At 33.1% G+C, this 72,089-nt stretch overlaps 4 protein-coding genes across 6 annotated transcripts; 2 read left to right on the forward strand and 2 right to left on the reverse strand.

Moving 5' to 3' along the window:
• Window positions 1-22,655: 22,655 nt before the first annotated feature.
• LOC108909565 (pickpocket protein 28-like) lies at window positions 22,656-45,532 on the reverse strand. 2 transcript variants are annotated; one of them, XM_018713944.1, is made up of 9 exons: window positions 45,294-45,532; window positions 33,135-33,377; window positions 30,958-31,060; window positions 30,624-30,766; window positions 26,099-26,297; window positions 25,499-25,769; window positions 23,843-23,902; window positions 22,992-23,163; window positions 22,656-22,890 (listed from the first exon to the last, which is right to left on the reverse strand). In XM_018713944.1, the coding sequence occupies exons 1-9, from the start codon at window positions 45,431-45,433 to the stop codon at window positions 22,665-22,667; spliced, it is 1,557 nt and encodes a 518-aa protein (XP_018569460.1). In that variant the 5' UTR covers window positions 45,434-45,532; the 3' UTR covers window positions 22,656-22,664. The 2 variants fall into 2 exon arrangements, with proteins under 2 accessions (XP_018569460.1, XP_018569461.1); XM_018713945.1 differs by lacking the exon at window positions 23,843-23,902.
• A 13,987-nt stretch (window positions 45,533-59,519) lies between these two features.
• Window positions 59,520-61,409, forward strand: LOC108909560 (PEST proteolytic signal-containing nuclear protein). 2 transcript variants are annotated; one of them, XM_018713938.1, is made up of 3 exons: window positions 59,520-59,680; window positions 59,773-60,104; window positions 61,106-61,409. In XM_018713938.1, exons 1-3 carry the CDS (start codon window positions 59,678-59,680, stop codon window positions 61,227-61,229), a joined length of 459 nt encoding a protein of 152 aa, XP_018569454.1. In that variant the 5' UTR covers window positions 59,520-59,677; the 3' UTR covers window positions 61,230-61,409. The 2 variants fall into 2 exon arrangements, with proteins under 2 accessions (XP_018569454.1, XP_018569453.1); XM_018713937.1 differs by having other exon boundaries at window positions 59,783-60,104.
• Window positions 61,410-61,958: 549 nt separating this feature from the next.
• On the reverse strand, window positions 61,959-62,522 carry LOC108909561. Its single transcript, XM_018713939.1, has 2 exons — window positions 62,419-62,522; window positions 61,959-62,356 (listed from the first exon to the last, which is right to left on the reverse strand). The coding sequence occupies exons 1-2, from the start codon at window positions 62,425-62,427 to the stop codon at window positions 62,153-62,155; spliced, it is 213 nt and encodes a 70-aa protein (XP_018569455.1). The 5' UTR covers window positions 62,428-62,522; the 3' UTR covers window positions 61,959-62,152.
• Window positions 62,523-62,849: 327 nt separating this feature from the next.
• Window positions 62,850-64,774, forward strand: LOC108909564 (40S ribosomal protein S26). Its single transcript, XM_018713943.1, has 3 exons — window positions 62,850-62,922; window positions 63,103-63,280; window positions 64,537-64,774. Exons 1-3 carry the CDS (start codon window positions 62,920-62,922, stop codon window positions 64,704-64,706), a joined length of 351 nt encoding a protein of 116 aa, XP_018569459.1. The 5' UTR covers window positions 62,850-62,919; the 3' UTR covers window positions 64,707-64,774.
• Window positions 64,775-72,089: the final 7,315 nt, after the last annotated feature.

Below are 72,089 nucleotides of genomic sequence, written 5' to 3' on the forward strand. Positions count from 1 at the left end.
TTTTAGTCTTTAGTACAGCACAATGACAATGACATTAATTTGTTGTCGCGGATGTCTCTAAACCGATAATTAGTGCAGATTTTTAATCTTTTTATGGACTACTATTGGACGTGCGCAACAAAAGACTGCTTGACGAAACAACGCAAATTACGTCGCCAGGCCAACACGCGCATTCTGCGACACACTCAGTCAGAACGATTTCCGGGGAATCCGTGTTTCAGCGCCTACTTTCAGTATTCGGACATTACGCGTCCTGCAGCTCCTTCTGCGGCTGTAGAACACCAAACCAGACACTACATCGAAACAACACCTGGTCCCCCCGTCGCGTCGCTGAGAAGCCGCGTAGATTAACGCCAGACAAATTGTGGGCAGCGAAATAGGAATTCGACGATATGCTGAAATTAGGTATCGCCCGTCCTTCGAGTAGTGCGTGGGCGTCACCCTTACACGTCGTGCCAAAAAAGCGTGAAGAATGGCGACCATGTGGCGATTATCGTAGGCTTAACGCACGAACGCATCCAGACCTATATCCTGTGCGTCATATTCAGGACTTTGCAGGATCACTTCGAGGTAGGAAATTATTTTCGACCATCGACCTGATTCGCGCATTTCACCAAATCCCCGTCGCGAAAGAAGACATTCCCAAGACGGCTATCACGACAACTTTCGGGTTATTTGAGTTCACGCACATGACCTTTGGGTTACGCAATGCAGCTCAAACCTTTCAATGCTTCATCAACGAGGTTTTACGTGACTTGGATTTCTGTTACGCGTACATCGACATCCTTGTAGCTTCATCGTCTGAAAAGGAACACCTGCGTCACCTGGAAACACTGTTCCAACGGCTGCGGAAGTACGGCGTCGTAATTAACTCCGCAAAGTGTGTGTTCGGACAAACCGAAGTGTAATTCCTCGGTTATCTGATGTCAAGAGAGGGCACGCGACAGCTGCTCGAAAAGGTTGAGGCATTAAAAGACTACCCGCTGCCTACGACAATAAGAGACCGAACACACGGGCTACTCTGTGGCGACACAGCGTGGCGCCACAGGATAGTCATCCAGTGGACTTCGTTTAAAAACCCTATGTTTACAAGAATTCGTTCAGACGGACGCGTTTGCAGTGCCACAGTGGCAGGCAGTAGCTCATCCCCGCTACTTGTCGTCGCCACACGTGACTCTAGCCTGTTCAGACGAGCCACTTTTTGAAATACAATAGACAGTTTGGTTTCAGTAGTTGAGAAACACGAGTGTCCGAAAAATATCAATTTTGACGCAGACGGATTTATAATTGAAAGACAAAACCGTGTGACTATTTGGGATTCCAGGTCCTCAGCTTATAGTAATAAAGTGATGAAAGGGAAAACATGGGAGGAAATATGTGACATATTTATCCCTAATTTTAGGGATATGAACTCCGCAGAAAAAAATAAAGCAGGTAAGCAAAGTACGAATTTAATTTAAATTTTCTGCATACAACTGAAATACATAAAACAACTATATATATAAAATGATTGTGACATTCTTACACACTTCAAAACTAAAATAAACAAAAAATTATTTCTTTTTAAATAAAAATTTAAAATGTCTAAATTAATTAAATTAGATTTTCTTGCCACGGCACAGACCCCACTTCACTACAAAAGTACTCTGCAAGTTTTTCTCTAATTGTTAGAGCACATCTCTCGCACCTTCTTGCCATAACAGACTCATCTTCGGTCAGACCTATTATTTGTAAAGTATTGTCAAAGTCTACACCATCTCTTTCTCTTAGTACAACAAGCCTTTATTATCATTTCGGCTTTTTCGACTTTTACATTAAGTGGTCTATGAAAAATACGCCATTTATTTGTTAGTATGCCAAAACAGCATTCAATATAACGTCGGGCTCGCGATAAACGATAATTAAAAATTTTCTTCTGGCGCGTTAGATTTTTGCCGCCATATGGTCTCATCATATGGGTAGATAGTCCAAAAGCCTCATCCCCAACAAAGTTAAATAGAAAAGGGTCTCCATCTGGTAACAGCGATTTGCCTTTTGGGATATTCAAGTTATTTTCCGTGATATTTTTGTAAAGATCGCTATTTTTAAAAATTGCTGAATCCGAAGCCTTACCATACGAGCCGGTATCAATATATGTAAATTTGTAGTTTGAATCACAAACTGCCAGTAATACCATTGAAAAATATTTCTTGTAATTGAAATACGTTGATCCACTGCCAGCTAGTTGTATAAGTTTGACATGCTTACCATCTATGGCACCTAAACAGTTTGGAAAATTAGCTCGAAATTCAAATCCTTCAGCAATTTTAAGCCATTCATTTTCTGTTAACTGAGGAAAACATATGTCATGTAAATGATTTCAAATGTTTGTACATACGTCATATACAACTTCCTGTGCAGTGGATGCTCCACATCGAAAGTTATAGTGCAGTTCCCTAAATGAGCAGCCAGTGGCAAGATATCTGTAACAAAAAGTTCCTATACTAATTTGTATTTTTTATCTATTTATCATCTATATTAGCTAATATATTTGAGTGAAACATGTGACGCACTTTTCCTCGGTTCTCTCTTTCCGGATGGTTCGGTGTAAATTTTTATTACTTTTAACTATTGTGTGTACACCCCCTGTAATTTAATTTTTCGGAACGGTTTTATATTCCTCGGACTGGACTCTAAACGATGACGTTAGTTAATAATTTAAATATTCGGTTTTATCCTCGGGCGCCAGTTTCCCAAAATATGACGTGGGGGAAACTCCACGTATCCCTTACCCTCGGTTTAGAGTAAAGTGCACAGGTAGCTACAGTGAAGAAAATTAATTCCAGGGGTCAATGAATTTCTTTTAGGAGAAAACGGCAGAGAGTTCGGCAGAGAGTAGTTTTCTCAGTGTAGTTTTATTTTAACTATGAAATTTAACGGGAGCTCTACAAAACGATATCAGCGTTTTTGCTGGTTCGGAATGTTATCGTTTTACCTCGACGGTGAAAGAAATAAACCTATTAAGTTTTACTAGATTTATTCACACAAGGAAAATATTAATACTTATTTACAAAATACAAATTACAAATAGTGTCAATTTTTATCCCTACCCACTACTAAACGGCTGAAATTATTTACAAGTTTCTTAACAATAATTATATACAAATTCGGACTGAAAGAGACAAAATTAAAAAGTTATGACCCCGGGTTTTTTACCATTTTGCTTATCACCTTAGAAAAGAAATAAATATTTACGAACGGGATCGAAATCAAATATTTATTGCTCTACAATCGTAGACGGTTTTTATGTACAACGGAAAAGGTGATTTTGGACGGTCTGATTAAAATATTGATAGACGTTTTTACTGGTCCCCGCTGATTCTGAAAATAAACCAAAATTTATTCGGAGTTATTTCGGACTTATTTTAAACAGGCGGGCGGTCAAATATCGGTATGATGGCCTAGCAAGTAATGCAAAATTAGTAAACGGAATGCGGTAAGCGGTAGCAATAGTAATAACCAGCGAAGAAAGCCCAAGCGGTGCAAGGCGGAAAGAAAGGATGGTGAAACGGGATTCGGAGTATCTCGCCTTACAATTCGTACTAGCCTTTAAGCGGTATACGTCCTGGTGGCCGATGGTGTCGGACTCTCTGTATACAACGCTTCTCGGTCTGATGGGTATACACGCCGACCAGGGAGAAGCGTACGGATACTATATGGAACGACCCGGAGATTGGGTTGGGCACGCCGAACCTCTAGGTCTTGGTTCACATATCCCCTATTACCCAGCGTACATCAAGGTGCGGGACACCAAGCAACGCTGTAGTAAACACGACGGCTTCGTCAGGATTGGGTTTAACACGCCGAATCCAACGATTGCACTGTCGTGCGGGTTGAGACGGACGGTGGAATTTGTGTGTGGGTTACCAAGAATATTCTTCTCGGGCCCACAGTAATTCCACACTTAAAGTGTACAAATCTTTTCGGACTTGTACCCGGTTGGAACGGATAATAATAAGGAAAATAATTCTTACTAGGTTCACTGGTTATTCTGGGCTGGCTTCGGTGGAGAGTTCTTGCTGGCGGTGGACGTCTGTTCGGTGTTGAGTTCTGGATACGAACTGTCGGTTTCGGGGAATGTCGAGGACTTTTGTTGCCCAAATCCCCACCGGATTGACACCAGTCGTGGTGGGACCTCCACGTGACCAACGGCTTGTCAGAGTGGGGTATCGGCCGGTCGGACCCGCGAGTGGATATTTGATATATATGTAGAAAAATCAATAATTCTCGCCGCTGGGGTAAAATAATCCGAAATAAAATAAATACTTTTAAATTCAGAACTAATAAAAATCAAAATTAAAACAGGTTCATTACAAACATATATATTTCTTTTAGCAATAGAAATGCAGAGAATATGGAAGAGCTATAGAGATAGTTTTAGGAGAGAATTGGCAATTAAAAAAATACAAATTCAGGGGCGCAAACAGGAAGAAAAGAGTATATTTACTTTCAGCAATTACTATTTCTTCTACCGGTTTGTGAGACAAAACCTCAATAAAAGGAAATACTTGAAGACCACTTACAGGAAACCCCCGACGACGAATCGACTACTACTGCGTCTACTCCAGGCACTCGCTTAGTTACACCTAAAAGAAAAAGAAATACGCCTTCCTCAGAGGAACAGCGTCTTTTTCAAACGCTTGCACGAAATATAGAAAAGAAATCATCTGAAAAACAAACTGATGACGACTCGGACCGCCATTTCTTCTTAAGCCTCCTGCCACATTTTAAAACTTTTTCAGAAGATATGAAACTGGATGTCCAAATGGAATTTATGAAAATTATTAAACAATATAAGGCAATAGCAGCAACAACATACAGTAATACACCTGTTATTTCTAATTATTTTTCTCCGAACAACCAAGCAGTTAGGACAGTCAATCAGTACTCACACACTCAATCATCAGTGCCGATAAGTAGTCGATATATGTATGATCCACAGTACAGTAGACAACAATTTGTAAATAACAATCCAACAATATATACAGAATCTCAACCTCTTGTACTACAATCTGCACCAGATCCAGATGAGCCACCAACTTCATTATCTAGTAGATCAAGTGTTTGTGATGACTATTTTTAAAATTAAGTATTAATTAGGTATGTTCATGTATTATTTTCTGTGTTTCTATATTGCTGAATTAGGTCTAACAAAAATTAAAAATAAAAATAAATTATCATGATAAATATTTTAATAATAAAACAAGCCTTTACCTTAATGCAATAGCAAGTCTTTCCTCAGAAGTAATGCTTTTCTTCATATTAGTGTCCTGTTTTTCAATGTGTGGTTTAATTAAAGTAAGAAGTTCTTCAAAGGTTATCTGTGACATTCTGAAATAATCAAAAACTTCACGGAATCTGCCCTCAATCTATCCATTAACGTATAATATTGTCCCATTGTTAATCTTTCTGCTGTTATTGGATGCATCCATTGTGAACGATGTCTACGACCTCTACGCCGACGACGTAAAAGAAGAGCCAAAAGTAAATTTGCTTCATCGGAGTCCATGACAAATGTTTTAGTTCACTTTGTACCGAAACCGAAATAACTCACACTGTCGCTTAATTTGTTCAGACGAGCGTTTTTGTAGCGCTACTATGTGGCGCTTCGAAGTGGCCAGTACGAGCCACTTTGTGGCGCTACGCTGTGTCGCCACAGAGTAACCCGTGTGTTCGGTCTCTAAAGCAATTATGACAATTCCTTGGCGCCCTGAACTATTACCGACAGTTTGTAACCAACGCAGCAGGTACCCAGTCGCCAATGAATGACCTACTTAAATGGGATGTTAAAGGGAAAGCACCCATAAATTGGACACAAAACGCGAAAAGTGCTTTCGAAGCGGCTAAAGAGAGCTTAGCACAGGCAGCTCTACTCGTGCACCCCGGTGAAAATACGCAACTTGCTCTAGTGTGTGACGCTTCTGACTTTGCAGTTGGTGCCGTACTTCCGGCATATGGTCGAGGAAAGAACATTTGCGACTTACACCGACCATAAGCCTCTTACGTTTGCCTTCGCGAAAAAGTCAGTGTACACCGCGACAATTCCGCTATCTAGACTTTATTGGCCAGTTTACGACAGACATTCGTCACATGGCTGGTCGCGAGAACGTTGTAGCGGATGCCTTGTCCAGGGTGAACGAGATATGCGCGACTTTAGACTATGAGGCACTCGCAGCATCGCAACAAAGTGACGACGAAATTAAGGAGAACGTCGACGAACAACACGGCCTCACACTAAAGCGTATCAAAATACCCGACACGAACGCGACTGTATTTTGTAACGTATCTACGGACGTGACCCGGCCGTTTATCACCAAGCCATTTCGTAGAGTAGTGTTCGACTCAATGTATCGTCTTTCGCATCCCGGTATTAACGCCACGGTCAATCTCCTTACGCAACGAATGAAAATGAATGAAGGCAATTACCACTAGGTCCGAATGGTCCGTTTCCCTAACCGGCTGCAGGTTCCATGATGGCATCCATACTGGCAGAAGGTGTGTGGGTACATATGCCGCAAGTGACCCATTTTAAGTACAACATTAATAGCGCCATTCTGACGCCATCCCGGACGCACCAGGGTTCCCGGAAGACGACCCCGGTAGATTGGCGCCAAGAACCAAGTACTTCTGCGATCGACTCCACACCAAGAGGGGCTCTCCATCAAACACTCGAACCGACAACACGTCTATTTTCGCAAGTTTTGTTTTCAAATAAAATACTTTATTTGTACCGTTGAGAAAGCGTTTTATTTTTGCTGTACAGCGAAAGCAACCCTCACGTGGAAGATATTTTTTTTTTTAATTTTTGGAGGGGCGTAACTTTTTAGGGGAGAGAAATTTTATACCACAGATCCCTATTAAATACGTAGAATCGCCCCTTACATTTTTTTCGGTGTTATTTAGATACACCCTGTATAAGGTACCATCTAATTTATTCAAAAATTAATTTTTTATCTACCAGGGACTATTAATGATATTTTCCTAAAAAGCGACTGTAACAACTTTCTCTTGGAACTGTATAAAAAATATCCAAGTAGTGAAATATCTACACTATATGAGTGAATAATTAAACAGTTTTGAAATTAAAAGAATTTTTATAATTAATAATAATTATCATAATAATTAATGAATATTGATTAATAATAATCAATGTTACAGCAATAAACTCCGAATATCACAGTAGTCATATTTACATAACATAGCATCGACTTGTTTGATATTACTCAATAGTAGTTACAATATAATAATAATACATTTATTGCAAAAAAGAAGTATAAACAACATTTTTACAAAAGGAAAGTCTATTAACAAAGTTGATTTACAACACCTCATGTGGCAAAGAGAACAGATTAAAAACAAACAAATACAATAAATGAGCAATAAAAAAGGACAAGAATGAATACAAAACATAATTAAATATAATTAAAACCTACATACATCAAAAAGTACCAAGTCAGGAAAAAGTATACTATTTTTTAACATATATGTTTAACGGTTGTCACTGACAAATTGTGATACTGGAGGGGTAAATTATTAATAACATAAGAAGCTAAATACGAAAATGAATTTTTAAATTTTTCAGTTTTATGGGAAGGAATACATGCTTTGCTACTCAGTGATCTCAAATTTTTAGTATGTGTTTCAGATCTCCATTTTATTTTATCACATAAATATGTAGGTTTGTTATTTTTTAAAATATTGAGTATAAAACTGGCAAAATGAATAAGTCTCCTCTCAGACATGCTCAACAAATTGAAGGAACGTAAATATGGAGTTATGTGACTAAACTGGGGGATATTCGCAATGAAACGGACGCAACAATTCTGTATTTTTTGCAAAAGGTGTTTATTTTCTTGAGAAAGGCAGGGGCCATATATAATATCAGCATAATTCAAATGAGATAAGACTAAAGATTCAGTAAGTAAAATTTTGGTCTGAGGATTTAGATACTTTTTAAAGTATTGTAACTGTTTTAACGATATAAAAGCTTTCTTACAGATAACGGTTACATGATTCGAAAAAGTCAACGATGAATCAAAAGTCAGGCCAAGATTTTTAACAACATTGACTGCAGGAATATTTTCATTGTTAATTAAAACGGGTTATCCAGTTATCCAGGCCTCGCAATTGAGTTGATCTTCCAAATAGAATGTTTTGACTTTTATTAGGATTAATTAATAAAGTATTTTTTATAGTCCAGTCATGAATTAATTGTAAGTCATTATTAATAACTGCTGTGGCAATATTTAAATTAGAAGGCTTAAAACTATAAAAGTGTTGTAGATCGTCAGCGTACATATTTAGTTTACAATTCAAAGGAATTCTCGACAAATCTGCTGTAAACATGTTAAATAAAAGTGGTCCTAATATCGATCCCTGAGGAACACCAGAATCAACTGATCTATACCGTGTAAGTAATTACAAAACCAGCACAATATATTGCTAGAAATACCATAATAATGAAGTTTAACAATAAGGCAATTGATGTCAATTGAGTCAAATGTCTTAGTCATATCAAGTAAAGTTAGAGACGAAATCAGAGAATTGTCGATAGCTGTAAAAAACTCATCAGTTACATTAGCCAATAAAGTTGAAGACCTTTCTGATTCCCCTTCTTGATTTCCCTTCTGAAAACCTGATTGATTTATAGGAATTATTGAATTTTCAAAACAATATTTAAACAAATGATCAAAAATAGCATATTCAGCAATCTTAAGAGGAACAGAGAGCATACTAATCGGACGCAGATCTTTCAACTGTTTTGGATTTTTCTTTTTTGGTAATGGTCTAATACAAGCAACTTTCCATTGTTCCGGTAACTGACCAATCTCTAATGAAAAGTTTATTATGTGTGTAAGTGGGGCCGATACCATTTAACCGACAACTGAAGCATTTTGCCAGAAATACCATCTGAACCCATTGTATGAGATTTTTGTTTCATAATAAGATCTTGAATTTTATTAATATCTGATGGTGTGTATGTAAAATGTAAATTGTTCTTATATTTAGAATTATGAAGGTAAGAGGGAGGAGAATCTTGGTTAACATTTAAATTAGGTGTAGAGTCAATGAAATAATTATTAAAGAGAGTAGCATTGCAGATCTCGTCAGGAAGATTTTCATTTAGTCTATCACTTACAGCGCCCATATACCTCTGCATTATTTTGTAATTAAAAATTATATACAATAGCTATTACTATTCCTACATAGTAATATTAAATAAATTTATTCAGGCAGCACTATAAAAATACGACATGAATGGGAACATATGTCCAAGTGTATAAATAATAATTACAATACATAATGTGCATTAATATTGAACTGTTAAACTAAGAGGAAAAACTACATCAAGAGGTGAATAACCTCATTTACCCAAACGTCAAGTTAACTGCATAAGAATAGTTAAATCTTGGGATTTTCTCGATTTGTATCTTTGTTATAGAGACAGTTGATAATTTTACTATGAATGATACTGGGTATTACTATTTTTTATAAATCAATCACAGTTAATGATGAAAATGGCCACTGTCGTCAAATTGATTCAAATGACGAAGTTATTGGAAAAAACTGAAAAACAGAAAATTATTTAACACCCTGTTTCTCAAAAACTAAAGTAAAAAAGTAGAACTTTCTGTCTTATTCTTGGATAAATAAATTTCTTTTGAATGATGGCATATAATTTTTTAAATAGCGTTAAACATAATTATTAATTAAAATTTATCGCATTTACTTAAAAAGTAGGTCCTACAAAAGTTTCCAAATTGATAGGCAGTGCATAATTTTTATTTTGTTTTTTTTTTTGTCTTGTTAAGTTAAAATATGGTATCAACAATTTTATTTCAAAACAAAAGTTAAATATTTTTCAGGCTCAAAAGTCGTCTGCTTCATGAAATAAAAGATATGTTTTACTCTTTGCTTGGTTATAGTACAGTCCGAAATAGAATAAAGTAACTATGTTATTGTTTACCTCTCACATAATGTCCTGTCCTCGGCAATATATCTAAACCCATGTATCCCAGTGTAATCGCAATATTCCTTAAAATATAACGCTGCCTTCTTGCGGATACTATTAGGATATCTTGGCGTTTTATCTGATTTCAGCTCCATTTTGTATAATAATACAGTTCGTGTACAAATAAATCAACCGCACTTTTCGGTTGCAAATGTGTTTCTGTTTTACACAAAATAAAATGATGTTCGAACGAGTTACACTCACCAAAATAAATTCTTACTATTTTAATTTGTTGCGCAATACGCAATAAACATAGATTTTAAAATTACATATACCGCGTGTCAGAATGATGGAACAAAATTCATATTTTTTCCAGTTTAGATTTTTAAAAATCGCTGGAACGGGTCAATTAGTAAATAGAAATTATCACTTTTCTGCAGTATTTTCCAATTTGTTGAGCCATACCTATAACTACTGATGTATTTTTTTAATAGGACGCTCTATATTTTATAGTATAAATATATAGCCCTTCTAAACACGAATTCAGCGATATAAGGTTATACCAACTTTTTTGTCATAGTTCTCAAAAAAATTTAAAAAAAATTTCTTTATGTCGTACTGACGACTATTTCAAACAATCATAGACTCTTCTGTACTTTAAAAAACGTATCTACTCTTTATTAATCTTTTTCTACTTACCTACTTTAAAGCTTTTTTTCTCAAAAAAAAACACATCAATAAACACATGAAATTCACTAGAGTACCTTAAGTGTAACGTGAATCATTTTAGTTCCAATTCATTCGTTGTTATATTATTTTGAAAAATGGGTGCCCATTTAAGCGAAAAACAGAGAATTGAAATTTTAATTATGATTGGATGCGGATATAAAATCCGTAGTCAACAGGAGGTATCTATGTGACTTATTTCACCATAAGTATCCAGACTAGAGAATTAGTCGAGCTACGATAAGTAAAGTATCCGAAAGGTTTGAAGAAACCGGATATATAAAAGATTTACCTGGATCAGGAAGGCGAAGAACGGTAACCGAAAAGTGACCGTAAAATTGTGATACTTGCCATTACTGAAAATCCTCACTCATCCATTAGATCTATCTCAGCCAACTTCAACTTGTCGAAGTCTTCAGTTCACAAAACTCTGAAGTCTCAAAATCCTTACTAAATTAACGTCTTACAAGAACTATGGGCAGATGACACAGATTATTTTGCGAGGAAATTAGAAATTTATTTGAAAGACAACCCAACTTAAAAAATAACATAATTTTCACTTTTTGTTTAAACGGAACCGTGAACAGGCAAAATACTAGGTTTTGCAGCCTAGAAAATCCGCATTGGATTCAAGAAAAAAATATACACAACGGCCGGAAAATGTGAATGTTTGGGCTGGAATAGTAGGAAATCGCATACTGGGACCTTATTTTTTGAGGGCAATTTGACAGGCGACATTTATTTGGATTTTTTGAGTTTTCACCTGATTGCAGCCCTGGAATTGATTTTTTCTACCCCTAATGAGCACTATATGCCTGCTGGTGATGTCCGGTTCCAACAAGATGGTGCCCCTCCACATTTTCGCCTCGATGTAAGAAATTACCTTAATAAAGTTATCCCAAATCGATGGATAGGCAGAAGAGGGCCGCTTGAATGGACACCACGCTCCCCTTATTTAATCCCACTATCCCACACAAAAGTGAATTTCTATTTACAAAATGACCTGTTGCAGTCATTTTTTAAAATTTGAACTGGAAAAAAAATATGAATTTTGTTTCATCATTTTGGTACACGGTGTATAGTCTATTCAGAGGAACCTGTTCTATAATCGATAGTCCACAATTCACTTAACCTTTATTATAAATTTGTATATCGTCATAGTTTGAATATTTTAAAAGAATTTTAATATTCAAAATTTATTATTTAAATAAATAATATTATCAAGGTATCATTCATATAAAGGTAGAAATGGGTTACATTCATTTTAATTAAGGATAATATTTATTGTAAATAAATTTGAATAAGAAAGACATTCTAAGAAATTCGTAGAGACCAAATGGAGTTGTTATCGCCGTTTTGTAAATATCTTCTTCCGCGACCGGTATCTGGTGATAAGCTCTAACAAGATTAATTTTTGAAAATATTTTACAACCATAACAAACTATGTAGATTAAAATCATGAATATGTGGCAATGGATATTAGTCCAGACGGTATCTGTTTCAGAGTCCATATTTGGGTGAATCGTATATCCACGGAGATTTTTGGTTTTTTGGCTTTCAAATGTCACTATAAATGAAAATTTTTCTATGCGCATAAGAAAAAACGTAGGCTTAACTTTTGGCGTCACAATATGTTAAAAAAATTCGGAAAATGTCATATTTTTCTTCTTATTTAATTATGTATCTTTTGAAGAGTTGATTTTAGGCGAAAATGGAAGAGGAAAAAATGTTTGTAATTAAATTTTACAAAATATGACTCGTTACAAATCGAATGAATCATGATTATTATTGTAAAAATCGAAAAAATCGCCAAAATTGGGGTTAAAAAACATTATTTTTTACGGAATTTTTTGAAGTCTTTAAGTTGGATACAGGACCTTCATACTTGGCTCAAGAAAACTTCATCTTATGTAGAATCATCACAGCAAATTTCATCAAAATCGGTTCGATAGATTTTGCATAATAATTTTGCAATCCAGATTTTGAAAAAAAATGTGTAAATTTTCAAAATTTTGCACAGCAAAAATCAGGGCCCTTAGATACTTGAAAATTTAATCACATAGAAGGGCTCTCAAGCTTTCAAACGCTTGAAAAATTCGAATCCGTCAATTAGTAGAGCTCTGGCGCTTGTTTAAACATTGGTCGAATTTTTGAATTATAATTTTGTATTTTTGTAATACAATAGTTAATTTCTCATTTGCTTATATTTTAAACAGTAAATAATATTTGAATTATACTTTAATCACAAAAGGAATGATGATTAAATAAATAATTAATTAATTAATAAATTAATTACTTATTTTCGACATATGTTGAAAATAATTGATGTTTAAACAATTTTAGAATATTTAAATAAATTTATTTTTAATCCTTGATAAACAGTATATAAGTTTATGCACTTACCTTTGATACAATAAAAAAATAAAGTTGGTAATTAAAGGAAGTTTAAAGATAAATAATTATGGAACTGTTGAAAAACCAATAATTATTAATGATAGGCATTTGAAAATACGCTAATTGTTTTTTTTTAAATCGCAAGACATCCATTTAAAGAAATCATCAAAATCGGACCTCTAGAAGTTGAGATATTAATTTCTAATAGCTGTTTTACATTGACAATTTATTCATCAATAAATTGACGAAGTTCTTCATCAATTAATTCACGAATTTATTGGTAAACAGTGTGGTTTTACACTGATATAGACTTTGTCAAGTTTTTAAAACATGCTTCGTCAAGAACTTGATGAATAAATTCATGAAGTTATTTGACAGCTGATTTGGTGCATTACACTTGTCCAATTTCTTGATGAAGCGACTTCATCAATTACTTGATCAATAAATTGTCAATGTAAAACAGCTTTAAGCGCTTCGCGGTTTTGAACTCATCCATTGAATTTCCAGCAAGCCGAAACTGCCGCGCTCTCTGCTTCCCCCACCACCACCACCACCCGAACGAATTTCGTGAATTTCTCGCTTACATAAATAACTTTAAATGGGTGTTAAAGTAGATTGCCAATGAAGAAAAGTATTGCAAACTTAGCCCTGGTAAGAAATCGGAATAGCGAAGGTATTTTTCGAAAAATTAGCCCGGATGTCCAAGTACATTTAGTGTAAATGACGGTTATACTTTAATCGGCTATAACTACGTAACTAATTGACCAACCGATCTGTTTTTTTTTAGAGAAGCATCTTTCCAATAGCTTTTAAAACTAGCTTTAAAAAAATTGATTTGATTGAATATTCACAAAGTTATTTTAATTGTTTATAAGTACAAAAATTCGACCAATGTTTAAACAAGCGCCAGAGCTTTCCTAATTGAAGGATTCGAATTTTTCAAAAAGCGTTTGAAAGCTTGAGAAACCCTTCTATATATGATTAAATTCAAGTATCTGAGGGCCTTTGTTTTTGCTGTGCAAAATTTTGAAAATTTACATTCTTTTTTTTAATCTGGATTGCAAAATTATTATGCAAAATCTATCGAATCGATTTTGATGAAATTTGGTGCGATGATTCTACATAACAGCAACTTTTTTTGAGCCAAGTATAAAGGCCCCAAAAAAATTCCCTAAAAAATAATGTTTTTTAACCCAATTTTTGGCGATTTTTTTCGATTTTTACAATAATAATTATGATTCATTCGAATTGTAACTAGTCATATTTTTTAAAAAATTTAATTACAAACATTTTTTCCTCTTCCATTTTCGCGTAAAATCAACTCTTGAAAAGATACATAATTAAATAGGGACAAAAATATGACATTTTCAAATCAATCAAACATAATATTAAATATTTTGTGAAGAAGGCAGCTGATTTAGTAAAATGATACATGATAGGTTTCTATAGGTACTTTTATATTACAGGAATAGATAGATGTATTCATTGATTTAATCACTATGTTAAGAAATGCCATTACATGATTTCTTATCTAATTTTCTTCATCAGAGTGTTTTGAAGGAAGTATATTTCGCACCTTACAGTTTATATTATCGATGGTTTGGTTCACCTCGTCTTTCTGATTTGCAACGTCATCCTTAAGTTTCTTTTCAAAATGTAATAAATTTTCCATTAAAGACTTCTCACGTTCAGTTTCCCCTTGTGTTTTGTTTAGAAGATTTATTAAGAGACTGCTCACACTTTGTTTTATATTATTTTTCGTTTGGGCTATCAATTTTTTTGTATTTACGTCGGTCTTCTCGAAATCAACACCAAATTTAACACCTCCACTTGCGCCTGAGTTTGGATCGACTAAATAATCGTGTACTGCTGACTTAACGGCTGAAGTTAAAGTTTCCGTGTGGTCATTTATCTTTTGTAATTCTTCCTTCGTTTTATCTTTGAAAATGGTGAGATTTTCATCTATCACCTTCCTGTTGATTTTATGTTTCGCTTCTTCAGCCACCGCTCTGTCATACAGGCGAATGACGTTAGTATCCAGTTTAACCTTCTCATATAAACCACTCACACTTTTTCTCATGTCGCGCATAGTTTTCTCACGCATTTCCTCAATTTCTGTATCGTTGATAGTTAGACACTCCTCATCTACCGTTCCCCTTCTATAGTGACTGAGAATCTGTACGATGCGGGCTTTGAGGTAATTCACTTTTTGGCATGTGTCAAAATTGACAGTGTTAAGATCATTTAAAATTTTCTCTGCTATCTCTTCGACCTGGATATTATTCAAAACAATATTTACACCATTTCTCTCATTATTATTATTATTTCTTGACATCATTAGTTCATTGTTCTATTTTGCTTGGGGTTATTTATACTTTGAAATTTTGTATATAAAATGTGAAACGTCAAAATATTTGAATTTGAAGTTTCATACGTTCATGGTTGCAACATTAGTAAAACCAATTCAGTACCTACTGCAAAAAGCACCTACCAACCTTAAAATAAATAGTGAGTTCAGTATTAAAACTAATGGTATCTATTTACAATTATGGCATTATGTTGCAAAATAACTAAAATTATCTGTGTGAGTATTAATATAAAAAAATGTTATATCTATTATAGTTTATGCTTTGTGACTGGTGGTTTGGGTCCCAGGTCATATGGGTATCCCTGATAACGAGAGGGCTGATCAATTAGCTCGTCTCGGATCTAGGGGACCTGGCCAGGGACCTGAACCTATCTTAGGTATTACACGAGGCAGCATCAATGGGGCCCTCAATAAATGGGCCTATCAAACTTTAGGTCAGAATTGGAGGAGAAATAGGGGCTGCTGAGCCTTAGTCGAACAGCCCTAAACCAAATGGTGGGGGTTCTGACAGGTCACTGCAGACTTAGGAGGTATTTAGGTTTAATAGGAATTAAGGAGGACCCTCTATGCCCAACATGTGGCGAAGGGGAGGACACCCCTGTCCACCTTCTGGGACATTGTGCAACTTTTGGGAGAATAAGACATAAAATCTTTGGTGCTGGAGAGCTGCAAGGGGTTGAGGCGAGAGACCTTCCATGGACCAAAATCCTGGCGTTCATTAGGGCGTCGGGTAGGCTACTTTTAATTAGATAAATAAATCAATAAATAATGAAAATATGTAGGTGCACAAAGAACACTAGCGATAAGCTGTAAAAACTATAAGTAATTTCTACTATTACATTGACAAAATTTGTCAATGTTCCTGTGCTCCAATGTTCGTGCTTATTGCCTAGTTACCCTACTTTTTGATATAACGTATATTTTAACATTAACGTTAAAGATGGTGAAGGACCTCTCTTGTAGCTAAGGCAACAGGAAGTGGTTCTGTCTTACTTTGATTTCAGCATAAGTGCTACCAATTAGAAAACAGTAAAGGGGTATAAACAAAATTTCTTGGTGATTGCCCGCCAATAAAATAAATTAGAAATATAAGTTCATGTATAAAAAATTTAAAAAAAAACAAAGTTTTAGTGACGTCATTTTATTTTCGTATTCTTCTCAGCAAACCCTCTCATTTGATACCCATATCATGGGGGTGCATAAAAAAATAACTGGTCCTCCATCTTTGGGAGTCCACCATATTGGATTTAGAATGACGTCACTTAACAAACCATGCATTGTCATCCATACTACATTTTTTCGTTGATAGGTTTTTCTGTAACATCAACGTCATTATCTTTGGATTGGGGTAGACTTGTATTTAAATAATTCCGGATTGATGATTTAGTAGACTCGGCTAAAACTTTTGTGTTGTCTTTTATCTTCGGTAATTCTGTTTCAACTTTGTCTATCAGACGAGAAAAACTAGGATCTTTTCTAAGGATACTATATTCTTCTTTCTCAACAAGTGATTCGTCACCTGCGGTGTCACTTTTTTCATTTTTACTTGACAATTCCCGCTGAATTCACTTTGTCCAAAGATTTATTTTTATAAAATTTAAGAGTTGCAGCTATAAGATCTTTGGCATAATCCACCTTTTTACTTATGTCATCCTTGGCATCGTCCAAATCCTTTATAATTATGTCTGTTATGTCACTAAAACTAGCACCTCTATTATTATCGTTAATATTTTCTCCAATAACGTGTTATAATTCTTTTGGCATTACTTATTTTTCTACCGATATAGATAAATTAGTTTTTAAACCCTTAATTTTGAATGAAAAATGGGATCTGTCAAGGTATATGACAGTACAGATGACAGATGATGAACTTGAAAACGTTAAAAAGTGAAAAACATCTAGATACCTACGCGATTGCGACTAATTTGCCAAGTTACTGCCAGACATGTGCTCTATAAATAATGATGTTGCCAAGATAGAGGATGTCAAAATGTTAAACACATATTATACAGGGTGTTTCGCATAAGAACCGACACAGGGAAGTAGGGGAGCCCAAAATATGGTGATTTAATGCACCCCTGAGAAGTTATAGGCCTTGAAAGTGAGGTTTCAAATTTCGAAAAAATCAATATCTGTTATGCTTAAACTTAGAAAAAACTAATTTGGTACACGGTGTGAGTATACCAAGAGCATAAATCGACAGTAAGTAGAGTTCAACTGAGGCATTTTAAAGGGTTGATAATGGAAGTTGCACCATTAAAATGTGACAGAATTTTTTAACCCGGACTTAAAAATTATTGCTTTATTTTATGGGAAATTTAATTCTAAAACTTTTCTTACTCTTGTTAGTTTTCAAAAATCTTTACCGTTTTCAACAAAAACACGAATAACTAATAATACGTATTGTAGCTGTGCTATTTAAAATCATCGAAAATTCAAAAGTTGGTTATGAATTTAAACGTCAAACTTGACGTCTACTACATGCTCCTGCTTTGTGTCGGTTCTTATGCGAAACACCCTGTATTTACTTTATTAACTATTACCATATTATAATGGCGGTTATTTTGACGCCGCATTTTTATCATCACGTATTATTATGGATATTAAGAGTTATTCACAACCCTCAGTACCTACCTATTATGTCCATAAAGTAAACTGTCGAATAATTTTGTCAAGTCGCCGAAATAAGCTATTAAAAAGTTCCTGGAAAAACAATTTTGCGTTTGTATACATATACTTTCACTCCAAAAAAACATTGGAACACCTATCTATTGGAACATTTTTTTTTATATTTCCGGTATTAAATTAAATGTTTGCTGCTTTGGCATCTGAGAGTGTCAATTCTAAATCCATATTAATTATTATCAGATTTATTGGAAAAAGCAACCAAATTATCTATAATGTTGTGTTATGTAATGTTGACAGAAGCAAACTGATGGAATTTTATTCTGTCGTTAAACGTCTAACGACAGATGTTTCCTGAAATTCATCATGAACTTTAATCCTAAAACTAGAAAGTATATATATTATATTATATTATAATATGTTTCCTATTTAGAATGAAGACTACTGTTGTGATATTTTAAGTAATACGTATTACTTTCCTAAGTAGGTAATTATTATTAATATATTAATTCATTTTTTCTCACCCTGTACGAGATAAACTATTAGGATTAAAGTTAATTAATCTAATAAAAAACATTGCATGCGACAAACGTGAATCCATATTTTCGCTCGGCAAGTAGCCTAACCCACTTTTACACTACAAAATTTTTACACAAAATTTCTGTACATATTTGTTGCAAAGAATATTTTATCTCAACATTTATTTACACTTTAAAATCTTGCACATAAAATGTCTAAATCTGTCAATTTGAAGTTGAGAATATTGCAAGTGCTACTATTAAATCTAAGTACGAAATAACATTACTTAGAACAACACAAAATGTCCAAATATTCAACTTCTATAAGTAGGTACTTGAGTAAAGATAAACCATGTAAATTAAGTTGTACAATTTTGCTATTAAAAAGTTTCGAATTTCAAAGTTTTTTTATTCAATTTTTTACCACTTATTCTTTACTTTTGAAGATATTTCAGATAAAGTCTTATAAACAAATTTTTGAGATATCTAGCCGAATATGAAAACATTTTTATTTTTTATCCGAAACGTTAACACCTTAAACAGTTCTTTTTTTTTGGCAGACTTTTTGGGATAATATGAGCGTGTAAGTAAACTTCAGTGTATCGCCAAATGTAATTTGGAGAGAAAATTAGAAATCTTATTAAAATAAAATATATCCAAATAAGCGGCTGTCCATAAACTTTTCAGTACACTTTCGAAAACGATTGGATTTTTTTTAAATTGAGAATTAAAAAATTTCAATCATTTTTTATTATTTACAAATAATTGATAAACGAAGAAGAGAAAAGTTCAGGTCATATCTAATCCATGAATAAGTTATCAATATTGCCCTCTACTAATTGAGCACAAGATAAATACTAAGTATTTTTTAATGTCTCATCCCTTAAAACACGAAATTTTCAACTTTATCACATCGTCGGGTGAGTTCCGCAAAATTCCAAGCCTATTTATTCAAATTTTACAGAAAAGCAATTTCTTAGTTCAATTTATTATACAGGGTGTTTCATAATTGGATGTCAATATTGAAGGGTGTTAATCTGTGCGTGATTTTAAGACAAAAAGTTCATATAAACATAGGTCCGTTTTCGCTTTATTTTTGATATACAGGGTGATGAATATCTGTTTGTAAAATTGTTTTTTTTTAATAACTCCGAAACTAAATTAGATAGTTTTATAAAACTTAGTATGTGTAAACTAGGTGCAGAGACACGTCTTTTGCATAATAAACGAATTTTCATTTTTAACCAGTGGCGTCCCAATTAACTTCAACCTCATTATTTTGAATGAAAAAAATTATACGCCACTGCATTTTTGAAAAACAAAAATTATTGTATAAATGGTGCTTTATTTTGTAATAAAAAAGATCCCGTGAGTTTTTTTCTTATCTTGCACTGTTTTTTAGTAAAAAAATAAAGAACAATATACTAACCCACATTGAGTCAAACAGAAAGCATGATATAAAGATTACCTAGTAGGCTGTGGTTGTTGATTACTGTTGTGATTGATTAATTTTGACAGTTCAGTTAATTCAACTCAATTTTGATACTTAAAATACCTGTACAGTGTTATTTGATAATGGTTGAGTTTACTAATCAAGAGTTGGCAGATATTCATTACATGTATGGCTTGGCTGATGGCAGTGCGCCAGAGGCTAAACGATTATATCAAGAGCGTTTCCCGAACAGAGTCATACCAGATAGACGAACATTCTCAAACATACATAGAACGTTGGCTGAAACAGGTACTTTTAAGCCAAATAATCAATTAAAAGTTGCCCATCGGACTACTAGAGCTCCAGAAGTTGAAGAAGCAGTTTTAAATTCAATTGATGAAAATCCTAATATTAGCACTAGACAAATTGGAAATAACTTGAATATCTCGCACATTCTAGTTTGGTGTGGTTAATAACTTACCTCCAATATAGAAAAATGTATGTTAAATTAAATAATAATATGTCAACTATTCAAAACATTGACCTAGGAGTAACATAAGGCTCGATACTTGGTCCTCTCGTTTTTCTATTTTTTATGAATGATCTGCCCTCAAACCTTAATACTGAATGTACAATATTATATGCAGATGATATCACTCTTGCAGCCTATGAAAATAGTCCTGAGCAGGTGCAACATTCTCTAAATACCTTAGCTGGCCAATTTACGGAATGGTGTAATAGAAACATGCTAATCGTAAATGCAGAAAAAACTATATGCATGCAATTTTGCGCTCGTCGAAAAATTTATGTACCTCTTCGAGTTGCGGTGAATAATAAAATAATAGAGTTATCAGAACAAAGCAAGTTTCTGGGAACATTTATCAACTGTGATATGAGCTGGAAAAGTCAGATTAATAATATATGTTAAATAATAAATTACGGTTACTATACACTCTTGCAACTTAGAACAATGTTTGATACTCCACAGCTTCTTAACATATATTATTCAACAATTTATTGTCATTATAGTTATAGTCTGGGGTAATGTTAATATTCATAGTGTCAAGAGAATTTTAATCTCCCAAAAAAGAATAATTCGTTTAATTGTTGGTATTTCCCAAGGTGAATCCTGTAGGCCATATTTTATTGCTAATAATATTTTAACTTTTCCTAGTATTTATATACAGGGTGTTTATTAATTGAATGCCGATACTTAAGGGTGTGAATCCTTGGGTCATTTTAAAAGAAAACTTAATATCAACATATGTCCTAAACCTCTTAATTTTTGAACTACAGGGTGTTACAGTTTTAAGAAAAAATTTACTTTTTTATTATAATTATCTTATCACTCCAGATATTTGTATGAAATTTTGTACACACCTATTAATCATTAAGGAGCATTGTTTGATGTAAAAAATGTTTTAAAATCTTTGCCAATACGCCGCTTTGCCGTACGAGGTTTGAACTAAACATTTTTGAAGAAAAAAATGGTACGCCACTGCTTTTTCTAAAAACTAAAATTATTTTTAAAGTCTCCATTTATTTTGCAGCAAATTCGGTCCCTAACCTTACTCTCGTACGACGCACCATTTGCACGTAAAAAAATTAAAACCAAAAAAAGTTTTTTCCCCAAGTTCATTGAGACTGCTTTTGATATTTTGTTGCCATTTTGTAGACATCCACCATGCGCGGAAACACTTTTTGTGGGGCAAAAATTAATTTTCTACTTTCACAAATGACGTTCACGTAGGCATAATATTAAATGTTTGGATAGAAAAAACGGTAGGAACTCGCGCTACTGATTTAATTTTGAGCAGCAGTTGATTAAAGCCTTTCTTGCTTAATCGTCCTATTTTACCCATAACAATCTTCCTTATTCTGAGGCAATAATAAATTAACAAAACGCCCTATCTGTGGTATTACTGTGTTTGATATTTATAATAATTATTAAAAAACTCTTTTCCCACAAAAACTATTACACAAATAAATGTTGAATAATGGCAGTAATTCTATGTTGCATGTTAGCATTCGTGTCACTGATATGAAAAGTCAAGCAACGCTGATTAGTACTTGGACAGGTGATCATCCGGGGAATGCTCGCGCTGCTCGTCCACCTTCTAGTGGCCTGTATGTCGGTGTATTCACAGAAACTATAATACAAAACGCGAAGTTTCTATAGGAAAACATACCGTACCTCGGAAGGGTTGGTCTCTTGCCTAAACAATATTAGGCAAGTAGAACATCACTAACCCTCAACTCCTGGCGTCGCCGTCGTGTCGGTGTTTAGCCATAGTAGCAGAAATAGGCCGACGTAAAATAATCAAAAAGTAAAAATCTACATTGTGTAAAAATACAATATTAATATTTTCCAAATAAAATTTTATGTGGCCTCCTTATTTCAAAATATTCGTATATTCAGGTTCGGACACAATCACTTAGAACATCACTGATGCTGGTCTACAGCATTTTATAGATAAATATATTAGGTAAATTATAAGCAATATTTTGGATAACCTTTATTACTTTAGAATTAATATAAACAATAGTTAATACGTAGTTTAGTTTTAATAGAATAATACCTAAACTTTCTACTAGTAAGTAATAATAATATTATTTATTTTTGCCGCTCCAGTTCTTGTACATTTTAATATTACCCCATATTCTCAAGGATAAGAAATATATGATTTCTATAAAAGAAAGCATAGAGAATCCAGTGAATAAACCCAGGAGTCCACCAAAATTAGAAATAAAATCTGAAAATCCATAAAGTTCATTCCTTTCTTTCGTCTCTATGTGATTCCTCTTAAAGTACAAATTCAGAATAGAATACTCGTAACTAAAAAAAAATATTAGCTGAACATTTAAAAATCTCAAATGTTCCCGATGAGGAATTAGGCAGTAGATGGTAAATGATAGTTTGTGAAAAATATAGCTTACTCTTCATCCAACTGAAAAGCTGTGTCATGAGGTCTATACACAAAATTACTTTGGGAAATCTCCAAACTGTAAGTTAAGTCGGTACAACTAGGTAAACAGTCGCAATTTACTACTGGCTCTTTTCCTTTATAAGCGAACAGCTGCAAGTTCATAGTAAGCATAGTAAAATTTGCTGAAAACAGATATATGTATATAAGTACCTTATAACTAGTATCGAACTACGAGAAATAAATTTTTTAACTTTAATTCGCAGAGTAGTTGTTTCCCACAATATCCTTAGTTAAAAAATTTAGTTCGCCCAGTGCGACATTAGTTTTACTTTCATGGTACCTACGGATTAAATATGTCTCTGCCAGTAAATGTAAAACAACTCATTGAGTAGCACTAACAATTAAGATATAACCACTATAGGTTATGGGTATATCAACTACATTCAAAATTAACAATTTTAAGCCGGTCTACGTCTGGTAATTCTACTAACAAATAATATTTGCTTTGCTTACTAGCTATAGCGGGTGTAATATATACTGAACAGGACTTTAATCCGCAGGGTAGTTATTTGAATTTGTTTTACAATACATTTTGATGAAAGTTAATCTTACGAATACATTCAATGTTTCCATAATTATGTACCTGTAATTGTTAAGAAATTAAGAGGATAATAATTGACTTTGAGTTGAATTAAGGTATTGCTAAGAATTACATTAAAGAAACTAAAAAAAAGAAAAAAACATTTAAATCCAATTTCAATTTTCAACGATACCTTCTACAAGTTTAATCTATACAATATGCATGCATCTAATTACTAATAAAGATTAAGAGATGTTAAATAAGAAATTAGAATTTTATACCTTCAATATTCTCCATACAATCAACACGTTCCAAAATGCACACTGGCGTATCGTTATATCCTACAATAAAAATATTTATTATTTTATTTTATAACTATGAAAAAATTCAAAAATTGGAGAGATGTTCTGTAGAGCAAAATCTAAAACAACAAAATTAAATGAACATTCCTGTGAATCACTTCAAAAACCATGAAATCTGGCATCTGTAACAGTTATTGAGAGTCATGAAACTCATCCTATTGGCATATTACTGGATATCCAAACTATGTGGATTTAAACAACAAATATTTAAAAATTTCTCCCAAAAATCTCTAATGATTTCCATTTTAACTACTACTAAGTAATTCCTATTGATTGATGATGGAAATGCTGCAGCACTTGATTCACTCGATATTTTCAATGCTTTCTGCTAGACCACACCTTGCTGAAAACTAAAATTTATGGTTTTGACGAATCGTAAGAGTTTTTCAAATCATACTTCTGCCGACAGATGGTCATCATTGAAAATTAAACTTCCGTGTTATATCCGATAAGTTTTGGATTACTTCAAGGATCGATTTTAGACCTATTCCTTTGCTGATGGTCTAAATCGTAAGAAAATATTTAATTTAGTTACAAATTTAGCAAAAAAAAATTAGTTAGACAAGAATACTCACAAATAGAGAATTAAAATCCATTTTTCTGAAAACCTATGTATTTTAGAAATATACAAGCATGGGCGTAGCTAGGTTTATTTTTTTAGTGGCCTGCATAGAGCTTGCAGCAGCCCTGGGCTCACCCCAAGCAAAAATCCTAGCCACGCCCATGTATACAAGTATAACTTTTTCCACAAATATCTGACGTATATTCGATTAAGTGCCTTGTTTTGCCCCCAGAAAGCTTTAGTTACATTTTTCACACCTGGAGGATATATTATTAAATATGTTGCCCCAGATCAAAAACTTGGGCCTTCTGTTGGACATAGATTTGTGCTGATTCGGAAATATTATGCAGCGTTAAAATTGTTCTAGATGAATAGATATTTACTTAATTTTTAACTTCATAATGCCTAATTATAGTCTAATAGTCGATTTCTCCTGTCTAATTAAGATTGGTAATTTATATAAATATTGTATGGCAATTTTCATTAAAAAGTTACTCAACGCCAATTTATCGTCATATTTACCGAATAAACTTTATTGGAGTGGTCACAGACATAACTTTGATATAAGACATTTTTATTTGCTTAAATTACCAAGATTTCATACCACTTTGTTTCAGAAATTCACTCAATTTTACTCAACAATGTATCAATTTGTGTTCACCCTCGATTTAGTGAAATTTTCACTCTTTTAGTATGCGTAAAACTAAAATTTTATGAGTGAAACTATTGCAACAAAAGTAAGTGAATTTTACTCAAATCCGAGTTTCTGCTATCAAGTGAGTGACTTTTAACTATTCTATAAAAAAGTCTGTGTAAGTGAAGACAATAAAAAAGGATTGATGAGTGTGTAATATTAGGTTATAGATATGTGGTTATGAATTATGGACTTTAGTTATTACCAAATGTCATCTATTCAACATTTCATTCTTTAAACACAAAAAATTTTCGCTAGTTTTCTTAATTTTGATGAACGTAATAATCTTAAGAACTCAACTCAAGGCATACAAACTTACGCGGCATATAGAATCCTACACAGCCACACTCATTTAACATAAATTCTGTTTTGCATTCGATCAGGCAGTTCTCTTGGCTATAGATTTTAAAAAACTTAAGTAACCTTTCGGACTGAAAGTAGCAGTCTCTTTGAATTGGATCGAACATTTTAACATCTGATGATGTCCTGATTAAATGTGGAACTATCTGTCCACTGACTCTCTGATTGAACGGAACAGTGATGTAAGAGTCTGAAATATCTGGAATCTTAGACGGCAAATGAACAGCCACCTGAAATTTTGAAACATATATATTTTGTAACCATACACAAAAAAAAAATTCTTTAAAAATAGTTTCTAGAAAAATTGCTCTTTCAAAAAATCATAATTGGTCATGAAACAATCGTATGATACAATTAAAAATGGTCATGTGTGTTTCTGGGTTTCTGAGGTGTTAGTGACACACTCTATATTTAAAAAGAAAGATAAATGTTATCTTTAATATTAACATACAACAATAAACTCCTAATAAGATCTTTTGAAAAAGTCTGACATCAACAAAAAAATAATATCGTCAAAAATAAAAACCTAATCTATAAGCTAATTGAAATAAGCTATTACCCTATAACCGTTTTCATCGCTGGAACAGTCATATTCGATATCCTCACGTTTAGTTTTCAAAACAACGAATAATCCATTTTTGGCCCCTGATCGAAACGCCCTGAGTGGATACGCATCAACATTTTTTGGATTGATATAGCCCTCCTCAATGTTCCAGTCTGCTCTACTGGGTGCTTCATTGTAATATGTGGAATTATATCTAGAAGAGAAAGAAGCGAAAAAGTTGACATATTGGCGTTGCAGTACCACATTTTTTCGAATATCGGTGTTGCCCAAATCAAACATTCCTATGCGAACTATGTAAATTTCTTGAAATAATTCGAAGAAAATTAAAAAAAAGCAACTGTAACATTAGAAATAATATATTTTATTTTCGTATTTTTAAGAACTGCAACATGCAAAGATGAATCAAATATACTCGTAAATCGGATATTTTTCTTATATTTAAGGCAAATTATTAAAAATAATAGTAATTTATTGTATAAACTATTGTGGCGAAATTCGGCCTATTGAGCTTTGCTTGTATATTTTATCTTTCGAGAATATGTTGTTTCTTTCTATCATGCTCTTAAAGATTGTTCTATACTGTTCTTATAAATCCATGGAAATTTCGTGAAACAAAGAAAAATATATAAACGGCCGCGAGGGAGTTTTTGAAAGGTTAGGTTACGATTTGTTATTGAGAAGTGTCAAAGTTTGTAAACTGTATACAGGGTGTCCCTGAAGGATGGACAACGCTTGACCACAGGTTCCTTGGATGAAAATAAGACTATTTAGCCTAACTTACCTATAAACAAAAGTGCACGCCTGAGATATAGCCTTCTAAATAGATAATCTATTTTTTTCAAATAATTTGGAAACTATTTTTCTTAGAAACTTCAAATTTAGTACACTTATTTTTTATATAAGGGCAAGGTAAATATAGAATTTGGAGAAAATATATACAGGATGTTCTATTTCTAGTGCCTGTGCGCCACTGGCTATACCGTAAGTTTTTTGTGTGTATGCCAATGACGACAGAATTTATATAAATAAGCACTATTTTACAAGATTTTTTTGCTCTTACAAAATTTCGATATCCTTTACGGATTTCGAGTAAAATTCGCATTTTTTATACATTAAATATAGGCAAATATTCCGATTTATAAAAAGTAATTTATAACTGCAGCCTCAAAGCAGGGAATAATAATGAAAAAACGTCACATTAAAAAAAATAACTACACATTTTTGGTATTAGTATTATCAATCAATAAAATAAAAATCAACACTAATATTTTAAATAAACAATCTCAACTAATAATGTAAGAAAGGCAACGTTAACATTTTAAATAAACTGATATTTGTAATCACATTAAAATAATATTACAGTAAATGCTCAAAGTTACTTTCTTGTTCTTAAACGCAAAGATTAGTTCTTCGAAAATTAGAAATTATCCAATAATTGTGCATTACCTCTCATAACATTAATTTCATGTTGTATTCTTTCCCACATTCGTTTTCTGTATTTACTGAAAAGTTATTTTAAACTGTGGTCCTCAACGCTTCCCAAATGAAATAATTACATGGGTTTAGGTCCGGGAATCGAGGTGGTCATTTTAAAGGGGCATTATTTCCTCTAAAACGCCTTTTATTTACTTGAGGAATTTTTTCGACCCTTTTCTGTTCCTCCAGCTGAATAATTCCGGCCGTACATTATCCACGATTTAATGTTACAGGTAAAAAACGTCCTGTTTCCCGAAGGCGTCTCTCCGCATTAGCAAATTGTTTTGTGATTTGGAGTTCTTCGATTAGGAAATCTTTCGGCACATGTTCGAACAGTAGTACAACAATTTCCTTCACAATAACCCAAAACTACTAACATATCAGTTTGTTCAGCAAAAGTATAAATTGCAATAAAAAACAAAGTAAGCTAAAATTAAATCACAGCTAGCTTGACACAGAACCTTTTAATTATTGTTATGAATTTGTTTCTCTGTTATATGGCACCTCGTACTAGAATGTTCTATTTATCTTAAACTGATTTTATATTATTTAATGTGTAAAAAATGCAATTTTACTCGAAATCCATAAACGATATCAAAATTTTGTAAGAGGAATAGTGCTTATTTTTAAAAATATAAATTCTGTCGTCATTGGCGTACATACACACAGACACTAGCAAGAGAACATCCTGTATATGTATTCTCACCAAATTCTATATTTATATTGCCCTTATATAAAAAAAATATGTGTACCAAATTTGAAGTTTCTAAGAAAAACAGTTTTCAAATTATTTGAAAAAACTAGGTTATCTGTTCTATATCTGGAAGACTATATCTCAGTAGGCGTGCACTTTTGTATATAGGTAAGTTCGGCTAAATAGTCTTATTTTCATCCAAGGATCCTGTGGTCAAGCGTTGTCCATCCTTTTCAGAGACACCCTGTACATTAAATTGTGCTAAATAAAGGACATTCGGTACACTGTAGTTGACAATATTTACATTTTGAAATATGAGGTGTTAAAGTTTCCTTAAAAGGATTTTTCTCAAATATTATTTTCTAAATGCCCATTTTTTCGTGTCAGAAATGTTATAGAATGCCTCCTGCTACCTACAGTAAAATACAAAATTTCTACACCAATGATTTTTCCAATATTTTCATTAATAAATTGTGTTTAAATCATAGCATTTCTAGAAAACGATGTCTAATAAACTAACGAAAGTTAAAAAAATAATAATTCAAAACGATTAGTTTTTCAAATAAAATATAAAGATCCTTTTTTACGAAATACGTAGACGTTGATGAAATTTCCGCAATAACCAATGGCGTCGGATTTCTGGGTTCTTAGTGATAGTGACAGTGACATATTTTCCAAAAAAAAAAAAAACAAAATATTGCATTAAAATTTAGTACAAATAAGGTTTTGAATGTACTAATAAAGTCAATTCAGTTTTTGACCATCTGCTGAATGTCGCTAACTATGACCTCACCCAGTGACATTTTATAACATTCCTTTTTTGAGATTTGGTTTTTTACAGGGCATATCTTATATGAGGGGTATAGATGCAAAACTCGCATTATCCACTTTTTAAAATTTTTCAGGAAGAAGAAATAACTGATTTCTCACTTTTTAAGTGACTTAAGGATCTAATTTTTTTTGGTATTGTATTAGAACTTTAACTTTGCTTCTTAATTGGTGAAATGACAGCACAACAATATTTGACTCCAAGAAAGTGAATTAAAGTTTGGATAATGTGAGTTTTGATACAACTTTTTGGATAATTGTAGTTGTGCTCCAAATTATTCTACATAATATTATTTTTTACACCAAAATTCATGAAGTTAAAGGAACTTTGAAAGAAACTCAATATCAATAAAACTTTTATTCAATATGGTAGTTCATAATCAAAATAAAAAACTGCACAAAATACTTAGAATACGGTTTTATTATCAGTGATGAAGTGAAATATTTTTATAATGAATCTAAAATTGCAAACTACAAAAAATGTTGACAGTAAAAAGTTCTAATATCCGATATTTAAATATGAAACTTCAGAACTAAACTTATCTTACTTATAATCAGAAACTCATAGAAAAACACTGAACCAACCATCTAGGAAAGCAAAACAATACGAGAAGCAAAACACAATTGGCACCTTCAGATCGTAGGGAAACAATTCACAGATTTTACAATTTAAAAATAAATACGAAAATGTGAGTTTGTACCACTTCTAAATTTTAAAATGGTGTAGTTCAACACGATGAACAAGTAGCGTCACTAACTCTAATTCGAAAAATTATGGATAATGTGAGTTTTGCATCTATACCCCTCATATTTAAATTTAAAAAAAACTCTACGATTAATGAATTTACATGTCATAATCAAGTAGTTTCTGTACTTAATATAAGAGTATCTGCAAACGAATGGGTGATACTTGAAAAGTAGATTCTTTGGAAGAAAATAAACCGATTTAGATCAATTCACCTCCATAAGAAACGTTGTATATTTTTAAAGACGTAAACTAAGGTAATTGGGTTTCCATGACTATCAAAAACTCGCGTCACGTAAAACGTTATAACTTCTTGATGGATGCACATATACTGATGAAATTTTGTTCGTTCGCTGGGAAAGCTTCCTACTACGTAGTTCTGTTGGCCGCACATAGATAGCGCCACGCACTTCGCCACAATAAAATCAGTCTTTAAACTTCTAAGCCGGATTGTGTAAAAATCATTTTTGACATCTGTATTTCAAAAACAAATGGTCTATAAGCAAAATCGCCTATATCTTTTATGCTCTATCTAAATAGTTCGCAATAATTTCCGCAAAACCCTGTACATTCTGATACTCGCTATATAATTGATTCATGAGTAATGACAACTTCTCTGTATTCTTTTTGATGATTGAAGAATGTCTAAAATTTTTTCTGTGCCTCATATGCTTATTGTTGACTTATTTGGTAATTTACTGTGAGTTTTGATGGCAGGTTTCAGATTACTTTAAGCAATTGGTAGTAGTAAGTTTAAAATAAAATTCGATACTTACAGGTTATCCCGAAATATATCATTTTTGTCCATTATATTGAATGAGTAACAGTTACCCTCTTCTGTTAAAATACGTGTAAATTCACTATCGCAGTCGAGACCTAATCCTGTATATGAACAGTATAGGAAAATATTCGTTTCACCCTAAAATGTGTAGAACATAAAAGAGTGAGGTAGTAAAGGAACTAAAATAAATGAAATACTTAAGGATGGGGTTATTCTTAGATTATAATAATATAAATTTGTATGAAAAATATAGATCTTTAAAAGATTTGGCATTCAGTATTTTAAAATAATTAATATAAAATACAACTAATACAATTAATACAACATACCGATCTTAAAAATTTGTAAAAGTCATCATAACTTGTACCGTTATTGCTATCCTCTGTACAGTAGAAGTCACAAATTGTTGAGGCTAGATTATACATTCTCTCCCTAAAAAAAAATATCAAGGACATAATTTTTGTAACTTTTTTTAATGATTCGAATAAATGTCAATAATAATCGAAAAGTAGCAAAGACACTGATACTTAACCCTCAAAGGTCAGACTAGTGCGAATTCACACCACCGTTTTTTTTAATAGCTGGCATTTCTCAGGTGGCAGCTGCCGTGGGTTTCCCCACCACGATAATTCCTTTTATAGCCCATACCGTCGAGTCGTACCACAGCTGGCCTTAGTCTGTTATTGTTGGCCAAATTAGAGATTCTGAAAGATCCGGTCGGTGCGAATTCGCACTAATGTGACTTTAGTGTGGGCAAAAGTGTGGCTGAATTTATATCACACAATCTAGAAATAAAGTGAATTGAAATACAAATTTACGATTTTTTTCACCTCACTTTACATGTCGAATAGACTAGAACATTGTTTATTTAGTTATTGTTAATAATTTTTCGAACTTTTTTGTCATTAATAGTTTAATTGTAACTTGTATTTGTCAATATTTATGAATAATATTGTTTAAATTAATATTTTTATACAGAAGAGTGCAAAATAATCATCAATTTACAGAAAAATCACTACTTGTTTCTTAAAATTAAGTATAGACTTTGAACTTCAAATTCATTTTTTTACTTTTTCTCAAGCCATTATTTATTAAAAAAAGTAAATTAAAAAAATTAAATTTTTCGAAAAATGTTTTTTTTTCAATCGCATTTTTTATTAATTTTTTTTTTCAAAACTAATTACATCATTCGATTTGTCGGTAAATTTTGCCCCAATTTTGATATACGTAGGCTGCTGGAAAAGTTTCTGCAAATGATATGTAAAAAACATAAGTAAATTTTGAAAAATGGTTTTATTCTTTTTCAAAGTATTCGCCTTTGGGATCGATACACTGCTGCATACGCTCAAACCAATTAGTGAGGCATGCTTTCCACTCTGCAGCTGTAACCTCTGAAACCAGTGTTCTGAAAGCGTATTTTTGTTGGTTCCAACTCATTTTGAATCATCCAAACAGTAGATTGTTGTTTACTTTCGGACTCGTACGAATAAACCCAAGTTTCGTCACCAGTAACGATATTGTAGACCGAATTTCACTGGCCTCGGCTGAATTTCTTGAGCATTGCTTTGCACCATTTAACAAGAGTCTCTTTTTGAGCGTTGGTCAAATTATGTGGGATCCAGCGACTGCACAGTTTTCGTTCGTTCAAAATCGTGTGTATTACTTTCATGTCAATGCCTAAGGATGCCTGAATCTCGCGGTATGTCATATGCCGATTCCGCTCAATCATCCCACACACCGCATCAACATTAGTGACAACAACAGACGTGGATGGACGATCTTCTCGAAATTCGTCACTAACATACGTGCGTCCACACTGGAATTCCCCAAACCAATCATACAGTGTCTTATCGGATGGTGCTTCATCCCCAAAAGCCAAATACAGTCGATTGATGCATTGTTTTAGAGTAAGACTATATCTGTAATTATAGTAAATCATTGCCCGGAAATTTTCACGTGAAAGTTCCATTTTTACATTGAGCAGTTTCTTTTAAAACACTGTGCATACAAAACTACTTCGCTGAGTACAAACTGTCAATTGATTTATAGGTTAGAAATGTCTAATTTTTCAAATATCACACTGACAGAATGTTGGTATCACTGGACGTGGTGGATTGCAGAAACTTTTCCAGCAGCCTACGTAAATGCGTTATGTTTTCGTTAACAAATAAAGAAGACATAAAGATTCAAAGTTGACAAAGTCCCAATTCGCACTAGTGTGACCTTGATGGTCCACTCCAAGTGTAACCTTTAGGTTACACTATTTTAAAAAATTCGTAAAAGGTGAGTATTGCCAAAAGTCGTAAGAAGTCAGTATTGACATCTAATTCTTTTTGGGTTAATTTTGATATTCAGAAGTTTAAGAATCGGATTAAGGGATACCCTTAAGGAATTATGTAATTAAAAAGGGAATATTCGTTTTTTTTTAAGTACGTAGACAATGTTAATTTATACCTATTTATAAATGAAACCCAATCTTTCACCACAACCATACATATATACTTACGTCTCTCCACTAAAACTTTGGTTATTAATTTTTTTTATTGTTGCGTCAGTGATATTGAAATATTTCTGAGATATTTTCGTTCTTGGACAAATGGTAACAGCAGGAAATGGTATCTCGTTCATGTGGACCTCCTGCATGGAAAATGTTACGATAACGGGATAATTAAGGTATTTTTGTAGGATCTGGTAAATCATCAGTCCACAAAATATCCCGGAAAGGACTAACGATATTATCCACCATATTCTGAAGTATAAATAATAATTTAAACTAACTGGAGGATAGAATTTGGAACATATTTATTGCAGGATTGATAATTGAATTTTAGATCAGTCTTGGAAGAAAAACCAATACCTATATGTAATTATCGACGATTCATTGTTTTATTACCACATATTCAAGACTACGAACAACAATGTATGTCAAACACAATAATTAAAATTAGCCTAAAATTACACATTTATGACTATGGAGTTAAAAATATGTAAAATATAATAAAAGATTAATTTATAATTTAATTTTGAGTTAGTCGATATTAAATTAAAAATCATAAGTGCTTTCTTAGATACTAGGGAAGTTTTCAAAACAACATGTATTAACTAACTAAATCACGTGGTCAGTTAGTTTTTTATTTTTATTACCTATTTTTAAATTTGATGAAACCAAAATTTATTGACAAATAAAAAAAATGACCGGCAATCACTTTTGAAAGAAATGATTAATGTAAAAACAACATAAAAATAGTGTCAATAGAACGTAAGGTACATACTCAAAATTTAAATATATGCTATTATAATCTTACAGACAAAATTAAAAAATAATAAATAATTAATTAATAATTATTTTTTAATTTTGTCTGTAAGATTATAATAGCATATATTTAAATTTTGAGTATGTACCTTACGTTCTGTTGACACTATTTTTATGTTGTTTTTACATTAATCATTTCTTTCAAAAGTGATTGCCGGTAATTTTTTTTATTTGTCAATAAATTTTGGTTTCATCAAATTTAAAAGTATGTACCTATATTTAATTATTTTTGAGCATGTTCTACAAGAGCTTTATTATGTTTATTTAACAATGACTAAAGTTTTATGCTTTCCCTATGTTCTGAAATTTGTTTTTTTAAGTATCTACTAATCTGTACAATATGTATCCGATTTTATAAATAGTGTTATTTTCAAGTTCAAATGTAATTTTTTAATTTAGTTAATATTTTTTGTGTACATATTATAAAATTTAATAATTTATGTTGTCAAATTGTTTTTTGTGATCCCTGAGTGTTTGAAAACAGTATTCCCTTTCATAATTTTACAAGACAATTATTTTTTATGGATTGAGAATTAATTAAACGTTAATTCTTTCTGTGAAACATGCAAGAAGATCCTTGTTTTTAGGATTTCAATTACATTTAATTCTTGAGAAACGGAATGTAGAGAATGAAAATTTAAATTTTTTTCTCAAAAAGTGAGTTTATTATTCCAACCTGTAATACGAGTACTTAACAATAATATAGTAAGAAGTTCCCATAACCAATAAGAAATAGTTATTTATGGTACTAGTGTGTTACGGTATGTATGTCACGATGGGAAATGTTTAGGTATATAAAACAGTACAGCCTTTATAACCAGGCCCGGTCTGGCCAGGTCGGCAAAACCCGACTTATTTTGGAAGATAGGCGATAAACGACTAACGAGGCGCCAAAAGTATAAGAAAATTTTTTGTAAATTCTTGAGATATAGCCACCGTAAATTGAAAAGAAAAAAGAACTTAAAAATGAAAAACACAATTTTTTTTATTTTGCCCTATACCCCTATAAACAGTGTACCTACAGGAAAGAAGGAGAGAAATAAATATATATTCCAAACCGTAAGCCCTTTAAACTAATAACTCTTTATCTATATGCCGTGGGCTGGGAGGAAAAACGAGAGAAATTAATATCTCCCAAACTGTAATTCTTTTAACCTTATAATAACCCTTTATCCTATAGCCGTATAAGTTATGTGCTCGGCAGAAAAATTGAGAATACAAATAATAACCGAGGGCTTTAAAATTTTTTAGAGCCCTCGGACTATGTCCAAACTATTATTGATTTCTTGTAACCTGGGTCGATAGGTTTAAGTTTATTACCTATATTAATATAATTTTATATAATTGTAAAACCAATAATAGTTTGAACGTAGCCTATAGAGCTATAGCGTAAATAAAGTCTGTGAAAACGGCATAAGTACTGCAGTGGTAAGTATACTTATATTCCTACAGATAGCGGCACAGCGCTTGAAATGAGGTTTAATTTGAACTGCAAATAGATATTCGTAGATTGTACTGGAGCCGGAAAAATGACGATTCAAAGTCACCTATTCCAATGATTTTTTTTTCTGTTAAAAAAATTATTTAAAAACGGAATAAGTACTGCAGGGGTAAGTATATTAAAAGTATATTTTTAATATTTTAAAGATGGTGCTTGAAATAACTAATAAGCTTTAATTTGGCTGAAAATGGATGGGAGAGTTTGCCTTGCAAGCTCGATCCAGATGGCAGCATGTAAATATAGCTTCTGTCAACCCGGATGCTCTAATAAAAATCATTATGGAACACATAAAACTTTTCCCACTTATGCCTTCTCATTATACAGGAAAAAACTTAAAATGAATGTACTTGGGAGAAAGTTTGAGTATTTCACGAATGCACAGAATGTATTTAGAATATGCAAAACAACAAAAATGGGATGAAGTAGCTACACTCAGACAATACAAAAAAAGAGTGTTCCGTGTGTAGTGGCTATAAGAATACAGATCCCGAGAAGAGAACAGAAAAAATGGAAGATGATTATAATAATCATAATTTAAACAAAATCGCGTTTCGAAATCTGAAAGACATTGATAAAGAATTTTCGAAAAATGATAAATCTCTAATAACAGCATGCTTTAATTTGCAGAAGGTGTTAGTAACGCCCAAGTCAGAAGTCAGCGATTTTTATGATAAAAAAGTAAAATCGCAAATACAACTTTACAATTTATGATTTAGGCAGCAATCAAGGCTATTGCCATGAAAGGCATGAGTAAATATCGAAGAGAGGACCGGATGAAATTGGAAGTTGTTTATGGATCGTTTTAAAAAGGTTAAAGAAAATGGCATACGAAAGATTATTCTTTATTCCGACAATTGCGGTGGTCAAAACCGTAATCGTTTTGTTTTTGCGATATTTGCTTATGCATTAATGACTTTGAATTTGGAAATAACACACCGTTTTCTTGAAATTGGCCACACGCAGAATAAAATGACAGCTATATACACTCCTGATAGTTCTCAGTGGATTAGTCTAATAAAAATAGCCAAAGTTACTGCCCCACAGTACAAATTAAAAAGAAATGTCTCAAGAAGATTTTGTAACTTTTAAACCAATGGTAAAGAAACAAAACTGGAAAAAAGATATTACTGGAGAGGCTGTAAAAATCAGCAAAATCAGGGAAGTCCCAATAAAGTATTTTTTGTGTATAATTTTGGAGAAAATCATAAAGTACTAGACTTACAAACAAAAAACACACGCAAACGCGAAGAATATCAATTTCCGAGATTGTATCAAGGTTTTCTGCCAATTGACGGTAAAAAATTAAGCAGTGTTTTGGGTCTGTGTAAGGCTAATTTGATACCACCGATGTATCATGGATTTTACAACTCCCTTCGGCCTGCTAGTAACACTGACCACCAGGAAGAAAGTAATATTGACCAAGAAGATGACTGAATCGTAATAAATTTTCCTTTTATGTCATTATTGATTATTAACAATTATTTTTTTTATCTAAAAATAGAAAATGTTTAATTTTTCTGTACCTTATTAGTGTAGCAAGTTGTTTCTCAATAAAAATGTTGTCCACGAAAACTGTAGTAACTCCTTCAAAATCCATTTTTTTCTTATCCTAAACTATTTTATTTAGATCATCAATAATTAGTTAAGACCTAAACAATAATTATACTTTGTTAAAGAACGATTTAGCTCTTGTACTGAAAAAAAATAATGAACATTATTATTTTCTAAGGTATTCAAATGCAATTATCTCAGTACAACCAAATTTGAGATACGACAGTTTTCCTTGGGAGAGTCGATATGCACCCTAATAACAGACAAAACCAAATAGGCCCCGATTTCGATGTTTCCCGACGGCCCCCGAATGAGCCAGACCGGGCCTGTTTATAACTGTATTATTTTAACAAATTTTTTCAGATTATTGTTTACAATTATTTACTAGTTGAGTCAGTTTTTTTCTTTTTTTTACAGAATGCAATATTTACGGAGATAGTACTCCCTTCAGTTTTGCTTAAAAATAAAAAAAGAAGAGCTTTTGAGACAAACGACCTTCACAGTACTAAAGACAATATAGTTCGACGGTCAGTAAAAATTTGGAATTTTTTATCAATTAACAAAAAATTTACGGCGAGTTAAAGTTTGAGGTATCAATTTTGTAGGCAGAAAACCGTGATTTTTTCAACATTTTCATTCATAACTAAAAAATGAGATAACGAAACTAACTGTTTTAGCACACAGTAGAGTAATAGTGAGGCTATATATGGTCCAAATTTCACGTTTTCTTAATATCGGTTTCCAAACTCAGGGGTCTATTTCATTTATTTCGTTAGAGATTTATGACTTATAAACTCACTAGTGAGTTATAGGCCACATTATTCCTTTAAAACCAAAGACATTATAGTATCATTATATACAAGTGTTGGATAAAGAAATTATATTTTAATTTCTTTTTCGAATGTCAACTGTACCTAGTTATAGAAAAAACTCACTAAAAATTTTTAAACTATCTGTTGTTTTATGTTCAGACATACAAGTTCGAATATCATCAACGAAACTTTTAAAGTTTTTAAATCTATGTGAACAAAAATAGAAACAATTCATAAATTGGCCTTAAAAACTAACAGGACAAAATAAAAGGGTTGTCAAAATATATTGGACATTATCAGAGACAGCAAAGATTTTACACTCCTAAACAAATTGACAGCTGGATAAAAGCCTAAAAAGTGGAATGCTTACCGACGGTCAAAATCAACGATTATAGAATAGTAATTAATAATGTACTCATTTTAAATATTGTACAAAGTAAAAATCTTTATCTACATATTTAAAGTATGTTGTAGATTAGGAGCCAGATAGTGTTCCCTGGCCAATCAGAGTGCCACGGCTGCAAACAACTTATTCTTAAGTATTTTGACCCCCTGTAAAAAAATTAACTTCAATCAAAATTATTGCAAATTTAGTGCAAATATCTTACATTTTCTGTCTCCACGCACATAAATTTTAGCATATCTCTGGTTCTATTGGACGGATTGAAACGCACGACATCTCATTTTAAAGCTTGACCTTTATTTTACGAGATGGGTAAGTTCCATTTATTCATTTATTTATTTAACAATTAAAGGAAGCTTAGAAAGTTGTGAAATTTCAACAAAAATGCTGGTTTTATTTGTTTTTAAGGCTTTTTTATTATTCAACTTCCATGAAAAGCCAGAAATGTTATCGGATATTGTTCCTCGCATCCTAACAATCATTTCATGCCTTATAGTTATTAGTTTTTCAAAGCCCGTGAAGAGATGCGCGTACGTCGAGAGCGATGTACGCGCGCTCGATCACATAAAAAATTGTACTAGCTATAAAACATTTAAACATTTAATTTGTTAATAACAATTAAACTGGCCACTTTCAGGATTTGCGACCAAGTTTTTTGGATTCAGGATGTCAAAATACTTAAGAATAAGTTGTTTGCAGCCGTGGCACTCCGATTGGTCACGGAACCCTATCTGGCTCCTAGACTATTGATTTTTCAGTTTGTTGTGCCGCTAGTCTTACATTGAACTTCCTGCCCTTGTTGTTCTCGGACCAGGCCCTGTGAGGGCGAAGTCTAAGAACAATAAAGGCAAGTAAAATAATTTTAACTAATACTATAGAAGTGCAATGTAAGTCTATAACTGGCGACGACCAGGTACATAGTTCACAGCATAACAACCCGGAAAACCTCATTCCGCTTTAAATATCAACAGGCGCCATGAGTGCTTTAAAATCGCCACATTTATCCACCTTTGGTGTAAACGTTTTACTTGAATTCCTTTTGATAAATATTCTAATATATTGCTTAAGTTGTTTAAGACTACTTGCATGCAATCTTTAAATGGCATCTGCTTCCAATAAATTATGAAATGCTTATTAGCGATTTTCTCGAACCATGTCAAGATTCGTAGATCTGAAGGAATATGCAGCTGTGAATTAATACAGTAGTTGTCTTACATTACAAATCGTTTTTAAAAATTGCAATAGTAATAAAACTTACATCTGAAATATACGTAGATACCATATTTACAGTTCTACAACTTTTTATGTAATTGAAAATAATTTAATATGTTTATTCCTGAATAAATAAGTCTGTGAAAAATTCAACAATGTTTGAAATACTTCTTTAGAGGAATAACTGTTCAGAAAGTTACGAATCGAGTAAACTTAATTTAGAAAACAAGCCGATAACTTTCCTAAAGTTCAATTGATTGTTTAAAAAAATTGTAACGCATTGTTATAACACCGCCTTACATAAATATTTCATAATAGCTTGTATAAAGACGATATATTGTAATTTAATATACAGGGTTAGTCAAAAGTATGGAAACCCCCAAATCTTAGCGAGAAAGCATTTTTCGGATAAATGGTGAGGACAAAAGTCTCAGTATCTTTCAAGGCACATCCGATTTTATTTATTTATTTATTTATTTAAGGAGAAGGGACAAACACAGGCTTTATAGCCCAAAACAATGTCCACAAATTACTTAAAGCTAATTGAATATAAAAGTACAGAAAATATTATTATAATAGAAAATGTTAATTTACAATAATAGTTCCCTTTAAAAATCTTTTAAAACTAATGAGCTAGGTATGAAAAATATCTAGAGTACTACAGTAGGTATAAGTTAAAATGTCTGCATATTCTGTTTATAGGAGAGTTTTGACCAGAATTAGTTCAATAAAAAGTCTCATGAAACAGTGCATTTACTCTAAAATCATGTTGTAGTACATGTAAACAGATCAAGGCTAATAAATCTGGGGAATCGATAAAATCATTAAGAAGCTTATACAAAAATACTGCTTCGGCAATAATTCTTCGATTCTTCAATGAAATAATATGATAATGATTTCGTAACATCGTGCTACAATGAAAAGAATACACACCACTCTCCTTGTAGTGTAAATATCGCATAAATCTGTTCTCAAGTCGAGACTTATATATGGTATATTGAGGACTTCATACAATAGATGCAAAATTAGTTATGCTGTGCACATATGCAAAATATACAGACTTAATAGCAAAAATCGACCTAAAATTTTTGCAAACTCTAACAATGAAACCAAGCATTTTGTTGTTTTTTAAAGTTATATAATCAATTTGTGAAGAAAACCTCATTTTCCTGTCAAATACAACCCCAAGATCTTTTATTTCTTCAACTTGATTTAAAATATTCTTATTAAAGTTATAATTATTAGAGTATATATTTTGGTTACGGGTAAAACAAATATAGAAGCATTTACTCAAATTTAATTGAAGCTTGTTCAATTTACAGTATTCAAAGAAAGAGTTTAAATCTTCCTGATAGCCAATACAATTATCGGAATTATTTATTTGAGAGTAAATTTTCCAATCGTCTGCGTAGAGTAAAAATTTACAAAATTTGAAACAGTGACGAATATCGTTGATATATATTAAAAATAGTAAAGGTCCCAAATGTGATCCCTGAGGAACACCTGACATTGCAACGTAGGGGGGAGATTTGTAACCACTAATAGTTACCAATTGCGCCCTATTGAAAACATAAGAGGTAAGCCATCTCAGTAGGTTACCATGTGTACCAATTTCAGACAATTTAGATATAAGTATATTATGATTAATTTTATCGAATGCTTTGCTAAAATCGGTATACACGGCATCCACCTGAGTCTGGTTATCCATAGCACTTGCAATATATTGGGACTTTGTTACTAAATTGGATTCAATAGATCTATGTGGAAAGAATCCATGTTGCTCAATAATTATAGACGATTTAACCGCGCTAAGTAAATGCTTGTAACATATACGTTCAAAAATTTTACTAAGAATATTTAATTTACTAATTGGCCGATAGTTGTAAACTTCGTTTTTATCACTTTTTTTGTAAATAGGAATCACAAAAGCTTGCTTCCATGTGTCAGGAAAATCTCCTTCTTCAAGAGACTTGTTAAATAACAAAGTGAGAGGGTTACAAAGGGAATCTGCACATTTTTTTACAAAAAATTGAGGGAATGCCGTCAGGTCCGGCCCCTTTGTTTTCGTCCAGTTCGATTAAAGTATTTAACACTTCGTCTCTCGTTACAATTACATTGTTAATATTATTGATATTATTGCAATTATTGATTTTAATAGGACACTGGTCATACGGTTCATAGACACTTTGAAAAAAATTGGCAAAATGCGTACAAATGTTTACACCATTGAAAAAAAAATTATCGCCATGTTTAATAGAATTAGGAAAAGAACCACGACCTTTTTGAGAAGAAGCATACTGCCAAAATTTTTAGTGTTTTTAGGTATCGCATCTTCTAAAGATTTTATATAATTAAAATAATATTTACGTATGGTCAAGGTTCAAGGTCATATCAAGATCAAGTCGGTTTTTTAAATGGCGACCCTCATTTTCGATCCCGGAAATGGAAGGAGCAGAAAATTGTGCATCCGAATATGGCATTGACCGTGACCTCAAGGTTAATGGTCAAGGTCAGTTCAAAGTCAATTGTTGATGATGTTGTATTTTTTTTTTCTTTTTAACAATGGATCCTGGAGTGACAGTCTTTGAGTAGATACTTAATGGTACTTCTTGGTACCTTGATCTTCGATTTTGCCATGAATGGCCGAATAATTCCCCACTCTTGCCTTCAGTGGTCGGATTATTTCCTACTCTTGCCTTCAATAGTCGTATTATCTTTCAATTTTAAGGTTAGGATTTCATAGGCTAACTCGACCATCTGCGACTACTAAAAAACTGTCTCTTCTCTCTTGACCTCTACCTGACCTTGACCATTGATCTTAAGGTCGCGTTTAAGATCATAATAACATCTAAAATTCTACACTATTCTTATTGCTAGCGTCGATTCTAGCGTCGAAATACGCCAAAAACCGACATGACCTTGATATGTTCCTTCAACTTTGACCTCAACATCAAAGTCACTAAGGAGTACCATTAGGTATCTACTCAAAGAATGTTACTCCCTTCGATTCCGTAGTTAAAAATAAAAAATTTCAGCAAAAATCAACATTTGACTAACTTTGACCATTGACCTTGTGGTCAATATTCGGATGCAGAAATTTCTGCTCTTTACCTTTCCGGGGTCGAAAAGGAGAGTCGCCATTTGAAAAAAACGACATGATCTTGATACGACCTTGAACCTTGACCTTGACCTCAAGATCAAGGTTATCGTGAAGCATACTGAGATTTTTGTCCTCACCATTTATCCCAAATATGCTTTCCCGCTGAGATATTTGGGGGTATCCATACTTTTGACTAACCCTGTATGTTGCAGTAGAAAACACAATAATTAAAAAATGAAACTATAGTGTTTAGTATCTAATGGATCGTAGAATATATGACAGGTACTTGTAGATATATTACTACTCCTGCCAAACTAGCCACATACATATCTTATTTTTAGCAATATACATTAAAATTTAAATTGCAAGATATGTTTCTAATAAATAATGTTCACTTAACAAACGTAAAAATTTTAAGATTTTAACATAGCTCGTTGCATAGGATATTGAAAAATACATGTGCCATCAATCATCAAATAATTCCTTATCCAAAAATAAAACCTTCTTGATTACGTTCAGTTCGTGTTTCATTTCTGGAGTAGACTGTGTTAACTTTCTTTATTTTTTCGACTTACGCAACAGAAATGGAAAGGGTGGCCAAAACAAAAAAGCTAAATTTCTACCCTATTAAATTACATTACAATGTTTATATTTTTATAAGGTAAGGTTCTGATCAATAGATTTTGCTTAGAGTTGACTCCTACAATCCCTGAAACATTATAAGTGAGTACATACAGGTATTTTTTTTTTCAAAGTAATTACGCGTATTATTTATTATCAAATGATATCCATTGCATAGTACACAGGGCCCGCCCGTTAAATATGTAGATATATCTCAAAACTTCTAAACTATACTCGGAGGCCGAAATTATAAAGAGTGGCTAATACATAATATAAAAACACTATTACCATAATTCGTATAAAATATAAAATGATTTCTATACGGTTCAATATTATTTATCTTTGTGCCGCTCGCTATGCACATTGGTAGAATCTATAATCGTGTATAGACTGAGTTACACTGAACGTCGATCTATATTTTATCTCTGTCTTTTGCACTTGGTGGGGGGAATAGGGAAATGCTTTTTTAGTGGGTGTAAACGGACTTGATTTGCCCGACCTGAGAAACGTCATAGCATAAGCGTAGACGAGGGGTCTAATTCCATGGCTATAATAAATTTATAAATTAAAAAAACACAACTGGGACGTTTTAAAATGCTGTAATAATTAAAATTGATCAAAGTGCCGGTTATAGCAAACCGTAAAAAATATTAGATGTTATGTTTTATTATGTTTTTTCAATATTTTCTATATCTTGTTGCCTTTTACGCAGACACGCCAATGGATTTTCGTTCCCGGCACGCTTCATCCCCCTTACTAGTCCAAGAGCTAGCGATGAATCACTATCTATAATTTTGGCCGTCGAGTATAGTTCATTTAAAAAAACGTGATTATTACACATTTATGTAGATAATACTTTATTTTGCTATCGAATAAGCCACGTTAAGAGTTTTAATATGATATGCAGATCGATAGCTTGTCCCCTATACAGGGGACAAACAAATATATTAGAACAAAATTGATTAATTTAATCAATTTTGTTCTAATTTAATCAATCAATGTATTAATTTTTCGAAGAGAAATTGAAAATATCTGTTAGTTTCTGATTTTTTTAAAAATCCTAACTTTCAGATTTTGTCTTCTGGATTTATTTCCAGAATTTCGAAATTTCTGTTACAATTTTTTGAAACTGAAATAATTTTGTACAAAAAATATGTACATCACTGACTTTTTTGTTCTTTGATATAGACAGCGAAAACTTTAATCTACATTATGCTAGTAAACAGCAATACGCGTTGTAGTAGCAGAAATAGGCTAAATCTGTGATCCAGCAAAGAGTCAAACTCACTCACACAATCACAATTAACAAAGATTTGCACAGCCTACGTCGCTCAGCAAAAAACCTGGATTGTTCACCGGCACGCCATCACCAGGCCGACAGGGCAAGCATTAGGACGCCGCTAGATACGAATCGAATAAATTGATCGATGCGAAGCTTGTTGAACGGTCTCTTTCGTTTTTGAAATAGGTATTTACCGATCGCAGGAGACGATTAACCGCGGAACACTAAGGTAACTGTTTATCATTTTCTACAATCGCGTTCCTTATTAGTAAGAAATTATTATTTTGTTAATTTTTGCTGGTATTTATTATTACGTGATACGTGCCATACTGATATATTTTATGGTAAGTTCCATGTGAATAGTTTAGTTTAGAAAAATAGACACTACCCCTTTTTACTATAGAGACAGTTGATAATTTTACTATGAATGGTACTGGGTATCGTTATTTTTTATACATCAATCACAGTTAATCATGAAAATGGCCACTGTAATGTCACCAAATTGATGAAATGGCTGAAGTTATTGAAAGAAACTGAAAACCAGAAAATTATTTAACATCCTGTTCCTCAAAAACTGAAGCAATAACGATTGATTGGAACTTTTTGTTTTATTTTTGGATAAATTTCTTTTGAATGATGGCACACAATTTTTTAAATATCGTGACTGGAAAAATTAGTATCCCCTTTACTTAAAAAAGAGGTCTTAAATAGAGGTTTCCGAATTTATAGGTAGTAGGTATTTTGTCTTCAAAACAAAGTAAATCCAGGCTTAAAAGTTGTCTTGCTTCATGAAGTAAAAGATATGTTTTTACTCTTTGCTTGCTTATAGTACTGTCCGAAATAGAATAAAGTAACTATGTTATTGTTTACCTTTCACATAATGTCCTGTCCTCGGCAATATATCTAAATCCATGTATCCCAGTGTAATCACAATATTCCTTAAAATATAACACTGCCTTCTTGCGGGTGCTATTAGGATATCTTGGCGTTTTATCTGATTTCAGCTCCATTTTATATAATAATACAGTTGCCTGTACAAATAAATCAACCGCACTTTTCGGTTGCAAATGTGTTTCTGTTTTACGCAACACAAAATGGTGTTCAAACGAGCTACACTCACCAAAATAAATTGTTAGTATTTCAATTTGCTGCGCAATTCGCAATAAATATAGATTTTAAAAATTACTTATAAGCATTACGGAAGACTTATCAACAAATACCCAGTGGCGCACACAGACCCTAAGGCCTTAATCGACAAACTGGAATGTTAGATTTTACATATAACTATGTAGGATTAAATTATGCATTTTAGGAAACACAACTGAAACAATTAGCCCTTATGATGCTCCGTTGTATATACTAGGTATTATAAATACCTTCTCTATTTAGTTTAAAGTTTTAAGTATTATGTACATTATTTTTGGTTCTGTAAAACTCATTTATTTGGTACCTACTTCAGTTTCTAAATGATTGTTTAGTATTTACGAGAAATATTAGTCACATATTGATAGACATTTTCTTGGATGTATTTCCTATATCCAACACTGTAATAAAATATAACTGAATAAAAAGGTTAAGACAAAGAAAATGTCAGTAGATGGACATCCAAATAGTCATCACACGTATGGCATGCTGATGAGACCTAATAAATGCGAAACCGGTTTATGTCCATTGATTCTGCTGACGAATGATCGTTACTAGATATTGCATATGTAATACGATGCTGGGTAGGGCTGCAGCCCATATTTTTGGACACTTTTATTATTTTCAAAACCCAATTTGCCTTAATTTTTTTCTAAAATACTTTGCATGAAACATGTTGCTTGTGAAATGCTTGCGGATAATTGCGGACTAAAATTCAAGCTATGCTTTATTAACTAACGTGAGAAACAATTGTCACTCACTGAAATACGTTTCAAAGTGAACAGGACTTTCCAAAAATAAATGTAGGTACTGTCAAAATTTCATAACATTTGGACGAATAGAAGCGAAGTGCCAGCATATTTGTGTCATTGGTACAAAAATGAGCATCGAACAATGAGCTAATTTTAAGTTTTGTTTTAAACTTGATAACACTTTTACCGAAACATTTCAATTAATAAAACAAGTTTATTGTGATGTTTGTTTATCCTGCGGCAGAGTTCATGAATGGTATACGGGGTTTAAAAACGTGAGGACATAAAATTATGAGCAACATGTTGATCAACCGAAATCCGTGATCATCGCAGATTCCATCAAAACAGTGCCTGAATTCATCACAGATTAGGCAAAATCGTAATTGAAATTTATGGAATTGGAAATAAGCATCTCTTAAACATTAGTTAATCGCATTCAGACCGAACATTTGGGCTACCGAAAAATATGTGCAGGTTTGTTCCGCACAAGTTGACTGACAACCAATGCTCAGAATTCAGCAATCGGACAATATCAAGGAGGCAAAAAAAAACAAAAATTTCTTTTGCAGCATTGTAACTGGTAATGAAACGTGGTGTATTCAATTTGATCCAGAAACCAAGCGCCAAAGTGTCCGTATTTGCCTGATTTGGTACCTTACAACTTTTACCTTTTCGGAAAAATGCATTTGTCGATGAAAGGAAACCATTTTTTGGACGTAGAAGCCATTCAGAAGGCTTGTACCGACACCCTGAGGGACTTTCCGGACGACGCACAGTGGGGCAGAATCCCAAAAAGCTGACCAAAAGTCAAAAAATAAAGTTTCTAATTCGGTAATTTTTACTGTTGGATTGGCTAGAGTAATATCCCAAGTCTCAGAATCCATTACTATTAGGGTCAAATTCCCTATACCTGCTTCTTAAATCACTACTAAAGCGACCGCTGCTCGAGCAACACCTGGCTCGCGCGTAGGAACAGAAGTAATAGTTGTGTTTAAGTGGTTATAAAATTTTGTAAAGTTCACCGATTTATCTCTATACTCCGCGGTAGAAATTATAGAGAGTGATTCAGACATAATATAAAAACTCTATAATTTCGACCGCGGAGTATAACAAAATGGAATCATCTCATAAATGTACGTAGATTATGAATATGTAAGTTAAAATACTTAATATTTTTACAAAAAATAGTAATTGACTGCCAAACTTATGTGAATTTTACGTTATAAAATGAAATCATAATTTAGTTTTGAAGAAAAAAGTTTAATAATCCTGCAGAATTCTGTCATTTAACTTATTGGACAAAAAAAAACAAAACTATTATTTGTAAACTAAAAAAAAATCAACTGCCTATAAGTGCCTAACAACTTTTTGTATAGGTTTTTATAAATTGTAGAGTAAAATGAATTTCGCCTTCTCTGAACGATGTAAGACATGGGAAGATTGCAGATAAAGACGAAATTGTCTCAACTTCAGAAGATACGACGGATGCTACAAATGAAGATTTTTCATCTGATGATGATTCTTTTCTTTTATGGAAAAACTTGAATTTTATATTACAACTTTGGCACGGGATTCAAATAAATTTCTCCGGATACTTATTTAACGAAATATATGAATAGTCCAATATGTCATTTGTCATTTTTACATCTTCTTCGTGCTTGATAAATGTGACATTTTGTATTTCATAATCTTTTAATTCTAAATCTACTCGGAAAATCCCTATTTACAAAATATTTCTACTTGTGATATGGCTATATTAAATCCTCCACATTGAATTTTGTAATTCTGACTCCAAATTCGTTATCAGCAACCCCAAAAACCCCCAAATAACAAATTTCGGATCGATTTTGAAAGATTTTGACTTTTGGCCAGCTTTTTGGGATTCTGCCCCACTGTGCGACGACCTAAAACACTCATTCAACGTGCTTTTAGACCGTGCAAATCGCTGTATTAAGTCGGAAGGAGACTACTTTGAATAAAATAGATTGGTTTTGATACAAAACTTTTTGTTCTCATTCTTAAAAAGTCCTGTTTACATTGGAACGTACCTTGTATATCTTGCAAAGATGTTGCAAAAAAATATAATTTTAAAATAGTTCTTTCTCAGAAATACTATATATACTATATATTAATTACTATACCACGAAATGTTTGAAATAATATTTTATTTTTCCACCCTGTACAAGACAAACTAACGCGATTAGGTAAACTGAAAACAACATGCGGATATAAAATTAATTAATCTAATGCAAAATGTTGCATGCGCCAACCGTGAAACCATATTTCACTATTTCTATAAATATTTTCGTTCGGCAATGAGCCTTATGAGTTGTATATTATTCAAAACTGCATACATTTGTCAGTATCCTAGCCGAAGACTTAGTTACAACAATGAACAACAAGAACTTAGGATAGATTATTGTCTCGTGTCGTAATGGCATGTGCTAACACATCTCAACACAATCACAATACGACACCTCAGATACATACACTGACTGATTATTCTGACGTATTGTAATTCACGTATGTGTGTAAAGATAGATGCTAAATTTATTCAGTTTGTATCATTCAACAGATGGAGAATTTTCTCTTTGAAATAGATCAGTTAGATGGTGGAAAAAATGTTAGTAGCTATTGAAATAGAACTAAAAACAAGGTCTACTTGGTTGAGTTGTTGTTATATAGACCTTAATATTCGTATATTGAAAAGAGTGAAGATATTTTCTCTTCGAAAAAATGCAACAGGAAGCAACATAAATGTCGGCTTTGTTGAATCACAATCAGCTAGATCAAATCGGCTGTGATTTAGCAGACGATGGTTGAACTATGTTTCTGGCACTAATAATATGTCCCAGTAATAGCACACATAGTATCCACAAAAAATAATCATGGGTTCTAAACTTTTTAGCCTTGGGAAATATAGAAAACGTAGGTACTGGTAGGTTCGCATAGAATTAGTTACTTGAAGTTTTCATAAGTTTAGTGTTCGTGTTAATCAGTAACAATAGGTAAGTTCGGTATTGACATGTAGATGCTTTAGATGTATCTCTTTGTCTTTTCATCTCTTATAATTGGAAAATAACAAAACACATCTGGAGCGTCTAGACCAGAGGTTCCCATACTTTTTTTCTCATAGACCACTTTAAACATTTTGCTGGATCTGGTGGACCCCTTGCAGCTATTACATTTACTAACTTACTTCCGAAATCCGAAAAAAGTATGTCTATGGAAATCTGTGTTGTGGCTATTTTTCAATCAACTATGAGTTAAAAGTTTTCGAAAAAAAGGTGAGAATTTATATTGCTTTGATTATGCTGTGAGTGGATGTCATTTAAGCTAAGTCTCAAGGCCAGTCTAAAAAGCGTCTTCATCCAACAGTTGGATTCCTACTTTACTTTTTTGTATTCTAAGATTGACTCACAGTACAAGAAACCAATAAGCTCCCACTTCAGAGTGGTAAAAAGTAAAAATAAATATTTTCTTGTTTTGTAGCTATTTATTCAAACACAAAAATTACTACACTTTTAATTATGTTGTTATAACAGTCGTAGTAGAATCAAAATTTAACATCAAGACTAATAATTATTATTATTTTAAAAGCAGTCTCAATATAATCAAAATTTTAATTTCTACAATGGTAATCTGAGATAAAAGTTATAATTTTAATGCGAGGGATGTACTTGGTGAATTGACAGCAAATTATCAATATTTGGCTTGAGTTTAGTTAAGTATAACCGTAAATCTCCTCGCTCTGTAATATTTAATCTGCTCCGTTTTTTTGTCAACAAGTTTGTTACGGCACTAAAACTGCGTTCGACAAGATATGACGAAGGAAACGCTATGAGAAATTTTTCCACAATTCCCCACAGTCCTGGATATTTTTCAGGTATTTGTGCCTGCAGCCAAAATGATTGATACCCTCTTTTGAATGCTACTTTGAGCTCCTCATTAGTGCTAAGCTCGAGTAGCTCTTCTTGCAGTACCACATTTTCCACTTCAGTTTCATCATATGGATTTATTATCCATGGTGGTATATCCATGGACAGAATATCTTCAAATCTGATTTTAAAATCATCATACAGGGCAATCAAATGTTGAACATACATCTGAATATCTTCGTCGAGGCATTCTACCTGCGATAAATTGGGAAACTGGGAAAATTCACGTCGACCAATATTTTGCTTTATAAGTTTCAATTTACCAAGAAAAGCTGAAATTACACTCTTTGTTTTTATCAAATTGAGGCTGTCCCCTTGTAACTGTAGGTTGAGGTCATTGAATTTTTTGAACAAATCTGTCAAATACGCAATGTCTGCTTTGAAATTCATGAGGTTTTCTTTCAAAACAGGATCTTGAGTGTTCAGAAACTCTAAAACAGAATCGAAAAGCAAATAGAATCTTGATAGACATGCACCTTTCGACAACCAGCGTACTTCGGTATGTAACAGCAATCGTTGGAAGTCCTCATCATTTTCGTCGCACAATTGTGCAAATAAGCGAGTATTTAATGCATTGCTTCTTATTTTGTTAACTGCATTAATCACAAATTGAAGCGCTTGGTGCAATCTATCACTCAAATTTTTCGCTACTAGATGTTGTCGGTGGATGACACAGTGAATTGCAATTACCTCTGGTATAATCCTTTTAAGATGACTTATAAACCCACGATATCGCCCGAGCATGGCAGGAGCTCCATCTGTTGCCACCGAAATAATGTTTGTGAATGGAATTGATTTTTCCGTAAAAAAAATCATTCAGAACATTAAAAATTGATTCACCTTTAGTGTCAGTCTTCAAAGTTTTCGCGAATAGTAACTCTTCAAACATTTGTTCGCCTTTGATAAATCGAACATATGCCAATAATAATGCTTCATTGCCAGGTAAAGTTGACTCGTCCAGTTGAATAGAAAAATGAGTTGTTTACAGATAATTACACAAGAAACTTTCAACATCAGAGCTCATTTCATCAATACGTCTTTGTACAGTGTTGTTACTCAAAGGAATTATTTTAAGTATGTCAAATGAAGATTTGTGCAGGACAGTTTTTAAGACCTCTTCAACAGCAGGCAAAATTAACTCCTCTCCAATGGTATGCGGTTTCCCAGATTTTGCTATAAGTAATGAGATATTGTAAGATGCCCGCAAGCCATCGTCGTTGCTTGCAGACGTTGAAGCGAACATACTATGCACGGTGGGTCTCTTTTCATACTTTTCCTTCAATGTTTGGAAATATTTCAAATCCTTACCTATTTTGTCAGGATGACACCTTCTTAGATGATCTTCCAGCTTCGATGGTTTCATAGAGTCATTGCTCAAGACTTTGTTGCATAAAAGACACATGGGCAATCGCTTGTCTGCATTTGATGGAAGAAAACCAAATTTCAAATATTCAACACTGTACTGTCGACGTATCGTATCGACGACTAAACTAAAGTATTTATTTACGATTAAACGACTAAGTATTTATTTACTTACTTATAAAGATAAAAAATTAGGACTCTCCACACAAAACGCACGCATCACTTAAAAATACTTAAAATCAGTTAATTTAAGAAATTAAAAAAATACTGTTATAATTTTCCTTGACCTATGAAATCTTTATTCTTGGAATGGTTCAGAACCTACTGTTTGTGGGTTTATTTTTCCCGCAGGTACAAGTTGCTAACAAATAGATAGGTAGGTACTTACTTTTCCAACACTGGCAAACAATAATATCAATTCACTTTAATTTTCAAAAGTCTGAAAACTACTTCCGTCACTGGTGAACATTTATATAGGTACACTTTCTTTTTTTGAAATTCCGGAAACAACTGAGTAATGTTTATCATTCGCATTCGTATTTATATTAGAGAAAAATCCAACAAGTTCATGCAAGTTCAGACACGACTTTAAGCCCCGGTGCACACTTGCGGCATTTTACCGTTGCGGTGCCGCGATAGTCGTTAAAATACAATTAAATTGATGCGGCGAAGTGTGCATCGCCTGATCTATTTCTTAGTACTATGAAGCCGCAATGCGGCACCGCACTGGCACCGCGGCGGTAGAAAACTGCAAGTGTGCACCGAGGCTAACTAGGCGGGCGGCGCGGCATCGGCGAGTCTTGACACGCTCTTTCTGAATATGGAATATGCAAGTTCTTACAAAAACAATTGCTGAGCTTCTTATAATATTGTCTGCCTATATTCATAGGAGAAGTCAAGCTTCTTATAATATTGTCTGCCTATATTATTGTCTGCCTATATTCATAGGAGAAGTCAAGTCGGGTCACCTAATACATTTTTATAGACCCCCGTTAACGAGTTGTGGACCCCCATTTTTTTTCCACGCAAGCGTAGACCCCTGTCGGGCTCCCGTGGACCCCTGGGGGTCCACCTGGACCACTTTGGGAATCAATGGTCTAGACGTTAATACCAAATCTGCTAATGTAGAATGAAGATGAAATAGTACCTAATAAAAACGAAATGATGAAATACACATGATTGATGAAACTATCTCCACAAAAACAACCAGATCACAAGTTCCATCTTGTCAACGCATGAAATGATGAGGAATTTTGAGAAATCCATCACGTGTTCCTGTGGTAGGTTTATATTCCTATTTCATAAATTCATAAATTAACAAATTCTCTTTAAATAAATAAATTTGTCGAAACTATTTTGTCTCTTCCCAACCTCACAAAATAATCCCATGAATCGTTCAGGTCAGTTGTAAAAAATTACGATTTCATTCATTCAAGTTTTTGTAAGCTATCTGTAACGCAAAATGGCAAATTCTCGGTTAGCTTATAGAGAGTTACAGATTTACTTATCGACTCAAGATAATTTTTAACGTTAGGTACATATTATTTATTTCAGCAGTAATAGTTTATTTTTATGTTCAATTTATGCTTGAGTAATTTTATGAAAAATTAGGGAGTTTTACCCATCCTGGTGAGGAATATTTTATAGCAACGTTAGGAACACTGCTAATATTTGGCTACCTCGTAAAAACTGCCTTACACCATATTTCATTTAAATATCTTAAAATTCTTAAGGCTGGCGTTTTACAGACAAGAAATTGCACTTTTAGTAAGATAATCATACATAGAACAAGTAGATCCATCCAGGAAATGACGACGCGTAACGCTAAACTAGAGCAACATCCTTTAATTTTTCGCATTGAAAGATCACGGAGAACATGTAAAATCAGAAAATGTACCTTTCCTGTTTTGTCCAGCAAATATGTTAAGATACTCAATAATTCTGATTAATGCATGTGTTAAGAGATTCCTAAAAGCATTATGTGGGGTGTGATTATATTTATAGAACCGTATGCGATTTTCTGTATGTTCAACAGGCGCGAAAAATTTAGGAAAGGTAAGATAAACATACAAAGTAAAAATATACTTTTTTGAAGACCTATAACATTCTAAGAAAACTAAATTATACCATTGATAAATAAGCTAAGCTATGAATACACTATAGGTAGGTGCATCCTTGACATTCTGTATTCTAGATTCTAGATTATAGGAATGTTTTGTATTCATCATGCATACAAGATCGTAGCTGCTTTCGGGTGTTCTGGCTGGAACACTCCAGAACGTTCCAAAACACTCATGTATTTTGACGCGTTCCAGTGTGCTCAGGAGTGTGATCGGAGTGCTATATTTTTCTTCCTCCCTGACCCCTGGAAATAATATTTTTTATCGTCATGCATACAGTTTACGTTAATTTGGCATCAACAACCTTATTTACTTTTTTTTTATAATCAATTTTCAAACGGCCAACAAATAAAATAAATTAATTAAAGTTTAATTTTCAGAATCAAAACAAGATGATTTATATATGAGCAAATATGTGATATGTGTTCCAATGATCTTGATGTTTTGAACCCGACAGCAACTCATGTTTGTATAGTACTGCCAACTCTTCCTTATTGATGTTAACTGGCCACAGACTTCGTACATACACTTTTACTAAACATCGTCGTCACGAAAATTTCGAATCATGAGCGAAGACAAACAATTTAATGTCTTTATCGAAACATATTGCATCTATACAGGGTGAATCACAACTTATCCAAAAAAAATTGGGAATAGATGCGGCATGAGAAATGGAGTCACTATAGTAAAAAACATTTTTGTAAAATCTATAGTTTCCGAGAAAAAAATATTGTAGTAGTACTTTCAATAATCACATCGCTGGACAACTGTAGTCTCTAGCGTCATTCGCAATACGCGTGGAGAGCCACGTGACCTCAGCGACTCCGACTACTGAAATCCGATTTTACAATCGTCGTTGCGATAGTGTTTACAATAGTTTTTTAGTAGTTAGTGGCTTGCGTGATAGCAACTCGGAGTTGATAGATATCGTTTTAATTTATGGTGAAGCAAGACAACATTTGTATTATGGTAGACTTCCTTCTAGTGTGTATATAGTTCATTGACTATGATCGGTGAGTGAAGCGGAAACATAATTTCTCGTGATTTAAAATTCAATTTAATTTTAATTTGATACATTTAATAAGTATTTGAATATTTTGATACTATCCATATTACTTAACCGAGCGAACTTAATCTGATTTACTCCGCCCAATAAAGGCGGTGTTTAAAACTACTTCTATTTGAGAAAAAAAAACTTTGTTGTATTTTCAGAGGTTTGTGTTGTCTCTCTCTCTCCTTCTGTTTTCTGTCTGTCAATAGGAGTTTTCCAAAATATAACTATTAACCTGGATCCGCATGTATACGTGATCACGGATCCGTTGTAACCACGTAACCATCCCCTAAAGATACTAATCAGACGGATGAAGGCGGCCCTGAGTCGGCTGGCCCAGGAAAGCTGATCCAGGCACTTGGAGTCGCTGGAACCACAAGACAACAGACTCTGGAAAACGTAGAGGGCCCTGCGACTGCCCGCCAGACGCAAACCCCCGACAATCCATGGCAGCAGTGGGGTGATTTGCATAGACCAGAAAAAGGCCGAAGCTTTCGCTAATAGCCTGGAACTGCAGTGTAAACTACCCTAGCTGATGGACAAGGACGGGAATTTCGAAGAGGTTACTGATTTCGCGGCCTGACGTCAACAGAGAACCTGATTATGACATTATATAACCCGTCACACCAGACGAACTCAGACAAATATTAAGACTAACTAAAAAAAACAAAAAAGCACCCGGACCTGACCAAATATTACACTAAAACGACTACTACACAAGGGCTTCATGGCCCTACTAAACATAACAAACGCTATACTTCCCTACACGCTGGAAAACAGCAAATATAATCCTCATTCCTAAACCCAACAAAGGAAACTTCCCTTCCAACTACCGGCCCATTAACCTACTCCCGGCTATGTTCACCAACCAATACCCCATATCCTTTGTCAAACTCACCAAGTCCTACATCCGCTACCGAAAATTTCAAAACACCCATTCCACAACCCGTGCTATGGAGGCCGGTGTCCCCCAGAGCTCCGTCCTATCCCCACACCTCTACACTATTTACAACTCCGACATACCTCATACCCCCAACACAAACACATACATAAACGCAGACCACCTAACCATAACAGCACAATCCATAAACGCAACACACACAGAACGCTTTTTAAACCAACTTGAAATCTGGGTGAAAAGCCAAAATTAACCCCAACAAAAGTACTGCCATATCCTAGACGCAAAATTCCGCCCGACCTAGATATATTGACACTGTCCCAAGAACCTACCTCCTGAGGCCGACATACGCAATACCTGGGCGTGACGATAGACCGGCGACTTAACGTGGAAAACGCACATCGCGGAGACAGTGGCGCGAGCGGGGACCACCAGAGCTAAGCTCTATTCTTTATTCAAGGGAAGGAACACTCTAAGTTTAAAAAATAAGCAAACGCTAATTAAGGTGGTACTTCAACCGCAGCTATCCTACGCCTCTCTACCACCTAACCACTCTAGGCTGTAGAAAACATAGCCTTACACATGAGACTTACAAGCCACAGACAATACCTACACATACCCAAAAAAACATAGACGCGGCCGCGAGACACGACAACCCGCTCCTTAGACAAACCGTTGACTATGTACCTGACGTAAGAGACACATACAGACAACCTAGACACTTACTTATTGACCCGGGATGTCTACCTTAACCTGAGCATATACTACTGGAGGTAGTATATGCTCGAGGGCCAGGACCAAGAAGAACCAAAGAGGCCCTTTCGATTTGGTAAAAATAGTAGCTATCAGCAGCTAATAGCAACTTAGAGCTACTCTGAACTGATATTAGTTGCTAATAGGTACCATTTTTGCCAAAACGAAAGCCCCCAAGAAGGAAAAACTCCGCTGTGACCCCGACGTACCTATCCCCGCACCAGCTCACAAATCACCGACTCAAAGGCTGCGTGCATTCCCTAGCTACAAGCTATTCCCAAAAACCCACTCCTCACGATGAGAGAGATAGTCCTTCTCGGTCCCAAATTAACGAAGCCACGCTTAACGCCAAAAATAACGGTGCGTGACCGTTAACATCCAATCCGTTTTGACCTTGACGGAGTGTCAAGTCAAGATTATAATGATCTTGGTGACAAGTCGCTTTACTTATTATTCTATGGCTAGAAATTGGCCTCAATGATTTGGGATCGAGGGGGATTCATAATAGCTTGGTTTATCATTTGAAATCAGAGTTGTGACTGCTCACGATCAGTTATCCTGAGATGCTTACGTACCTCACCTCGAGGGGGATTATCCCTCTTTATCCTGCCTCATCTCGTGTAGGCCTGGACAGCCTTCGTAGGTGGCCCCATCCGTCGTCTACCCCGACCGCAAATGCGGCCGGTGTAGGCGCTTTGTGGGACCTCCTTTTGTCCTGGCTGGGCCCCGCCGGCTAGGGCCCTTTCTTCTGGCGCTCTTCTTGCTTCGCCGGCTCGTCTGTGTAAACCCCGGGGGTAGTGTCATGTTTATGTGTGGTATGGTTGGGTAGGGTAGTGCGGCTATGCAGCCTGGGAAGCGCTTTGCTAAGATGGCCCTTAGGCTAGCGCGGGAGGGGAGGGGTAAGGAGGGTATGGGGGGGTGTGTATGTGTGTGTGTGTGTCGTTGTCTTCGTTTCTTGATCCTGGCTGTCTCTGAAACAGAAAAGGTTAGCGGGCAGGGGGGGTCGCTTTACTGATGCCCATTTACATGTTGATAGTCACGTGATAAGTACTTCAACTTCAACCGCAGCTAACCTACGCCTCCACGCGTGGGGTCACGCGGCAACAAGCTACTTAAAGTCACTACAGACTGTGGAAAACATAGTCCTCCGCACGGCCACCGACACGCCCTGGTACGTAAGAAACACTGACATATTACGAGACTTACAATACACAAACGTTCCACAGACAATAAAACAAAACGCGGAGAAACGGTTTGACGTAGACGCTATACATGACAGTCCCCTCCTCAGGCAACCCGTTGACTACGTACGCGACATGACCGACAAACACAAAAGACCTAGACACCAACTTTTTGACCCTGGGTGACCACCCCGACGATATCCCCCCCACCTGCCTGCATAGCCGCACTACCATACCCAACTATACTACACATAAACATGACACCACACCCGGGGTTTACACAGACGAGCCGGGGTAGCAAGAAGAGCCCCAGAAGGAAGGACCCTAGCCGGCGGGGCCCAGCCAGGACAAATGGAGGTCCCACAAAGCGCCTACACCGGCCGCATTTGCGGTCGGGGTAGACGACGGATGGGGCCCACCTACGAAGGCTGTCCAGGCCTACACGAGATGAGGCAGGATAAAGAGGGATAATCCCCCTCGATCCCAAATCATTGAGGCCAATTTCTANGCTGCATAGCCGCACTACCCTACCCAACCATACCACACATAAACATGACACTACCCCCGGGGTTTACACAGACGAGCCGGCGAAGCAAGAAGAGCGCCAGAAGAAAGGGCCCTAGCCGGCGGGGCCCAGCCAGGACAAAAGGAGGTCCCACAAAGCGCCTACACCGGCCGCATTTGCGGTCGGGGTAGACGACGGATGGGGCCCACCTACGAAGGCTGTCCAGGCCTACACGAGATGAGGCGGGATAAAGAGGGATAATCCCCCTCGATTCCAAATCATTGAGGTCAATTTCTAGTTATGGAATAATGGCGCGCATGCTGTGCATCCGCCTACTCGTACTCGTAGTAATCTGGACATTTTGTTATCTCTCTCTAAAATAATAAAACTAACAAGAAGATAACAAACTGAGCACACTGAGTGAATTTTCATAAACCATAAACCCCTATTATGTTAGTAAGTTACTAGTTACTAGTAGGGATGCGCGATGTATCTAAAACATCGATGTTGACATCATTTGATACATCGAAATTCAAATATCGATGTATTAAAAATATCGGATCAAATACATCGATTTTCTTAAACATCGATATTTTCTATGAAAGTGTAATATTAAATATAGAGAACTTATTTTAATAAAAATATATTTTAGAAATAAATATAAAATGTGGATACTCCGGTATAAAAAAATAAATTAAATTAAAATACTGATTTAAAACACAGAAACAAAGAAATACCATGTTAAATAACAAAAAAATAAAATAATCTTGAAATAAAACTAAAACTCGTTCATTAAAAAAATATATTTTGGGAACAATTTTGAAAAAATAATAATTTTGACGAGCTTTTTCCTTTAAGTCTATTTCTTTGCTGGGTTAACACTTGGCCTGCCTTTGAGAAAAGTCTTTCGGAGGGAATTGATGTCGCTACCATGCTAAGATATTTTGGTGGATAAAGTAGGAAATATACATTTCATCTCCTTCCAGAGCTCCAACGGATTTTCCTGGGAGACTCCTTGGGATTTTCTGTGAAATTTCTGATAGAACATAGAAGATACTGAGTAATATGATGATACTGAGTTGACTGAAGTATTAGTTACAGTTTAGTTTCATTAGAGATTTTCTAGATCTACTAATGCTCCCTAGATGGAGTCACGAAATAATGGACAACGATAATAACGAATTAGTATAAATAGGCCACAAACATCGCATGAAACATCGTAAAAAACTATCGATGCTGTCTTATAATATCGAAACAAATAAAATCGATGTAAATATCGAATATCGTAAGCAAAGTATCGATGTTTAAGATACATCGGTGAACATCGCGCATCCCTAGTTACTAGTTACTAGATTTCTAATCCTAAGAAACGAAAATTCCTAAACTACATCGATGTGATGTGGTTGTGGTAGTGTAATGCTGTTTAATTATTGGAAATGGAATAATTTACTTTTTTTTTTGTTTTTAACTACATTTTCAAATAAATTTATCGATTAAGTCGGAAGACACAAAATTTCGAAATGAATAGTAAATACGAAGCAAGTGTATATCATGGTAATATAAGTTTTTATACCTGACCAGGTTTTGTTAACAATCATGATTTAAAATATAATTTGCTCTTTATTAAAATACTTTAAATTTGTCAGTGTTTATTAGGTACTCGCTCGATAAAAAAAGAAAGGTCAAGATCTCGATCACCAAGGCGAAGAGAAGAAATACACATCAAAAAAGAAATCAAAGAGGAACTCGATGACAAGGCACAAAACTCCAAAGAACAGGATAAAAAAATAGAAAATGTCGGTCTTGGGGCTAAAAACAGGTTAAAAAGTATGAGTATTCAAATGAAACTAAACTCAAAGAAAATCAGCTCAACTAAAAAACCAAAACTGACGGTGGCAGCTGCATTTAATCAAGACAGTGACAGTGAGCCAGAAGAGATGCCCCCTGAAGCTAGGATGCGTATGCGAAATATTGGCAGGTAAACATAATTTCAGATTAAAAATAAATTAATGAATAGAATAAAATAATTTAACCACAACATAAAACAGCACTTACGGGCCCCATTTAAAAAGTAGTTTCTTTCATATATTTTTTTAAAACGGAATGTATAAGTTCACAAGTTTAAAATAACTCGTAACCATTGAGACGAAATTATAGTTAAAAACTGTAATAATTCAAAGTAACGACAAATTACATACAAGAATCTATTATACATTGTCATACTCGGCTGCAAATTTGACGAGGACAAAAGCATTTAGAAGCCGCATAATTAACTTCTACCACCAAGCATTCAATTTGCAGAAGATTATGAGCCTCCCTATATCAAAATATCTTGATAAATAATGATTAAAAAGAGATTATTTGTTTGAAAGGCCAAATGTTGCTTTATATTATCATTTATTATGTTGTCACTAGGACTCGATGTTCTATGTTCATTTAATAGGTTTAAATCTGAAAATTTATTTCTCTCTTTTCACCACTCATCCAAATTTTTGAAATCTGTTTCCTTTTCACTACATCATCATTTTCCATTACTAAAACTAATGTTAATATATTTTTTTTAACACATGCTTGCACTAAAAATTTGTTGGCCGACGACGTTCGCAAGTTTATAAATGGTTGCTGAAAATTTAACCAACATTAGGCCAACCATATTGTGCGACTACATTTGCCAATGATTGGGGCATGATACATTTCATCATTGTGTTGCGCCTTCAAAATATGGCATGTGTATTTTATCAAATTATTGAGTGGAGTTAAAAGAAACTGTTTCTTGGCCTTTTTTATTTAAGAATTAGAAATATTTTTAATTTTACCACAGATAATTCTGTAGAAAATAAGATGGCTGTTTTTAACTAGTTTATTCAGGTTCATGTTGTTTATCGAATTGTGCACTTAAGGTGTTTTGTTGAAAATAAGCACATGTTGCATTTTGAAGGCGTAATGACGATTTATATAAACAAATATGTTTCTTTTTAGAGATACACCCACCTCATCTGGTCCCAATTCATTTGGCAAGACAAAACAAGGTTTTTCAGATGCGAAAAAAATGTTTGAAAAAAATTTAAAGGAAGCAATGGAAAGTGCTCTAGCGGATGACTAAATATATTTTAATAAATTTTTCAAAAATGGAATGACTGTTTTTTATAAAAGCATGTATTAATTGTATTATATATAGAGTAATCGACTATCCATTTTTGAAAAATTCCCAATTCTTCATTATTGCTAATGATATTTTAAAGAATGTTAATAGATTGAAAGTACATTGTACAAATCGGTAATGTGTAAGTATTAGTTTTATTAAATAAATTATGAATATATCATAGTTGTATTTATTTATGCCAACAGTTTTGTAAATTTGACTGCCTAAACTATAAATATAATAAAAAGAAAAAGAAAACAAATTGGGCAAAGTGAAAGCGTGCTTTTAAAGGTTACAGGATGTTGTAATTTTTTCAAATCAATTTCTTCACAAATGAAAATGTGAAAGTATGTATTTTTAAGTAATACCTTCTATAAAAAATGTTGACACAAATTTGATGAATAAATTACAAAATTTTTACTTGTATTGATTTATTTTTTTCTATCTTAGGATACAGTACAATATAAAAGGTACAAAAGAATTTTACATTTAAGTAAATAAAAAGAAAAGAAATGGACAAAACATGTACATGGAACTGATGAAAATTAATGTATGTGATAAAATAAATATTAAAAGACGAGAGGTACAGCTAAGACAAAAATAAAGAAAAGATAAAACACAAATTAATAATATATAGAAAAATCTGCAAAAAATAAATGCATTAACAATAAATATAATGAAATCAAGGTAAAAATGCTTTTGTTACTGAATTTATTAAATTAAATATATACACGACAGGAACAAAGCAAAATATGTAGTAAACTTGTAAGCTAACTAGGTACAAGAGATCAATGCACTTGCCCATATCTTTGGTACATAATAAATACAAAACTTCATTGTAAGAAATCAAGGAAACAATAAACTAAACGTTAAGAGAAATTATATTATTTTTGAACGGGATAATGGGCATACCATCCGAAGGCACCATTATCTCCAGTATGTGCTCCAAAATCTACAGCATCGTCATGATGACCAGTGTCTCTTTCAGGACGAACATTTTCAAGTGAAGGATTCTGAACTTGATCTTCGACAGGATGAGCAACCAGTAACTCGCACGTAAGCAAGATGGTACATAAGGCTATCACAAACTAAATGGAAGATAAAAGTTTTAATCACTGCACTACTGCACTAAAAAAAATATTTTACTTACATATTTCATGTTGCCTAGTTTAAACGTAACAGTTCTGGAACATAATGTAATATCTCATAAATGCATTCGATATTTATATATCGAAAACATGTTAGAAACTTTCTCTATTAACCACAAAACTTTTTAAGACAATAAATCGATTTATTATAGTGAAGTTAACTCATGCAGAAATTTTTCAGTTTTTCTTCAGTTACATTACATAGCTTAGCATAGGTTTTAAGAAGTATGAGTTACGACACTGAGGAATCGGAATAGACCATGGACAAATGTAATTTAGCAACTATACCATTTAACCAATATGAACTATTACTTTAATTAAATCGTAATATTATTTTTAAAGCTTTCATAAATTTATAAATGTAATTGTGGTTTATTCAAATTACGCGGGCATTTACGTTTCCGGAAAGTTGAACGCAGCCAACAATGCAGAACAAAACATTCCCAAGTCAATCCTGCTTCTCCGTCTTTATTTCCGATTTACTGTGAAGTAAACTTTGTAGAATGGTATGTTTATTCTTTTTTGGTATATTTAAATGTATATTCCTAGTTTATCACATACATTTCTTCTCAATTGAGCGGACAGTTAAGATATTTTATTGTTTATAAGTTAATTTAACCGTTGTAAATAGTTTCTCAGATAATAACCTCTATGTGGACACATGGTTATAAATTTGTTTCTTTCAGACCTGTAAAAGGCGTAACGGAGGCCGTTCCAAACACGGCAGAGGACATGTTAAGCCAGTTCGTTGCACCAATTGTGCTAGATGTGTGCCTAAAGATAAGGCCATCAAAAAGTTTGTTATTCGTAATATCGTAGAAGCTGCTGCTGTTAGGGATATTACTGAGGCATCAGTATATGGCCGTAAGTGTTGTTTTTCTTAATATTGGTTATTTAATTACAACTTAGTTTTCCTTACATCGCTGCACTTCATTAATATATTTTTTTATTCGTTCCAATTTTTTACACATGATAAGGGTCACGAGTCTGGTTTTTGACCATTTAGTAGTTTTTTTTAATTGAAGCCTTAACAACTTATCAAAAATTCTGTTTTGGGATCAACTGGCTACTAGTCTGATAAACAGTTATTCTGAAAACGCATGGAATATATAAAAATAATTTTATTTTTTGAACTTGAAAACTCGGCTTTTGTCATGTCTTCGCCCATGTTTTCGACTATCTGCTTCTGGACTTTGACCATAAATATTTTCATTTTAGACCATCCCTTATAATTTTAATCAAAAACTGTTATTCACACTTGAATTGAAGATAGCAAATAGAATAATAAAACTGACAACGAAGTAAATAAGAGTTTTTCGGGAATATTTTCGATATACATAAATAACTGCCATTTTTCTATCTGTTGTCAATAATTTGGTTAGAGATTCTACAACTGGAAGAATATATTATTTTAATCAATTAAGAAAAAAATTCGTACTAAATAAATTGAAGACCCATATAAAATCTACTGGTTATAAAGTATAAAAAGAAATCAGGGAATTCATGGAAAAATTTTGGAAAATTGGCTCATATTACAATATGCTATCAAGTAGTGAGTTAAAATAGAGAAGATATCTGATCACAATTAAATAAAAAGAGAGAAATTTGAAGCCAATTACGTGATTCTCGAGGTAGCTTGTTGAAATCCAGTCAGGATATCTAAGTATTACGGAACCACTCAGTTTTAAGTGTAAAATTATCAATATGTAATTGAAAAATGCATTTCTTGATCTAATATTGATAATTATATTAACAATAAAAAGCAAACGTATTTCAGAATAGTAAGTAACAAAAAATTAAAACAAAATGCAGTTTTGTGTTAGTATGTTTTCTTATTTAATTATAAATGCATATTTCCAAACTTGGGAATCTGTACATTGGAAAACCAAATGTAATTTTTTATGTAATTGGTAGTAGATGACTATTCTCGAGAAAAGAAAAATTAAGACACAAGTTGATATAATCATGTGTTAGAAAGTAAAAATAGTTTTTTGATAATTTTCATAATAGTAGAAGAGGGTTTAATGCAAGCAGTGTAGACATATTGTTCACAAATTTTGATAAATTAGTAACTGATAGCTGCCTAAATAAAATCTAAAAAATAATCTGTTAATTTACAGAATACGTCCTACCCAAATTGTACGCGAAGCTTCATTATTGCGTGTCATGTGCTATTCACAGTAAAGTAGTCCGTAACAGAAGCAAAAAGGACAGGAGAATCAGGACCCCTCCTCAAAGAAACTTCCCTGGTCGTGACAACAACAGAGCTCAGCCTCAACCAAGAAAGTAATATGATTTATGTTACTTATCCTGTTTATTTTATAATTAAACTATAAATATAAATAACAAACAATCTTTCTTTGCTGTTTTATTAAAAGAATCCATAATGAAAAAACTATAATATCTAGAAAACCTGTCATACTTTTTTAACAATGTAACAGCAAGCAGCTTTTCCAAAAACTACAAATATACCTGCACGCTGCTAAAATCATGTAGTATATTTAAAAAATTATGAGTTATTAAATGAAAAATTTGTATTGAAAAATATAAAAATGTTTTCCAGTGTTAACATTATTTTTTATGGGGTCAATGGTCAATGATGAAAACGAAAACGCTTTTGCTGCAGCACGATAACCACCAAAAATGATCCAATCTGCAAAAATGGAAAATAATGTAGTTATTTCTTGACGGACAGATTTGTTTTATTTTTTTCAAAAACAAAAAGTTTACGGTGTTTCAAAATATAATGTGCAATTTTCTACCAAAATATTTGTTTATATTAAAAGTTGGTCAATCAAAAAATCTAGGCTGTAGAGAAAACGATTATCTAAATTTGATATTAAAAAACATGCAAAAAGCCTTTGTTTAACAGCAGTAAAATGTGTTTAAAAGTTTTGAATGAAAGTGAACTTATAGCTAACATGCCATGTCAGCTTCATGCTGTGCACCTCATCCCTCTTGCATCTTTGTGTTGTTTATGGTTTTTTAAATTATTTTATTAAGAGTGGCTTTTGGCAACTGTCGAGAGATAGGGTAGTTAGATAGGTAGCCGTGCCGATCTGATGGGCTGGTGGTCACGATGCAATTAACTTTATAATGAAATGAATTATCTTAATTTTTTTATCTTAAAATTATAAATAAAAATGTGTAGGAATAATTTTTTTAAAATTTTAAGTATGTAACTCCTTAATTTTTAAGTAATTTTTTCAGAATATCTTTACTTTGGAAAATGAAAATTAGGCATTTTTGATAAATAACTTTTTATAAACAGTGCCACTGAATCATCAAAGCCAAAATATTTAAGCTTTTGACACAGGATGTGAAGAGTATCAAAGGCTTTAGTGTAATCTAATAATAAAAGAATATTTTAATTTTTAACAGTCGCCCTGAAATTGTCATCCATAACATTAACCACATTAACTAGAGCTGTATATTTCGACAGAAATTGATTGATTCATTTATTCAACAACTACTTCCAGCATTTTTGGAACAGTAAGATACTTACTGGTATATAATGCGATAACTCAATAGGACTAGGTTTTTAGGGGTAGGCATAACATAGCATATTTCCACTGTCTAGAGCAGTGGTATTCAAACTGTGTTCCGCGGAACCCCAGGGTTCCGCACAACCTCTGGGGGTTCCGCGACTCGGTCAAAAATTTAAAATTTTATTATCAATAATTACAAAATTCAAAAAATTTATACTCTACTTTTTATTTTTAGTACATGTGTATAAGAGCTTTATCTATTTATGCAAGTGCATGTAGTCGGCTTATAACATAAGCTGGCGCAGCGTTCTTCGCATTGGTTACATCGCCTTTCCCTTGATTTTTGGCTAGAGATTTATAAGGAATATCCTGAAATTGCTGACCAGGCAATAAATGTATGCCTTTTGCAACTACATACCTGTGCGAAAAATCATTTTCCACATACGTAACGACAAAAACAAAGTATCACAATGCGCTTAATGCAGAATTTGAAATGTGATTGCAACTTACGACAATAGCACCTGATTTTAACATATTATGTAAAAATATTCAAGCACATCCCAGTCTTTGATTATATTTACACTTTTTAATTACTCAATAAATAATTACTTTAACTTTAGTCTTACATTAATTTTTTCTTAGTGGAATATTTATTTTGTTAATCGTAGTACATATTTATAAATATATTAAATAATCAATAAAAAATGTGTTCAAAAATTTTGTGTAGGGGTTCCTCAAAAAAATCGAAATGGTGGGGTCTCGTACGTCGTAAAAGTTTGAAGACCGCTAGTCTAGAGAATGGATGTAGGAAAAAGCACTTAATAATAAATGTTAAATATGCACTGAAAACAGGGAGTACAAAAGTTAACATTTTCGAATCGATGCCATCTGCCCTATTCAGATTAAACTTAATGATACACATTGCTTTTCAACTTTTTCAGTAGATAATTTCATTGGACAATTATTAATATTGAGATATTTATCATTATATATCACAAGTAATATGTATCTTCGCCTTCACCCATAACATAAGTTAGACTTTATTAAAAAAAAGTGTTAAAATTGTTGGCACTAAATTCAGGAATTTTTGTTTTATGATTTTTTAGGTAACATTTAAGTAGTTAATAGCTCTTCAAAATTTCTTAGATCTTTTATTTTTGTTACAAGAAAGCTTTTTTCTTTTCCTGTTTATATATTAACTAAATTTCTTAATTCGTTAAGAATAATTCCATGATCTTTTCATGTTTAATAATCTCTAATATTCATCATAAATTTTCAGTTAACCAGGGTGCAGGTGATTTAGAAACTCTTATTTTTGGTTGCATGAATATCAAAAACTTCACTTAAATTGTTATTCCAAATTCAACAATTTCATCTATCGACTCAGTATGATATATATCTAACTTGTTTAACAGTATTAAATCAATAACATAGCCCCACAAAAAAAAAGGGCACTTTGCAACCCTCGTACGCTCAGTTATTATTGCGAAGGACTCCCTCGAAAGGGTTGGTACGCCTTCTACACCCCTTCTACTTTTATACTCTTCCGGACATGGATCTGCATCATGAAAGCTTCTAGCTTATAAGAGGGAGGGTGAACACAACCAAAGAACCAACCCCCTACAGTGGTGAAAAGTGCCCTCTGCTGGACGGGGTTGAGGAAGATATGGGAGAGCAAATTTTTCTTGTTTTTCCTGCTCAATGGTCACAGTGCATTGAGCAGAACAGCCCTCAACTGCTTTGCCCGTACCCATCTAAGGGGTATTAAGTGAATTTAATAAAATCTACATAGGTTTGTTCCATTCAAACGTGAAACATAAGAATAAATTTCTCAGAAGTATATGACACTGATGAAGCAAAAACTAAATTTATAAAATTAACCTCCTTGACTGATCCTTTTTGGCGCAAGAGTTTACATATTTAATTTTTTTTCTTTTCAGTGTGCCAAAAATATCTAATAAAATAAAAAGTCCCATCGAATTTCACTCATTCTGTACGCATTAAAAAATAATCAGTTTAACTTGACTACCTAACAACTCATCATACTTACCACAAATCGATAGTCAACTGTACCCAATTTGTTGATAAATGTAAAATGAAACATGAAAATAATGTAAAAATGTAATGTGTAGCAGATGAACTAACCAAAATGAGAAAAATAAATTTAGACATAGATATGTAATTTTTATTACCTTCAAACATATGCCCTGTATCAGTTTTTGCAATAAATACAATAATTTTTGAAGTCTTTCCTTTTGGCTTATAATACTGATTTAAAAAAGATGAAAATCTGCTTTTATTATAACCATCATTTATAATAGCAATGTAAAATAATATATTTTTACACTCCGTTATTAATATTTTAAGCTCTTCTTAAGTTTTATTATATAATTATACCCCTTTGAGAACTAAACCTTATCAATACAATCATGGGTATAGCTAGGAACTCATCCAGGGGAAGGGCTGAACCTTGTAGGGGAACATAATCTTGTAGAAGAGTATATTTAACTTTATTTCCACAGATTCATCCTCTCCCACCTTTGACAATGCCCATCAATACAATATTGTATATTTATAAATACAGCCACCGCTAAGTAAAACAATTTTGTTTTTATTCAATAATATACATATTGCTACAGTATTCCACACAAAATTGCACAAATCATTCTCAAAAATAAAAATTATTTAATACGTTTTTTAACATGATTTTTTCAAATTCGCGCCAACAGTACTTCCAAAGCTCGATGGAATGTACAAAGTACCATTCAAAAACTATAGCATGTCTGGTTTTTCCATGTTAACATGTCCTTAAATATACAGGCTATCGCGCTTGAATGTGATACAAGCCTGTAACTTCTTTATTTTTTTGGTCGATTTCAAAAATTTTTATTTTGGAATGTGGGCTAAAAAAACTACCTAATATTGCTGTTTTTATTAATGCAATTCACGGCCAACTAGGACGCGTTTTCTTGACATCAAAACAGCCGATTGGTATTAGCGATTTTTTTTTTTTTTTTCAAAAAACATTACATATTCTCGTTCAGCATCCCTTAAAACGTCTTACCACTATGTTTCATCAAAATCAATACATCTTCAGGCGAGCACTCCATGCCTGTAACTTCTTTATTTTTTGACAGACTTCAAAAAATTTTTTGATGGAATGTAGGATAAAAAAACTATCTAACTGTAATACTGCAGTTTTTAGGTAGAGTTTTTTATCCTACATTCTAAAAAAAAAATTTTGAAATCGGTCAAAAAATAAAGAAGCTACAGGCTTGTATCAAATTTAAGCGTGACACCCTGTATAAGCAGAATCAAGTGGGACTATTTTTTCTATAGGTAGAACTCTGAAAGGTTATCATTAGCAACAATTGGTTCTCCATTGCAGTAAGCACATGGCCAGCTATGATTTGTTATATTGGTGCATTTGTTTCAGAAAAATATATTAAGGGTTTTTTTATTAAAATAATGACACTGGAGGATCAATTCCACTTCCCCCAAAAAAGGTGTGTATCAAATTTGCAGAAAAAAATATATCAATTATTTTTTCCAAATATGCCAATAAATTGTTAAAAGATGCAAAGCGCAATTTTATACTGTGCATCTATGATGCTATGAAATCAAAAACAGTTGTCTTAACTAACAGTACAAATTTTATTAATGACAACTTTTTCTCATTTAATATCGAATAAATATTTTTTATTCAAATTTGATTCATAACTATTTTTTTGGCAGATGTAAAATAGTCCTATCAAGTTTTGTTTGGATTTCATGGCATTTTAGATGTGCTCCACAAAGTTTTATTTCGAATTTTTTTTATGTTTGTTGGCATGAAGAAAAATATTATTTTTTTAATTCGGTACACAACTATTTTGGAAGAGTTTTTTATATAAAAAAATCCTGAACAGTTCTGAAAAATGCAATAGTTGCCAAATGATGACCTTTTGGGCTTTACCCATAAAAAAATGTCCTAGTTGATTCCATCAATTTACTTGTATTTAAGGGAATGTAGCACACCGTATATGGGGTGATACTTTTCTTTGGAACTATGGCCTCTCTTAAAATTTTTAATTGCTACAACACTGACTGTTAGGAAAAGACAATAACTCTTTGTTTTGTCTCCTAATTTTTTTATTTCATAAGTTTTTAACTGTTTAGATGGTGTCATCAAACTGTTAGGTATGTACCTAAACATGGTCCATTATTGGCTAGATAAAACTAATATAATTTGGTACAAATACGTATCTACCAGGAAACTTGTAAAAAACAATATAATTTTATCACAAAAATAAAGATGTTCCTTATTTTTGGTCAGACCACCTGTAGAATTTTGTTAATGGAATACTGCAATGGCTCTGTATAAAGTTTTTCATATATTTTGGTATGTGTATGCATTGCAAAAAAATAATGGTTACAACAAATACGCCTTAAAATCTATCCATGCACTGTCACTACAGCATAGTGCCCACCTTAGACAAGATTAGTGTATCGTGTAAATAATTTTTGTAGAAAGTTAAAATTTAAAGCTTTTAAATATTTTTGGCTTTAACATTATGGTAATGACAGTGCAAATTTGAAATTACGTAAAATAAGTGTAATTTTCTGATCACAAAGGTATTATTTTGCCTAAAGATTGATTTAAATATTGCTAATATTTAATAGTCAACCCCTGAAATTGTCTTTTTTTTGGAGAAATAATTATATACATAGTAAGTATATACAACTTTAAAATATGATATACGTAACTACAATTTATTCTTTAATTCAAGAGATAAAGTAAATGCATTCTCGTGAGTTAAAGAATGATTTTAAATATACACATTAAGCAAAATTTAGTACATAGTTAAGTATTTTTAACATTATGCATTGGTCAAGTAAATAATATATATTAATAGTCAATAAAAATCGATCGACTAATTATTTTTATTTTCAAGTTAAATGCTAGAAGAAATAAAACATCCATCATTTAATAAATGCATTAATACACCATCGATTAAAAAAATACAGGTTATTTCTAAAATATGGTGCCAAACTGAAACAGGAGGTATTAAATATCAAAAATTTTACCATGATCGAGTGCTCAAAAGTAATTACTCCAAAATGGCTGATCAAATCCAAATGAAACTGGATACAGATCTTTAGGTTATTGATTGCAATAAGTTCATTAAATAATATAATTTAAAAGTTAATAATTTTTTTCTCATTCACAATGCAGGGAGTAATTGAGAATTTTTTACCTTATAAAATTACCTTAATAAATAAAATAATTATTATATAATAATAAATAAAATAATAATATAATTTTAAATGCACCAATTCCAAATGTGAAATGAATTGCTTTCAAACTTTGTTAAAATAAGAAAAAGGATTAGATAAGATTATCAATATCCAACAGTTTCTGTCTTTTAAGATATTCCTTTAGAAAAATGAATTATTTTGCTAAAAATGCCTTATATAACTTTTTTATGAATGAGGAAAAAATTATTGGCCCTCGAGGTTATTGCAATCAATAATCTAATTAACTGTTTTTGAACCTATGTTCATAGAAAATGTTTTGCTTAAAATGGCATTTCTGATCCTACTTCAGTTTGGCACAAAATTTAAGAGGAATTTAGGATGACCCAGAACTGAAGGTTGACCGCCATTATACAAAAACAGAAAGAGTAAAAAGGAAATGCAAGTAGGGATCTTTATGGCGCGTCAGTGCGTACCTGCTAGTACTTCATTTTTTTTGTACATACTGTCGTTTGAAAGGAAAGAGATATCGTAATAATCGATTTTGAGAAAAAAAGGAACTTTACATGAAGTTAAAAAATATTTATGAAATTGGGGAAAATAATTTCGAACCAGACACACTGACGGACCCTAAAGCAATAAACTTAGCAGGATAAAATTTTAAGTTAAATACTTATATCAGCATGGCATAAAAATGCACACATGAAGTTTCCATTTCTTCTTTCCAATTTTCTGTAATGGTAGCCAACCATCAGTCCTGAGTCACCGTGGACATATACTGGATGTGACTAAAATACTTGACTAAACTTTGATGACAGATTCTATGTTTACAAATCATTAAAAAAAAATCCTATAAACATGCATCCAGAAACACTTCGTTTTCACGATATATGCAATAAAATAGCAATTTCGTGGTCTATGAATAGAATATTATTTGCATGCCTTCCCGC

Source organism: Anoplophora glabripennis, unplaced genomic scaffold, assembly GCF_000390285.2.
Source record: "Anoplophora glabripennis isolate ALB-LARVAE unplaced genomic scaffold, Agla_2.0 scaffold449, whole genome shotgun sequence".
Classification (NCBI taxonomy): Eukaryota; Metazoa; Arthropoda; class Insecta; order Coleoptera; family Cerambycidae; genus Anoplophora; species Anoplophora glabripennis.

Bases quoted from the DNA above. Each gene is read 5' to 3' on its own strand.
- LOC108909560 (XM_018713937.1), top strand. From the start codon at position 59,647: ATGAATAGTAAATACGAAGCAAGTGTATATCATG. The intron at 59,681-59,782 runs GTAATATAAGTT...AGTGTTTATTAG, and splicing joins CGAAGCAAGTGTATATCATG to GTACTCGCTCGATAAAAAAA. The intron at 60,105-61,105 runs GTAAACATAATT...GTTTCTTTTTAG, and splicing joins CGTATGCGAAATATTGGCAG to AGATACACCCACCTCATCTG.
- LOC108909565 (XM_018713944.1), bottom strand. From the start codon at position 45,433: ATGGAGCTGAAATCAGATAAAACGCCAAGATATCCTAATAGCACCCGC. The intron at 30,767-30,957 runs GTATGTTGTATT...TACACATTTTAG, and splicing joins TTTACAAATTTTTAAGATCG to GGTGAAACGAATATTTTCCT. The intron at 22,891-22,991 runs GTAAGCTATATT...ATTTTTTTTTAG, and splicing joins GCTTTTCAGTTGGATGAAGA to TTACGAGTATTCTATTCTGA.
- LOC108909564 (XM_018713943.1), top strand. The intron at 63,281-64,536 runs GTAAGTGTTGTT...GTTAATTTACAG, and splicing joins TGAGGCATCAGTATATGGCC to AATACGTCCTACCCAAATTG.